This window comes from Sander lucioperca, chromosome 22, assembly GCF_008315115.2.
Source record: "Sander lucioperca isolate FBNREF2018 chromosome 22, SLUC_FBN_1.2, whole genome shotgun sequence".
Classification (NCBI taxonomy): Eukaryota; Metazoa; Chordata; class Actinopteri; order Perciformes; family Percidae; genus Sander; species Sander lucioperca.
The window spans coordinates 19,885,986-19,958,074 of NC_050194.1; the positions used below are offsets into that span (position 1 = coordinate 19,885,986).

At 40.3% G+C, this 72,089-nt stretch overlaps 5 protein-coding genes across 10 annotated transcripts in view; 1 reads left to right on the forward strand and 4 right to left on the reverse strand.

Annotated features, from left to right (window-relative positions):
• LOC116061279 (cytohesin-1-like) overlaps positions 1-8,502 on the reverse strand; it is a 19,195-nt gene extending 10,693 nt beyond the window's left edge. Inside the window, exon 1 of one of the 6 annotated variants that reach the window (XM_031315367.2) lies at positions 8,415-8,502. In XM_031315367.2, the coding sequence (XP_031171227.1) occupies positions 8,415-8,502 (88 nt within the window). Of the gene's footprint in view, positions 1-3,529; positions 3,904-5,138; positions 5,230-5,645; positions 5,841-8,414 lie in introns of those variants that run through there. The other 5 variants (XM_031315369.2, XM_035997682.1, XM_031315371.2 and 2 more) reach the window with 5 other exon arrangements.
• A 15,845-nt stretch (positions 8,503-24,347) lies between these two features.
• timp2a (TIMP metallopeptidase inhibitor 2a) lies at positions 24,348-36,290 on the reverse strand. The gene is made up of 5 exons (XM_031314845.2): positions 35,883-36,290; positions 29,945-30,045; positions 29,704-29,812; positions 27,115-27,239; positions 24,348-26,432 (listed from the first exon to the last, which is right to left on the reverse strand). Exons 1-5 carry the CDS (start codon positions 36,016-36,018, stop codon positions 26,235-26,237), a joined length of 669 nt encoding a protein of 222 aa, XP_031170705.1. The 5' UTR covers positions 36,019-36,290; the 3' UTR covers positions 24,348-26,234.
• Positions 36,291-37,864: 1,574 nt separating this feature from the next.
• Positions 37,865-47,543, reverse strand: sfxn2 (sideroflexin 2). The gene is made up of 12 exons (XM_031314844.2): positions 47,210-47,543; positions 45,105-45,365; positions 44,425-44,595; positions 44,233-44,331; positions 42,802-42,877; positions 41,866-41,951; positions 39,661-39,721; positions 39,472-39,538; positions 39,327-39,376; positions 39,201-39,250; positions 39,064-39,111; positions 37,865-38,298 (listed from the first exon to the last, which is right to left on the reverse strand). Exons 2-12 carry the CDS (start codon positions 45,257-45,259, stop codon positions 38,199-38,201), a joined length of 963 nt encoding a protein of 320 aa, XP_031170704.1. The 5' UTR covers positions 45,260-45,365; positions 47,210-47,543; the 3' UTR covers positions 37,865-38,198.
• Positions 47,544-47,572: 29 nt separating this feature from the next.
• On the forward strand, positions 47,573-50,695 carry arl3b (ADP ribosylation factor like GTPase 3b). Its single transcript, XM_031314847.2, has 6 exons — positions 47,573-47,807; positions 48,342-48,485; positions 48,620-48,736; positions 48,867-48,917; positions 49,358-49,543; positions 49,643-50,695. Exons 1-6 carry the CDS (start codon positions 47,805-47,807, stop codon positions 49,688-49,690), a joined length of 549 nt encoding a protein of 182 aa, XP_031170707.1. The 5' UTR covers positions 47,573-47,804; the 3' UTR covers positions 49,691-50,695.
• A 6,734-nt stretch (positions 50,696-57,429) lies between these two features.
• On the reverse strand, positions 57,430-67,976 carry trim8b (tripartite motif containing 8b). Its single transcript, XM_031315046.2, has 5 exons — positions 65,447-67,976; positions 60,339-60,434; positions 59,951-60,216; positions 59,710-59,825; positions 57,430-59,596 (listed from the first exon to the last, which is right to left on the reverse strand). Exons 1-5 carry the CDS (start codon positions 66,050-66,052, stop codon positions 58,896-58,898), a joined length of 1,785 nt encoding a protein of 594 aa, XP_031170906.1. The 5' UTR covers positions 66,053-67,976; the 3' UTR covers positions 57,430-58,895.
• Positions 67,977-72,089: the final 4,113 nt, after the last annotated feature.

The window sequence follows — 72,089 nt, forward strand, 5'->3', positions numbered from 1 at the left end:
GATGACAAAAGAGGTTCTCTAAAAGAGGAAGTGTTGAACAGAACATATGGTATGTGGGTGTATTGTGGTTTTAAATCAAGTCTAAGGAGAGAAAAAACAGCTTAGAGTTAGAGTTACAAAAAATAAAATCTGGTAAAATTGTGTTACTTTTTGTAATTATGTACTTCTTTACAGTAGATTGCAAAAGAATATAAAATATATTGAAATGTTACTTAAGCTAATATTTGCAACATCTTTCATCTTGAGTATTAACTGAATGATGGGTTATGAAAAACACCATCTCCATTTTTTAACAGCTTTTTGCTGTTAGCAACTGTAGCTGTCACTCGTTACTACATTGAAAAGAAAGAAAAACATCAAATGTCAATTAAATAATAGTTTGAAAATGGTAAATTAGGAATGTCACGATTCGATTTAGATTTTTAGGCTCAAGATTCAATTCAAAATCAATTTTCGATTCAAAAACGATTCTCGATTCAAAAAATGGTTCACAGTATGTAAATGTAGTTACTTTTCCCATGTGATTGCAGTAGACATACAATTAAAAAAAAAAGAATCGCGATACGAATGTGAATCATTTTTTTTTTGCACACTCCTACTTGATATCTTACTGCATCTGTTAAACTCAAATGTCCATGCTGCCTTTTATTTAATACACACCCTAAACTGTACATGGCCAAGTGTGTACTCTGATAGAGCAGGTCAGACACATGTGGTTTCTGCAGAGGAACGATAAGGTGAAGAGGGAAATGTGGATCTGTCAGTCACTGACTTGTGGTTTTTCTTAAGAAAACTTGAGTGAGAAAAAAAAGAAAGAGAAAGTTCCAATTCCAGTAATGAGAGGGAATGCAGCATGTAAAAGTACTGTGCTGATCTGCATATTTCACTAAAGATTTTCCAATGTCACACCTCTGCACTGTCAACTATAGCTGTGGTTTCTCACCACTGGGTGCCTCATAATAAACCTTCCGCTATGGCTACTTTCTAAAAGGCTCTAACCGGTGACAAAGGGTGAAGAAAAGGCATAATGAGTTCAGAGCAACAAGAAGTCACAGAGGACATATTGAGCTGTGCTGCTGCTGTTTTTCTAGTTTTCTGTTTTCTAACCCAAACCCTGAGTCACGCTGAGGTTACTCAGTGTCAACCTCTGGAGCAACAAATAAAAAAAGAGTGGAAGAACTGTTCATGTTCCAATATGTATTACATTTTACAATGATTTCAGTAATTTCAACAATATATTAACTCTAAAATCAATATGTCAATCAAAAATGTGCTTTTTATTGGTCAAATATCTTCAATGTCTAAGCAATTTCAAACTTAATTTTTTTTACATCTTCTAGAACAAAAGTATGTTTAATCATATGGACTTGTGAGGCACTGAATTACCGCATTATATCATTTTGGCTATAAGACTTGAAAGTTCACCTTGGACAAAAAGAAAATCCTAACTCAAGGTCAACTTACTAGCTTTTTCAGGGGCTATCAACCACATCTTACAGTCTTCCTCTGCAGATGGAGTATACAGTGGCTACAATCTACCTATACATTCAGATAATATACAATGATCTGATATAGAGGACTGCGACTAACAACTATTTCCACGATCAATTAACCTTGACGTATTACATTTCATAAATTTAATCTTACCTTGTTTTGTTGATTGTTGATTCATTAATTAATTAATTTATAGGTCTACAAAATATCAGAAAATAATGAAGAATCATAACCTCCCCCAGCCTAAGTTGACAAAATTAAGAAAACTCAAAAGCAAATATTCACATTTGAGAAGCTGCTGATTTTAGCTTAAAGTGCTCATATTATGCTTTTTGGCTTTTCCCCTTTCCTTTATTGTGTTATATATCTTGTTGTGCACGTTATATGCATGCGCGGTTGTATGAGGATTTACGACACTGCACGATCTGTTCCACGCTTCTGGTCAACAGCCAAGCTAACGTTAGTTTAGCTAACAGCTAATTCGGCTAACCGCTAGCTGAGACAGCATGTAATAACTTTAAAAGACCCTCAAAATAAAACTTGAAAATAAACGTTGACATATATAACAAACACCTAACATATAACAGCTGTTACGTCAGTTCTACTTTACTTGTGCTCATTTAAAATACAATCACTCAATACTTGTCTTTATTGTTATTACTGTGAAGTCTTAATTTAGCTGTAGCCTGCTTTTCCCATTACGTTTGAGTTAACGTTATTTTAGACTGAATCTAGCTGTCAGCTAGCGGTTAGCCGAATTAGCTGTTAGTTAAACTAATGTTAGCTTCCCGGTGGAGGCTAGCCATAGGCTAGCGTGGAACAGATCGTGCAGGTTGTATCCTCGGTAAAACAGTATTATTTTGCGCATGTGCAGAACGGATCGTGCAGGCAGAACGGATCGTGTACCGACAACATGTTATAATGCTCGCCTAGCTGCTAGCATGGCACGCCCTCATACGCTGCAACTGACTAGCTAGCAGTGCTTACCTAGGCAATGCGCATGTGCGACTCCCAACAAAGATGGAATAGAAGTGCGATGCCTCACTCTGTAGCTAAAACAGAGCGCTCAACACACAGGGTGAAAAGAGGAGCTGCACCAATGTGCAGTACAACTAAAATATAGTGTTTGTTGAAAATTAAACCACATAAACCTATTCCGGTACAACCTGCAAATACAATTATGAACCTGAAAATGAGCAAAATATGAGCACTTTAAAGCGTAACCTAAACTTTTATCCAATTCTCAAATTGTTGTTGTGATGAATTTTGTCTATCAGCTAGTACATTAATTGAGTAATTGTTTCAACTCTACATATGATAATGTTATAATTCATATTGTGAATCTGTTGAACTACATCTCAGGAGATGCAGACACATCTGACTATGTTTAAGGTAAATTAAGTAAAGCTCACAAGCTGTAATGATTGTTTACATACTGCAAACATACAGACAGTGACGCATTCGCTCATCACATATACAAACCTGAGGACAAGAATAATGCACTATTGTGAGCAGAGAGAGGCAGTGAAACTGACATTCATCCTCACTTCCTCTCTCTGGCTTTTCATTGTGAGGAAATAAGCAAGTAGCAAGTGGATTCATGACGGTTTATGAAACACTGTCATATCCTCCTCCTCTCAAGCAAACAAACTCACACATTCTGACGTAAATAACAACGTGCGTCTTCAACCAGCTGCTCTGCATAGTCTGAAGGTCACGAGTGTGTGTTTGTGTTGACAAGTAATGGGACACCCTGTCTTGGCAATGCTGCTGATGATCAGCTGCTACGGACAACCAACATATCCAGGCCTAAAGTTCATTCTCTATCCTTCTTTCACCCTCTCGTTTGTAAATTATACAACACATCACATCCTCTGAAGACACGATGACAAACTAAAACCACATGTATGTTCTGGTTTGGTTTCCGGCTCTCATGAGATTTTCTGAGGAAGACATGACGACACACACACTCATTCAGATACGTTTCCGCAAAAAAAACTCTAATGCAGAAGTTATGACGCACTTGAACACCTACACATTTGTGTCATAATCCTGAGGTTCATACCAGAGAAAGCGTCTGTCTGCTGCTGAGTGGCTTCACCACCAGTCTCAATGGTCCCAGTACTCCCAGTGCAGCTAAAAACAAGCTTCGATTCTCACCCCAGGTTTTTTCATAGAGTCCACAAGTCTAACCGAGTCACCAATCCCAGTAGAAAACAGCCTGTTTTCTGCAGTTCAAACTGGTTTCTCCAACAATAATCCAGTCCTGCCCGAGCCCTCCAATCCCAATCCTGTGGTCCTCTAGTCCAGCCTCCCTGCTTCTTAATCCTCAGGCACTCATTCCAACAGAGGGGAGAGGAGGGGAGCAAGCCTGCAGCTAAATGAGGATGAGGACAAGTGTGTATCTGAGTGTATGTGTGTGTGTGAGGGGAAAACCCTTGAACTCTCATCTCTCTCCTACACCTCCCTCTGTCCATCTTGACTCCTCCCTCCCTCCCTCCCTCAGTGAGCAAAGCATCAAAAACAGGCTCCCCCACATGGACACCGGTGTCCCAGGGAGGAAGAAGGCATGTGCAGTTTTCCATCTTCAAAACAGTGTTTGGTAAAGAAATAAGGACAGTGCAGACATGACTCACATCTCCTGGACATCAGCAACAACCAAAAGGACCACAAATTACCAAACAACAGCTCACTGTTCTGGCAGAATTAAATCATTCATCATTCTCTGCTTATCACATGTGTTTGCTCATATAAAACAACACACACATGCACCAACAACAGCTCCCTCATCAGTTTGTTTCATTGTGTCACCCACAGGATTGCAGCTGACTCAGGACCTGAGGCAAAGCAGTTAAGACTAGACAATTATCTGTGTTTTGAGAGTGAGATTTTTAGTGTCTAGCACTGTTCACAAGGCAATAATTGTCTATTTCAGTGTTCACCAGGCGATAATTGTACACTTTAACGTTCAATGTTCCCTGGCTCAAGAGGATAATAAGCTCAACAGAGTGATATAATCCTGCGGTTATGGTAAACTCCCTGGTGACTGATCGCATTCACACAGACTTAAGGCTCAACAGTCCAATAAGGACGCAGAAACAAACCCAAGCAGCAGGGGAAGAACAGGGGAGAAAAACTGTGCCTTGACACAGAAAAGGAAAAACATCCTTGTACGTGACAAAGAGAGGAAGTGAATAAAATTATGACAACTTCAGCTGCTTTCTCAGGGTGGTGAAGTATTTTAAAGTGAAGTATATGTCAGGTGGGAAAACGCTTAATGGACTACCAGTATTATAACAATGCTTAAAAAAAAGGTATCACTCACAAGTGGAAAAAAAAAAAAACTATGAAAAGCTTCCTGTACTACTGGTAGTTCTGATATTTCCTACTTGAGAGCAGCTACTACAGAGTAGTCCATTTTGATAGCTTTTACTCAACTGACAGAATGAGCCATCTTATTTTAAAGCACATTTGGTGAAATTTGTTTTGACAGGTTTTTTTCCCCTAGCTGTAAAATAACTCATTGTAAAGCACATCCTGTAAGAGTGTCTCAAACTGTTACTGGAAACACTAGTGCAATTGCGAGGAAGCTGATTTAGTTCATTGTTATGCTTTTGTGGCAAGTTCTCCCTTTCTGTACTGACCTTTTGCAGTCTCTCCACATCGCTGACAGTGTCCAACACTTTGGTCACAAGTTGGGAAATGAGCAGAGAAGTGCATGCAGCCAAGTCAACTAAAAAGCCTAAGTATTTTTTTGAGGAAATGTCCTTAATTTCCAACCGATAAAAGGGGGCATTGATTGCGTGAACTAAAGTGCTGTACAATAAGCACAAACCCCCATGAGGTCTGGCCTCACTCCAGATTAATAATAATAGATCCCTTGTGCCAGTTAATAAAGACTGCCAAAGAGCATTAACAAATCAGTCAGATGAGGACTTGTTGCTTTCGCTCTGTTGATAGAAAATGCAATGCCAAAACACATTTAACTACCAGGAATTCAAACAATACATACGTGCTCACTTTAGTTAGCGTTATATTGCGTTAGATAAAGTTGCGTTAGCTAGTTAGCTAGTTAGCTAGCTAACCTGGTTTACGTTAGCCCCTAGGATAGCTAGCTCACATTAACTAAAGCGGGGGTCAGGCCAACTTACCAACTCCGTCTTCCGACTTTAAGACCATGTCTGTGCTGTAGGTCAACGCTGGCTTAGAGAACAGCGTTAAATATTTCACTTTAAAGTAACTTTAAAGATCGAAAGGTGTCTGTATTCCCTCCAAGTTACCAGACTGGCAGTTAATGACAACTGTCTGTGCAGAGAGAGACAGCCGGTGTTGGGGCAGAATGACGTAGGCGCGGCTTCAACGGCAGCAGCCAATCAGAGAGCGGATAAGCACAAACAAACAAACATCTATCTATCTATCTATCTATCTATCTATCTATATATCTAAATCTATATCTATATATATAGATATATAGATATATATATCTATATATATCTATATATCTATATATCTATCTATCTATCTATCTATCTATATCTATATATATAGATAGATAGATATATATATATCTATATATCTATCTATCTATCTATCTATCAAAAGACACTGGTAGGTTGGAATTCTGAAAGACAATTTTTACTTAGGCTACTAAGTCAAAATGATGAAATATTAAATCAAACTGTGACTTTTGAAGTTAAGTGTATGACATTTAAAGTCATAATTATGACATATTAAGAAATTTGAACTTGACTCAGTAACTTACTGTCCTTCTTTTGACTCCGAGTTATTGTGGAGTGGAAGCCTGTCTTGTTATTTTTTCATAATTTTCAAAGCTTGTCTAACATTTCACCTATTTTTATTCTGTGGTGGAAGCGGTTTCCTTTAGCATATGTGTGTAGAGAGAAAAAGAGAAATGAAAAAAAGAAATGTGTTTGCATGCTAACATCTGTGTGTATTTATAGATGTGTGTTTATATTGTGTATCTCTGGTTGTAGCGGCATGGTCACAACATCAATTTTATATGTCTTTTGGCCAGGAGATATGTGTAAATGTTCCACTTTATCCAGGTTTTATCACTCCACCCTGTTGTGTACAAAGTGAGGAAAAGCATTCATGCAAGCAGGAAGAGGATACACAATTCAACAAAAAATAAATAACTAAAGTAATATCCACCCACCTGCTGAAGAAGAGAGATATATTTATATAAATGGGTGTGAAGACTGTGGGTGAAGGAAGCAGGGTTGATATCAGAGGATGGGTGCATGCCTTGTGTGTGAGGAAAGAGGAAGGGAGAAGAGAGGATGTAGGAAAGGATAGAGGAAAGAATTGCAGCTGTGCACTTGAATCAGTGCTTTATTCAGAGTTTGGACACACCAAAAACAGGATATGCTGAGGCGGGGCAGGGAAGAACTGCTGCAATTTAACAGTTTAAAGGGTCAGCTTATGGAAAGAGAATGGGTGGAGACAAAAATCTCAAACAGATTCTGCTTCCCAAAATTTGAATAAGTTAAACCAAAATGATCTGCATGACTGGAGATGAGTGAGAAAATGAACCAACATTGTATAACACAAACAGTAAATGTAAAAGATATTAATCATTTTGTGTTTCTTTTCTTTTTGAATGTTTCAGGGGAAGTCTAGACATGACACGTGTTTGTGACTATGATTGTATGGGTCTGAGGGAAAGGAAAATAAATAAATAATGAATAAAGAAAAAGAAAGATTAAAGAAAGAACAAAAGAAAAAAAAGAAAAAAAACATTTAAAATTAATTTAAAAAATGAAATGGGGAGGGGATAGTATGTAAGACATACAGGTCATGCAGAAGTAAGACAGTTGTTAAAATGCAAGTAGGCATATAGGCTACTATACCAATAATAATAATAATAATAATAATAATGAGTATTAGAAAATAACAAAACATAATTCCTAAATGTACTTGTTGTTATTACATTAATTCTATAACCATTATTATAATCACCACCATATAGCTATCAAAAATTAAAAAGCTAAAAGAAAGAAAATACAAAATAGTTAGTAATAGATAATTGACAAAAGAAGCTATAGCTTATTGAGTAAATCTGCCTCCCAGTTAAAGGGTTTATTTGTGAAATCATCACTGTTGCAGAGTTGCTTGATGCCCCTGAAGACGTGAAAATTAAAAAGAAGAAAGCAGAGGAAACAACAAGAAAATAAAAGGGGAAGTCAGAAACAAAGCTCACAAAAGCTGTACAGCGAGTGGAAATAACCTGCTTCAGCACCATGCTGCTTTCATTGTGTAAGAATGACTTTTAAATGAGCACATTGATACAGTATGAAAGCACCTGAACAGAGGGAAATCAGTGGGCAGCGACTGAGATTATGACACTCGAGCACCCACTGTAGAGGAGGATCCTGGACCAGAGGATGATGTCTGTGCGTCATGTTCTCAAATCAAGCCCACAAACACACACACACACACACACACACACACACACACACACACACAATGCACACACACACACACACACACACACACACACACACACAAGCACACACACACACACACACACACACACACACACACACACACACACACACACACACACACACACACACACACACAATGCACACACACACACACACACACACACACACACACACACACACACACTACAGAGCGCTCTGTGTCTTGATAACCTAACAGAAAATCACCACGGCAACTGAACACTGATGGCACTTTATGCCAGTCTTGCTCTACATGTTTGCTTTTATTTCTAGGCTATCAAGAGTCACACAAAACCAACAAAAGACAAGTAATAATGATGTCAACTAAAGGTTTACTTATCAAGGCACACACACATTTTACACACAAGCTGAACAACACATTGCTATTTTCTAACATAACAGAAAACAACAAGGTTTTATTTTTGCAACACTCACCTGTGGCTGCAGCAGGTGCCCCTGGACGCACCGTAGCACAGAGAAATGCCTGAAAACTGGAGGCACACAGCTCACTTACAGTCCCCATCACAACACAGTGTGTAATTAGGAGTTTGGGACAAAACAGCGTTTGAGGCAACTCCCCTCTTAAGTCAGCTTCATACTTGACTAAAAGGCTCAAGCTGGCCTTGGCAAGAAGCTCCTTGAAAAAGCCGGGCTTTAGGTGTTTTCCCTCCCGACTGCCACCAGACTCTGACAGACTCTCGGAAAAAACACTCTCCACTCTCCACTCTCACTTTCTCTCCTCCCTCCTCCCTCGTGTTCATACACTTGACCTCACTCCTGAATTCAGCCTCACACACGACACACTTTTACCATACACAAAAACCTGTCAGCCTTATAATACATGTTATATATATAGTACATTCTTCACATGAAAAGGAGACATATACTGTATTTATAGACACCCACCCACTGCTGTGTCACTTTGAACAGTTGTTAATGTATTCCTGGAAGTGATGACAAATGGACACACACTATCCTCCTGTTTCACCCCAAACACACACACACACACACACACACACACACACACACACACACCCACTGACACACATAAGAGGCCCTATTAGTTTAGTCAGAGCTGAGCTAACACACAGACACATATCCTACGTTATGTTGCATATCAGTGGTGAAAGATATTTTAATAGGGGATTAGTTTTAGGGGGATTTTTAACATGTTTTTTTTTATGTGTGTGTGTGTGTGTGTGTGTGTGTGTGTGTGTGTGTGTGTGTGTGTGTCATTGTGACAATATTGATTAAATTATTTAGGGATCTTTTGGCACAGATCCTTATATCCTTAAATCTAAAGTGAAAAAATGATCACAAAAGGTAAAGTATGCAGAGTGTTATATTCTCATATAAATGTTATAATTTGCTTCATACTGTTGTTGGGTAGTTTAATGTAAGAGAAGGCATCATATGATATAAATTGATATGTTTGTTATAAAATAACCTGCAAAGTAACTTGTAACTATTGCTGCCAAATTAATGTGGTGGAGCAAAAAGTGTGCCTCTGAAATGTTACTCTATGAAGTACAATAAAGTAGCATAAAACAGAAATACTCATGTAAACAACTAGAAGTACAGCACTTGAGTAAATGTACTTATTTTCACCACAGTATGTAATCCAACACAACAACACCAACTATTGTCTCAAAAACTCATTAAACATTTAGTACAGATGGAACCTAGAAAAAGAAACAATCAATAATCAATTAGTATCAGTGGTAGCAAATTTGCAATACATTTACAAATGTTGACGACATCTAGCTCTTGTTTCTGTGGAGGTTTAATGCACAACAGAAAGGTGCCTTGCCTGCCAAATGGATTTTATATGGCAGTAGCACGCAGTAGTCATACTTGTAGAGTTATGGCAGAAGTAACAGCATTAGTTGTTGTATATGAAAAAAAAACACAGTTAAAATGGTCTAAGCAGAAGCGGTAAATGGCAGACTTCATTGTAGTGGAAGAGGTAGCAGCTATTAATCAAAACCTGATTAATCATTTAGCTGATTAAGTATCAGCACAAATGTGGCAGTGATGGTAGCAGTATTAATACAAACGTAACCATTTAAGTAATAGTATTGGCAGTAGTAGTATCACTACAATTGATTATAACGGCTTCGTTACAGAATGAAAGTGTTTCCTATAATGCATATGTCTTATAACAATTCACTGTAACAATGTGTGCATGTTGTTGTAGCAAGTGTTTGAGCTGCTACTTTATATTCCTCTACATATATGAACTATGGCTATTTATATACTGCATCTGCTGTTAAGGACCAGGGCCATTTCAGGTGTGAGTGTGATATCATTGCCCCTTCAGGCTGCCTTTGAATTTGATTTTGCACTTCTGATACACAATATAGTTCCTTATTATTCGATGTTCTCCATACTTTCACTTGCACTACATTTCCTATCACCATCACTCCATGTATCTCGTTCACTCATTAAATCTATTTGAGTCTTTGATTATCTCCTTTCCTCTCCTCTCTCTATAGAGCTGACCTCTTTCTGTTGACCTCACACTCCTGACAAACAGGAATATCATGTTCAACTTTGATAGCTTTTTGTGGCTTCATAAGATTTAGGACTCACAAAATACAGCAAGTATATATAAATATATGCACATGTAGTTCCAGAAACCCGATGTCCCCGGTGGCAGGTGGTACTGAAAAATAAAGAGGAGTAGGTGGTGCGATGAAGCAGCCCAAGTGAACTTTTATGTGATTTGCATATAAAATGAAAACAGTGAGAGAGAAAGACTTTCCACAGTGTCCAAATGGACCTTTCTAAATATATTCAGTTGGATTTAGTTTCTTGTGTTGCACTGCCTGCTCAAACCATGTGAACACAAAATCAACAGCATCTTGTCTTTCATTGAAATACATTTGAAATCAACGTGTTTTTAAATAACCAGTGGTGGAAGAAGTATTGACAAGTAAAAGTAACAATACCGATAAGTAGAAGAACAGAAGTATTATCAGTAAGTATCAAAAGTAGTCATGATGCAGAATAGTGGTATATATACCATATTATTTGAAACATATTACTGTTTCATTAACACATACAGTAAGGAGCCTTTTAATGTTGAATTATACTGTTATTCAAGAATGTATATTTTGTAAACTGATCATATTTTTCAACATATGCATATAACTTGAAGGTGAATGGGATAAAAAGTACAATATTTCCATCTGAATTGTAGTAAAAATATAAATGGAAATACTCAAGGTAACACAAAATATAAGTAGCCTACTTGAGTGAATGTACCACAAGTGAAAATAACAGCATTGTGTTGAAATCCGCTAACAGTCAGCTTCCTGCTGTTTGATTCACATGTACGGTGATTAATGTTTTTTGGCATGCTGAAGGCAAAGACAACATGATGCTCATCTCACGATGCATTATCTCTCTCAGTATGAGCGGTGTCTGCCAGGACGACAAAACCCAAAACCCAAGTCAGAAAAAGCTTAAAATAAAATCACAAAATAGAAATGTCAGTACTTTCAGATGCTTGTTTACATTGTTTTCATCTTTTCTGTCTCTGGGTCTTCTGAAGGAAAAATAAAAATGAAACATAACAATAGATTTTCAGATATCCAGTGTACTCAACCTTATTTTTTTACTTCTTTCAGAGAATCTCACTCCTCACTCAAATGCATCTGGTTGCCATGACAACTACAAAAAGCCCAGCATATAAGAAAAGAAGAAAGTGTAATAACTATGGTATTAACCAAGACACCTCATTAACCGTTTTCTTGCTCATTAAAAAGTTCATAGGGCTGATTTTTGTTTGTTTCTGACAATTTTTTCTCCTTTTTTAAAAAAGTATTTTATAACCTATTTTGTATTTAACATATTTAACATATCGTATGATTTTTTAAATCATTTTATATATATATATATATATATATATATATATATTTATAATAAAAAATAAATAAAGCATATGCAAACTATTTACTATTTACTGAATACATTATAACATATTTAAACCAAACATATTGTCACTTTTTGACCTGATAATGGTGCTAGATTAAATGTTAAGGGACCACAAAAGGTTACAATTCATTCTGAGGAGAAAATAAATATCTGTATATAGAAATCCATCTAATAGTTTTCAAAACAGTCACTGTCAGTTTTAGCTGCTAGCGTTAATAAAAAGGTGTCTGCCATGAAGTCTGTGGAGAGGAATTCAGAGTTAAAAGACAAGGTCAAAACCAGTATGTAAACTCTAAAAGAATGCTAAACATGAACTGAATTTTATCAGGTTTAAGGTAACAGATTAGCCTGAACTGCTGCCCACGTATATATGTTTTTCAGTGATTCAAATAGATTAAATTAGAATAGTTTGTGTGGGGGTGCAGCTTCCTTTCACCAAAGGAAAAGAGTTTGAAAAGCATTGTTCAAAATATTTTTCTAATCTTACATACATTATGAATCAAAAAGGGAATTCTGACCGTTAAGTTTATGAACATTTGGGTCAATGTCAGGATATATTGTAGACCATTTTGCTTTAAATATGTGAGCTCTCAATATTTTTAATTGATGAACACTTCCAGAAGTGAGAGTGTTACAGGGAGCACATTTCGAACATAGTGCTTATAGAAAGACCCGACCTATAAGTATCTAAAGAAATGAGCCTATGGCAGATATAACATCCCAGACAATTGAACAAAAGATGCAAAGCATTCTTTGTAATAGAAGTATGATAGACAGTAGACAAGATATAAAAAGGGATTGGAGGCAAAGGACCTTGGAAAAGACGAAAGATGTAACCCAACCCTTATGGTGCAGAGAGAGACATATTTAGGGAATAATTCAACTCCATTGCAACACATTAGGTTGAAGTACATAAAAAAGATCTGACTGAGAAAAAGAACAACATGATCCAAGTTATCTTGTTGTCAAGTTGTCTTATGGTGCAAATTCTTTAGTTGATGTGAGTGTGAATGATGTTGCTTCTCAGGCTTATGATAAGTTACTAAGTGTGTATTTGAGCTACATAAATCAGAGTTGTAGAAGTATTTATTTATTTAATAACTTTAGTTACTTTGCAGATTCTGATTGATACAAAATTGAATCAATGATGCTGTATTATTATATATTAAGATAAGACTGTATTGATCCCTTGGTGAATTTACACGCATGCTACCTGGCAGTATATACATTTACCAACTGCAACATTAAATTGAACATTAAAGTGATGTACACATTCATGCATCAATAATTATAATTCAATAATATAATACAAATGATTCTGATATGGGTCATTTTGCATGAAGGGTACTTTTACTTTTTGTACTTTAAGTATATTTTGATGCTAAATCTTTATTACTTTAGTAAAGATGTTGAATGAAGGACTCAACCTGTGGTATTGCTACTTTTACTTTAAATATCTGAGTACTTCTTCCACCATTGTGTATTTGTGTGTGTCTCTTTAGTTTATGTGATGTGTCTTCGGGTAGGATGGTGTTTTCCGCCCTTGAATTTTACATATTATATTCTTCTGTATATGTATTTTAATGTAAAACACATTGAGTGTACTCGTGACACAATGAGATACATACATCAGAGTTAAAGAAGTAAATTTGGATTGTTGAAGACTATAGTGAAGCATAAAGAGGCTGCTTTGTCCTCTGGTGGCCACCGGGTGGCATCACAACTACAAGGGAGTCGGGACAATGTTTATGTGGAAATGTAAGAAATATTTACACCATGTACCTGCAGCTTTGATAGACAAAATGAAATCATTTTATTTCATCAGGTAAAGTCATTTGCATCCTGATCTATTGATGGAGTGTCAAATCATGTTTTGTACTTACATAGCGAAATGCTGACTAATGTCTTTTCTCAAGGTAATATTTCAAATGTTTTATACGATTGGGGCCTTTTGATAATGTATTCATCTAAAAAGATGTATCATCCTCCTTCACTGTCACTGTCCTCCAGTGTTGGAAGAAGTATTCAGATACTTTCACACTGTAAAAAATACTCAAGTAAAAGTCCTGCATTCAAAATTTTACTCGAGTAAAAGTATAAAAGCATTAGGGAAAAAGTACTTTAAGTTTAAAAAAAAAAAAGTCCTCATTATTGTAATATACTATATCATATACTATATAATCTGATTATTATTATATTATTATAACATTACTGGTAATGTTGAAGCCGGTCAACACAGAGCTAATTTTAACTACCATACTTTATACATGTTTAACCCTTACCAATATATCATTTTAGAAACTGATTAAAGGTTTTCTATTTAAAATTTTAATCTGAAAAGTAACTGTCGTGATATATTATAATAATATACAACATTCCCTTTGAAATTTAGCAAAGCAGAAGTATGAAGTAGTTCAAAATGGAAAGTAAAGTACAGACAAGTACATCAACTCTGACTTAAGTGTAGTACTTGAGTCTACTATTGAGCATGGCAGCCTTGACAATGCCACAATTTAGGAATATATATATATATATATATATATATATATATATATATATATATATATATATATGGACCATCCACCATGGACCTGCCAGGCACACAGTAGGTCTGTGACCTGGATGGCCAAGACCTTGGACAGAAGCTTGTAATCCACACACAGCAAAGTCACAGGGCGCCAGTTTTTTTTATATCCTGCAGGTTGCGGCAGTACATGGGCATGGAGCCAGAGGCCAGACTCTTATTAAAAACATCTAAAACAACATGTGCAAATATGTCCCAGAAGGCTTTAAAAATCTCAAACTGTGAGGCCATCAATGCCTGGGGCACGTTTCCCCTGCATACTCTGCAGGGCAGCGTGGACCTCCTGCAACTGTATGGGCGCCTCAAGACAGGAGTTGGTCATCGCAGAGACCTAAGGTAGCCCACTCATGAACTCCTCTTGTAGAGCCTCCTGCTCCTTGTACTCGCTTGAGTAGAGGGAGGAGTAGAACTCTACGGCTTGCCTTCAGATCTGCCTCGGCTCCATCACCTCCCGCCCTGTGTCTGAAAGCAGTGTGTGGATTACCCACCTCTGTCCGTTCTTTTTCTTCAGGCCGAAGAACAAGCTAGAGGGAGCATCCATCTCTGAGATGGTCTGGAATCGGGACCGGACCAGTGCACCCTGTAATGTCCAGCAGGTCGGCTGAAACTAGCTTTTTGATGTTGAGGGCTTCAATATGTCCACGATCTCCTGTGGACTCACTTAATCTCTCTATGCAACTGTCTGAGGGACAGTGTTACTGAGTTTTCATGTTTAAGTCTATATTTTGCTAATTTCATTAGTGTTTATATTCATACAGTAATTAAAAACATAAAAAATGTAATAAATAAGAGTTTAAAAAGGGATGTTGGATTTAAAATTGTACTAAAATATTTTACCTTAAAAATATTTTTTGTTTAAATTTGTTGTTCTTTATTACAAATATCATTTTTGATGTTGAGGTCAAAGGTCAAATGACCAGAGTTTAGCAAAGGCCTCACCTGTTGCATTGTGGTTTAGAGGAATACAGAGAGAGAGCAAACGTACTGCAGAGAAAAAATGTACAGCCTCAAACAAAGATTTTGCACGGTCCAAGAGGCGCACGCGGTAATTGTGCTTTTGTATTTCAGCCTTGTCATATTTGTGTTTAATATTTGTTGTAATTTATTTGCATTTAATGCACTGCTGTACTGTTGTGACGCTAACATTGTGGGGCCCGTCTACTTAAGGAAACGTGCTTAAGACACGGTAAAATGACTGAAAGAAGTATATTTGACTCATTGTATTTTACATGTTTATTTTTCTTGTAGTTTTCACGGTGTCTTACGACGAAAAGGTGGAAATAAATGATCAAAGGACATCTGTATGATGCGTGGCCTTATTTAATTGGACCAGTGTAATTACACTCTAGTTCCACTATATCAGTCTCCAGGTCCTGCATAGATCTGGTGATGTCTCGTGTGACATGAAGGTGTGCTGTTGACATAAAAGCTTGATTTCTGTCTTAACATGGTCCCACCACTGCCTAAGACTGCTAAAGTCACCCTTCCTCTGTCTAAAAACACCCCAGAAATAAATAAGGACCCCCTCTAAACTTTTTTGTCAAAAACATGACATAAAACCAAAGAGTGATCAGTAAAAACAGCTGGAACAATATTACACACATTAAAAATGTTAAAATGTTGTTTAAAACAATAAATACGATCAAGTCTGGCCGAGGAGATCCTACTCTCTCTGAAGTGGGACCATGTGTACTGTTGGCAGTCTGCATGCATCCTCCTCCATACATCCACCAGGCCGTGGCTGGAGACCAGCCGTCCCAGAGTATGCTGGGAAGCTGGATGCGGCTCTGCATGGTTGCGATCTAAAGATGCATTTTCAGTACAGTTAAAATCCCCACCCAAGAATAAAAAATCCTCCGATGCACAGTCATTTAAAACCCCACTTACCTTTTCTAAAAAGATTTCTTTTTCTCTGCACCGTTTTTGGGTTTTGGGTTTTGTCGTCCTGTTGTTGGGGCACAGGTTAATAAAAACAGCCGTGAAATAATCAAACCGAGCTTTGACTAAAAGCAGCCTCCCCTTGATAAAATGCTTGACCTCCAGTGAAATTTCTTCAGTCTAAAAACCTCTTGGTCTGTAAATTCAGACACCTCTTTTTGGCTTTTGTGGATTCTGACTAAGGAGCAGAACAGACCCAAGTCTGGAAAGAAATCCTCTATTTTTACCCATTGCTGGTTTTTTGTTTGTTTTAGAAAACTTCTAATTTCCATCCCGCTCCTCATTTCCGGGTTAGCACTCCACCAATCAGATTGGTCATTGAGAATGACTGCCCGCCTTCCGATTCAACATGTCAAATCTGCCAAAATGAAGGAAGACGGCAAGGAACCCACCTAACAGACTCGAGTCACTAACCTCGCCAGACTGTCAGACGGCCGGGTCTTGAGCTTCACTGGAGGTATGGTTTGCCTTCCTTCTGCGTTTAGCAGCCATTTTTGATTTAACTGCTACCTGCTCCTCCTCCATCACTAACTCCTCTACCTGTTCACTTTACACTTTGTTAATCGGTTTCATTTAGGCTACCTTTTCATTAACCTCATCGGTCTGCACCTCACCTTTCTCCCCTGACTGTCCCTCCTTCGTGTCCCTGATCTCACCTGTCTGTTCCCCAGACACACCTTCACCTGTTTGTTTTTTCTTTTTCTTTCTCCTCACCCACTACACTTTTCTCAACTTCACTCACAGCTTCATTCTCATTCTCTCCCACATCATTCACACAAACACCCGGTGTATCTACAGTAGGCTACTCACCCGGTGCATGTGATCAGACACGGCATCGCCACGCTGCCATGCAGCGCACGGAGTGGGCATCGGCCGCTCAGAGGCAGCAACCGAGGCTCCCCCCCTCGGATCACCTTGTGACAGGCCCTCACCGTGTGTCCCGCCTCTCCACAATCAAAACATTTCATCCCAGATGAAGTTGCAAAAATCTCGTAGGCTATTCATAATCATCTATCTTGACATGGAAGCAGAGGTTTAGCTCCTCATTCCGATGGTTCAGTATCATATACAGCTGTCTGCACAAACATTTCATTCACGGTGATGCCCGCCTCGATGACTTGGTTCACCTTCTCCACCCGGTCCAGGAAGATGACCACAGCGCTGCTCATCCGAGCGGCCGACTTAATGCTACCGTGCCCGACCTTTTCCCCCACAGCTAATAGAAAAATAGGAATAGGAAAACTAGGACAGATCTTGATGCCATGTTTTTTGGTCAGCGTGAAGAACCCCTCTCCATTCACCATGGCGGCTGCACACACCGACCGGCGAGACGCTGGCAGGAGACAAAACCACCCAAATAACCCAAACTAACCACAAAAGTACTAAAACTCAAAACTAAAGTGACCTACTATGTTGAAAGAATAATGTGTTTCTGGATTTAAGAGGAAGGAGTGAGGCTTGGTCCAATTAAGATTTAACAAAAAAGATTTAATAAACAAAAAGATGAAAATGACATGACTAAAACAACTGCAGCAGACTTTCTTAGTCTGTTTTTCCCAAGATATGGACCCACTTCTGAATTGCCAGGTTACTTCAGGTCAAGGATCAAAGACTTTATCATGGTAGAGCCAATTCTATTCAAGTTTACAGGGATATGCATTTCTTTTTTTCAAATCTAGTCTCAAGACAACAGGGTGTCAGCTCCAAGACTCTTCCTGTGGGGACAATAGGGCTTCTTCTAGTATAACAGACATGATGTAATTATTCTTTAGAAGCTTGGGATGGTGTGAAGCAGACAAATGCTGATTAGGTCTAGTCAGTATTGATACAATGCTTTCCGCCCAGCTGCAGTGTACATTAGGTTAGATTAGATTAGATTCAACTTTATTGTCATTGTGCAGAGTACAAGTACAAAGACAGCGAAATGTGGTTTGCGTCCAACCAGAAGTGCCAAAAAAGTGCAATGCAATATACAAGTATAGACAGGTGGTGCATGGGCAGGACAAGAAATATATTGCTTGTTATAAAAGCAGAATAAATATGGCTATGTAATATGAACAATGTATGAACACCATGTACAGATATGTGCAATGTAGTAGCAGTGGCATTATACTAGTAGTAAGAATAATATATATATATATGCAGTGTATTAACAGAATATATAATAAGAAAAACCGAATAAATATGGATATACTGAATGAACCATATAGACAGATATGTACAATATGTACAGCCATGTGCAGTGTGGTAACATAAGTGTAGTAAGAATAAGTGTATGTGCAGGATGAATAGTATGTACAACTAGTACATAGAATACATTTAAACTAAAAGTATATTGTTTATCAAACATGACCAATGTTTCAACTTTTAACTACCAATAAACTATCCAAAATTAAATATTATCAAAAAAAGAAAAAAGAAAAGAAAAACTACAAATCGCTACAGCTCACTCACACACGCTCTCAGCATGCACTCAGAGAGAGAGAGAGAGAGAGAGAGACAGATGGAGAGAGAGAGAGAGAGAGAGAGAGAGAGAGAGAGAGAGAGAGAGAGAGAGAGAGCGAGAGAGAGAGAGAGAGAGAGAGAGAGGGAGAGGGAGAGGGAGAGAGAGAGAGGGATAGGGATAGGGATAGGGATAGGGATAGGGAGAGGGAGAGGGAGAGGGAGAGGGAGAGAGAGAGAGAGAGAGGGATAGGGTGGGAGAGGGAAAGGGAGAGAGAGAGGGAAAGAGAGAGAGTGACTAACAGTATCTCTGCTGGTTAGAAGATCAGACAATTTGGTTTATAGCATTTTCCAAGTTGATTATTTCATTTCTAGGAATTTTCTCATATAATTGATTTCTTTTGGTAGAATTTGCTAATTGTTTTCTGGTTTGTTTCCTTACCAGCAGTGTGATATTATGGTCGGACAGACCAGTCAGCATGTTATGCGATGTAGTTACTCGCTCAGGTCCGTTTGTAAAGCTCAATTTGTGTCTGTATATGTAGAACAAGTTATGAAAAGTACAGTTGCTTCCATAGTAACACTGTAAGCAACCGGCATACATTTTCCTTCATTTTGACATAAAATGATTGTATGAAGAGTGAAAAGTGTCTAGGCTTCAAAGAAGGTTGTTCACTAACTCTCTGTCTGTTGCTATAGAAACGGAGAGGAGGAGAGGGACTCAAATGTCACCGCTGTCAGCACTGTGACAAATCCTTCACAACATCAAAATATTCAAAGATTCATCAGAGTTCACACTAGAGAGAAGCCGTACAGCTGTGATCAATGTGGGGCAGCTTTCACACAAGAGTTCCCTTAAATCTCACCAACACATTCACACTGGAGAGATGCCGTACAGCTGTGATCAATTTTCACCGCGGGAGTTCTCTTCATTCATTCTGGTCGGTGTTTACATTCCACCCCAAGTCGACGTGAGTGATGCACTGCAAACTCTCACCGATTAGGTAAACTTTTCAGAACACAAATATCCAGACTGATTGCTCATTATTATGGGAGATTTTAACAGAGCTAAATTAAACCACAAACTACCAAAATTCAGACAGCACATTAACTGTCCCACCAGAGACAATAACACATTGGATCATTGCTACACAGTTCTTAAAGGGTCATACCACTCTGTTCCCCACGGCTCTTGGTTGCTCTGATCATTGCTTGATTCATATCATTCCCACTTACAAACAATTTTAATCTGCAAAGCCTGCAATCAGAACAGTGAAGAACTGGACTGCAAGACTGTTTTGACTGTACAGACTGGAGTGTTTTTGAAGAAGCCACAGGTGACTATAGGACGAACTTACTGACACTGTGACATCCTACATTAGTTTTTGTGAAGGAGTGTGTGTGCCAACAAAGACTTTCCGCATCTTCAACAACAATAAACCATGGTTCACTGCAAGACTGAGCTAACTCTGCCAGGCCAAGGAGGAGGCCTAGCAATGGAGACTGGACTCTGTACAACACACTCAGAAACACATTGACCAAGTAGATCAGAGCAGCTAAAAGGACCTACTCTGAAAAGTTGAAAAAACGGTTTTCAGCCAATGACTGCAGCACTGTGGAGAGGCCTTCAAGACATCGCCAGCTATAAGAGACCATCCCCCACTGCTGAGGCTAAAAATGGCCTTGCTGATGACCTGAATGCCTTCTACTGCAGTTTTGAGAGGGAAACACTCACACCCCTCCCCCACTCCAGACCAACTGCACTATCATACCTGAAATTCTTACTGCTCTCAGCTCACTGTATCTCCTGCCATCTGTCAGTGGATCTCCAGCTTCCTGACTGACAGGAGTCAGCATGTGTGGCTGAGAGATGTCACATCTGGAACACGGACAATCAGCACTGGTGCACCACAGGGATGTGTCCTCTCCCCACTGCTCTTCTCCCTCTACACAAATGACTGTACATCCAAGGACCCAGCTGTCAAACTCTTAAAATTTGCGGATGACACCACTGTCATTGGGCTCATCCAGGATGGTGACAAGTCTGCATATCGGCAAGAGGTTGATAATTTGGTGCTCTGGCACAGTCAACACAACCTAGAGCTAAACACTCTAAAGACTGTGGAGATGGTGGTGGACTTTAGGAAGCACCCCACAGTGCTGCCCCCCTCACAATATCCAACAGCCCAGTGTCAAATGTGGACTCATTCAAGTTTCTGGGCTCCATCATTTCCCAGGATCTGAAGTGGGAGTCCAACACCAACGCCATCCTTAAAAAAGCTCAGCAGAGGAAGTACTTCCTATGGCAACTGAAGAAACATGGCCTACCACAAGAGCAGTTGGCCATCTTCTACACTGCTGCCATTGAATCCACAGTAAGGTGTTAAAATGGGGTAGGGGTTAGGGTACAAAGGGAGAATTCTGATTGGCTTGGGGTGTGTGACTGCTCCACAATAAAGGCCTCCGAGCTGTCTCTCAGTCTCTCACTCTGGAAAAACTTCTACTTCGGACTTTAAAATCGAATCATGTCAAATGACAAGTTATACAAGGACACCGCAGCTGAAGAGAGAAAAGTTAAGATTTCAGTCTTGAACTGATTTGATCTCATTTATAGGGGGCATTTTGTACATTTTCAATAATATCATCCAACTTGTTAAAGAAGCTGTGGAACATGTTTGGCAGTTTTTTTTAAGCTAGTTTGTATTTAATTAATTTAATGGCACCTCTTTCTTCCCTGAATTACTGCAAAGCACACACACAACAGTAAAACACTTTTACATCCATAAAGGGTCAGTGTATATTTTGGTCATTCGATTTTCATTTCACAAACAGGTATTAAAAAGCAAAAAACGAATGGTTATTTGATTTTCGTTTTAAAATACAAAATTTAAAATTGAAATACTTTTCATGGTCAAAAGGGGATGGGAGAAATTTAAAATATGCTTTGATTTTCATTTTCTCTTTCATATAACAAAAAACAAAATCACTCAAATAGAAACGAAAAAAAGCCTGTTTTTTCATATTCAGTGACCGGATGTTATCCGGATGTTGTCATTTCCAGTACAACAGCGCCAGTGTACCAGTGTTGATTTCAGCCCAGGCTAAAATTACTTTGGAAACCTATACTCTTGATAATGCTTGGAGGGACTTTTATTTCATAATGTCACATTTATTTACTACCCTCTCTCCCTGCCTACCTCTGACTCTCTGTCTCTACCCACCGCAGACAACTTCACCCAAAGAGAGTCAAACCAGCTGAGGAAATAGACTTTCAGTTCACAGCTGTAACGTTACTGTTACATTAACGTTAGCGTTACAGCGCCAAAGTCTGATCCCAGCAAACTTTCTGTTGCTGCCGTTAAGCTTGCTGATCTGGCAGAAAGTCACCGGCGGTGCGGGATCAGATCATGGAGATCAGACCTCCGGTGCTGGGTCTAATGGACCTTTTTCACAGCAGACATTTTGACTTGTCATAGTAGGAAAAGCACAGCTGAAATTGATAACCTTAACAATGGCTCAATTCCATCAAGTGTCCCAGTAAGCTATTTCAGTGAGTCAGCATGCACAATACCAGGGCCTCTCCTAAGTGGAATGCAGCCATCATTAATGGTTTTGAATACACCTGTGCTTTTCCTACTATGACATGTCAACATGTCTGCTGTGAAAAAGGTCTATGTTATAATGTTCGCTGCTGTTGCTGCATCTGCAGCTAGCTAGCAGCTAGCCACCAGAAAACCAGAACATTTTTTGTTTTTTAATACCTGTTAAAAAATGACACATTGTGTGTGTTTTCTTGTAAGTATTACAATAATCTGTGTCTTCCTCGCTGTCCTCACTGTCTTGGGTAAGCGTGATTGCAAATCAGAGATTGCATCAACAATTCACAGACCTCACATACTTACCCAACTGGGTTTCAAACACAAAGGGAGAAGTCAAAAGCAACTGTCGATTTAAGAGAAGTGACAGTCATGTACACACCTCACATCAGTCCACTTTATCTAAATACATGGCACAGTGATGGTGATGGCACAGTGGATATGACACATGCCTTTGGTGTGGGAGACCTGGGTTCGATTCCCACTGTGATACATTAACCAGTGTGTCCATGAGCAAGACACTTAACCCCTAGTTGCTCCAGAGGCGTCCGACCTCTGACATATATAGCAATTGTAAGTCGCTTTGGATAAAAAGTGTCAGCTAAATGTAATGTAATAACTGAATTCACACCCTCGCTCAGACACAGTGACCTCTGAGTTTAGGAAGAAGCGAAATCCGCTCTGACACCAGATGATTATTACAATGTCAAAAAAGTTTGACATCGAGGAGAGAATGAACAGAGATGACAAAACCGCCTGGTCTGGGCTCTGCCTGCACATTTCTCAAATATTTTCCTAGTTGAGTCGATTAGCCTACCACATCTCTTCAAGAATATTTGTCTGCCCTTCTCCCAGCACATCCTCTCCACTCTACATACACGTCCCTCACACACCGACAACCTCAGTGGGAAATTAACAGCCGCCACATCAAGGCCAGGTTTGACTGCTAAAAACACCAACATTATAAATGCTTTGAGGTTAAATCTAGAATTTAATGGAATAGGCACAAATAAAAAGCAACTCATTATAGAAACTGTTTCAGTGCTTCTACAGATTAAAAGTCAATAAATAAGACATTATGAAATATAAAATCATGAATAACATGATGAAACAGTGGTCATTTTTAGCCTGTCCACCACTTTGAAATATCTTAAATATTGGATGTATTGCCATGCAATTTGGTTTAGACATTCAATACTACAATAACTTTGGTGATCTTTAACCTTTCCTCTAGCATCCATGCATCAGATACATTGCCGCAGCTGTGTTTAGTGCTAATTAGCTAAGGTTAGCATGCTAACATGCTAAATTAAGATGGTGAACAAGGTAAACATTATACCTGCTAAAAATCAATGTTAGCATTGTTTTTGTGAGTGTGTTAGCATGCTAATGATGTATTATGCATTTAGCTCAAAGCACCACTGTGCCAAAGAATGGCCTCACAAAGTTGCTACATGTAGCATGGCGGTAAACCAGATTGGTCTCGTAATTTAATTCCAGCAGTTTTTACTTGAACGTGTCTGTTTTCATTTCAACACACCATTGCCCAAGTGACTATTTTATTTCATCATGTCCTCTTTGTCAATCATAATAAACAGGACGGAGCCAGTTATGTGTACAGCCAATTACATAACCGTCTCTGCACTGTTTGCCTTGAATGACAAATGGACTTTCTTTTATCATGATTGAAATGGTAAGGTTGTGCCAACATCAACATTTAGCATAAAGCAAAGGTTTGCTTCATAATGTATTACTGTTTTTAATTTACTCATTTTTGAACACTTTGGGCCTCCATACTTTTAGCCTGCATCACGTCACTGAAACCATATCAGCAAATGCCCAAAAAGACACAAAGGCAGTGTTTATTTATTTTTTTTCAAACATGTGGTTTTTATTTGATAATACTGAATATTTTGTCCTTCGCCCGGACTTACACAAAGCATCAAACACATGCACAGTCCTCTATTCACACAAGGTACCCATTTCTCATTTCTCTACACCTCTCCAAAAAGGATTCATCTCTCTCACTCTCACGTTACTCCAGCGCAAGAGGACCTTCTCACCTCAACACTACAGCTAAAGACATTGTAGACAAAGACAGCGAAAACACACAAAAATCATGACAGGTATAATAACACTGAAAAAATACAAAGTAATGGAAAATGGAAAGAGTTTACTTTTAAATTATGCCTCTAATACTCCATCATATATATATTTTTTGTTAATGTAGTTTGAGGTGTGTAAAACAGCACTGTAAACTTCAATTGAGTAACTTGCTTTCTATGACAGCGATGAAGCTTTCATTAATAACTAGAAGGAGCAGGAAAGACGAGTCAAAAGCTAAAATTAAGCATGTAAAGACCTTATTACTCATGAAATGAACCGTCTGCGAGAATATATTGGCAAGTCCTGAAACTGCTGTTGGCATTTACAATCAACAGGTAATACAAAGACACTGAAATAACACCCAACAAAGCTTTTGTTTTTGTCTTTCACACATAAAATCTGGAAAAAGATCCCTTATATCTGAACCTCTCACACGCCACTTTTTTTGTTTTTCTTTGATTGCAAGTACTATTTTATCTGTTATGACAAAGATAGCGAGAATAAGTTTGTGAATATGGATCACCAAAAGCACTCAAAATAGGAGAAATCTGCACCTGAGGTGGATCTGTCGGTCTCGGCGAACTATAATCACTGTCACATCAGAGTGTTCAGGCTCTTGTCTTTACTGGAACTCATCCTCAAAAAGTGCAAATCTAGTTCTAAAGCAGTAAAATAATAATCATCAAGTAACAACAAAAGTATATGCATAGGTACTGTACAGCTACATAGTGGGAATAACAAGGGAGAGGGATGAAGACGAGATGAGAAAGAGACATTTTGGATATTTCTGATTGGACTGTGGGGCGGTGAGGTGGTGTTTTACCTCATGAGCAGGTTTAAATTTAGAGCGCTCATCTTTACACAGCATAGACTGGTCCAGTGAGGCCTGTGACAACCACAGGCTTCAGTTGAAATCTCCACAAGAAAAGATTTTTCACCTAATCAAACCAGGAAAGATCAGCCAAGATGACTCATGTTCTTTTTAAACAAAACAGTTAAGCATGCAGTGGGTGTCCGACGTCACCGGTGGCCAAACGGCTCCCAGCAGAGAAGATGAGGGAAGCAGTAACTAATAGTGTTCGGAGAGAGCGAGACAATCATTTAAAAAAAGGCAACTTGGAATTTGGCTTTGGAATAAAATGGAGAATGAGGTAATAAAAGTAGAAACACAATGGGTAATGAAGGATCGTCCGTAGATCAGGATTGAATTGTGAAGTTGGAGAGCAGAGCTGTTAAAGCGCTTTGCGGGGCAGGAAGTGCTCTGTCTCACCGAGAATTTATATCCTCCTGACGCCAGCCTCAGGAGGAAGTTACATCATCACTTGACCAGTCTATGTCTCATGATGCTAGGTTTGTTTTTACAGAGAACAACCTGAGTCTGAGAACAACCTCCGAGCCTCTTCAGTTAAATTGGAGCAATGCTGAGGTTGAAAGCGGCCTCGTGTTGCTTTGTCTAACTGAAATGCTTACGGACAACAAATACAAAGAGAGGCTGAAGGTTGTTTTCGGACCAGCAGGTAATGTTAGTCACATTAGCTTTGCCTTTTTAAAATCACATTGCCTGATGTTGTTATCTTAAATTTCAATGGAATCGTTTAACATTTATTTTCCAGCCAGGCTGTGCAGTGGGCAGTCAGGCGAGCCACGTGATTAAGGGTCATCGGCGTCCAGGAACTCCTTCTTGGGCGATGCAACGCCGCGGTACCAGGAGCAGGAGCCGTCCGCCCTCTTGACGCAGGCGTAGTGGCTGGCCTGGCGTCCGTGCACCTGCTTCTCGATCATCATGTCTGTCCACAGACACTCCTCAGGAGCAGAGATCTCACAGGGCAGAGAGGGACAGCGCACAATCTGCAGAGACACACAGAACAATTTCCCTATACTGTTTGCACAAACTGCGGAGTCATGTAAAGTCAAGTTATGGTATTATTTGAAACAACGATAACTTATAATACCGTTTTATTACAGTATATACCATATTATATTCCTATTATATTTCTATATTAATATCCAGGCAAACACTTAGCATCATTACTTTTTCATATTACATATTATTTGCCGTTTACATACAATAGACTTGCTGATCACATCACTGTCACTTTTGCCTTCTAATTTTGTCTTTAATTACTCTTGTATTAGTTTCTATTTGTACTTCTGTTCTTATTTTAGTTTTTTTTATTTGTCTTTTTGTATTTATTTTTTACTTTCTCTATTCATCTACTTATTTCCGAATTTCTTGTCTTGGGATCAGTAGACAACAGGACAAGGTCAGTAGCCTTTTTTTTTTTTAAACTTATCTTATAATGTATTATATCTTATAACCGAATTTCGGTAAAAATACCCAAAAACGCTCACTGATTAATATGTTATATTTTGTTTGTTTAATCCCTAAAAAAAACAGAAAACCGGAACAAAAAAAATGCAAATACTCTCATATGGGAAGCTGAAACAAAAAAATATCAAACTTGATTTTCTGTCAACTAATTCAAATCAGATAAACCATACATACACAGACAATCCTTTCCTGCCTTACCTTGCATTCACAGCCCATCTCGTAGCGTTGGCTAAGGCCCTTCTTCTGGGTGTTGCTCAAGGAGTCCCAGGGCATGATGTAATCACACAGGGTCACATGCATGCGCCCGTCGGCCTCGGCCTTGCCTGCAAAAGAACGAGACAGCGATAAAAGCTTCACAATGACAGGAAATTCAGACACAACAACACTTGATGAATGCAGCTGCAGATGCATCAATATAAATGCTCATATTAGACAAAAGGTCAAACTATGAGCGTCAGACAACAGATTCACAGGTAAAACTGATCAAATCTGTTACTTTTCAGACGGGTGCTTGCAGGCATCAACACAGACCACTTGTCCTCTGTGTGAAAAAGCTGCTGCTTATGTTTCACGCATGAGTGGCACCAGTCAAAACAAGAAGATATTTCAACTTGAGTTTACAGATCTGCTCAGGCTGCATCCTCCTCACTTCACCGCTATCTGTCTGTCAGAGCAACTCTCAACATGTTGAAGTCTTTACAGCATGTCCTCGCAGATGGGACTGACTCACGTTTCACTGGAACTCTTCCAACGGTTAACCCTTTAAACTAAAGAAAGGATGAATCGTTTTAAAAGATGCTCCGGTCTGCAGAAAGTTAACTGCCTTTCCCACTGCTCAAGTCCTGCAGTCTGAGAGAGAGGAAACGCTGGCTTCAGCAGTTCCTCCTCTTACAACTCTCTGTAATTAGGGCCGAGTGTTTGCGGGTGCATCTCTGTCTGCGATGGGGAAACCAGAGCATGAATGACATCATGATCCTCTATGTCTCCTCTACTCACTGCACTATGTCTCATTCGGCTGCTTTTAGTCACAATACCACCCAGATTCAGCATACAAAACATGAAAGGTATATTTTTGGGAAATATGCTTATTCACTCTCAGGTGGAGAGTTAAATGAAAAGATTGATACCACTCTCATCTGTATGTTGAATATAAGTCTCCAGCCAGCAGCTAGTTAGCTTAGCTAAGCTAAGCATAAAAACTAAAGGCAGGGGGAACAGCTAGGTAACACCTAACAGCACCTTTAAAAAGGTCTCTAATTATTTATTTATTTTAAATGTGAACAAAACCGAGGTGTTTAAACAACTTTTATGGGGGTTATGTGCTGGACTATTTCTTGGGACAGTCACAGTAACTAGTCGGGCACTAAACTCCCCATAAAACAGTACAATTGACATTTTTACACTTTGGTGTTAAACGAATTAAACAAACGCAATACAATGTGTTAATAAGTGAGCTTTAAAGGTGATGGTAGGTGGATTTTGTTGCCTTCGGACAGAGTCATGCTAGCGTTTTTTTCTATCCTGTTTTCAGTTTTTATGCTAAGCTAAGCTAACGTCTCCTGGCTGTAACTTCATATTTAGCGAACAGACATGAGAGTGGAAGCAATCTACTCATACCACTCTCTGCAAGAAAGTGAATAAACTGAATTACGGCTTTTGCTTTAAACTCGCAAAAGCAAAACATTTTTTGCAGCCTTATCTGTGAAAGTAAATGTGAATACAAGGACATGGACAGTCACTGAGTCACAGTATATCCAGCTCCCATCAGGCTGGTATCTTGCAGAGTGAAATATTTTATTTTCATCTCATGGTCATCATCACCTCGAGCAGGGTGAACGAGATATACAGTATGTACATTTACAACTCTCAGGAGCTCAAGCTGTAGCACGACAGACAAGGTCACTCCCAGTCTCCCCAAGGTTTAGTCTGCAGCGTATCATTACCCATAATAACATAAACAGTTCCTCCTTCAACACACAAAATGGCCTGCTAGTCTTTATCCAATCCCATGTTTGTCTGCCCGGCTGTTTACTCTGGGAGGTTGATATCTGATTATCTGTCTGTTTGTCTTTTTATTATTTATTTTTGTCTTTCTTTATTCTTTTGTACGTTTCCATCTTAGTATAAGTATAATAATATATATAATATAGTATAATAATTGCCCATTAGAAGTTACCAGAAATCAAAGTTTATTTTTATTATTATTATTATTATTATTATTATTATTATTATTATTATTATTATACTTTACTTTACTATTTACAAATATATAAAACAGAGAAATTCTGGAGCAAATAAACACATATTTGGTATTTTTTTAGATAAATGACTTACTGTTGTTCAAATTTAATGGCAATATCCAATAAAGTAACTGACAAAATCTCACTAAACATAGTGTATGCCTAAAGTAACTGTTCAACATTTTGGAAAATACGGTTATTCACCGTCTTGCCAGAAGTTAGATGAGAATATTGATGTCGCTCTCACTGTACGCTATGGAGCTACAACCAGGAGATGGTTAGCTTAGCTTATCTTAGCTTAGCATGAAGACTGTAAACAGGGGGAAACAACTAGCCTGGTTCTGTCCAAAGTTAACATAATCTGCCTATCACCACCTCTAAAGCTCACTAATTAACACGTTATTTCTTGTTTGTTTAATCCGTACAAAAAACTGAAGAGTAACAATGTCAAGTTGAGAAATATTTCCACAACATGTCATTTTTACATTTCTGTTTGTGTATGGGTTGGAGAAATCTCTCCAGAAACAAAGCAGACATAAAATCTCACCTGAGATCAAGTACTCCTTCTTGCCGTTGACATCCAGGGTAACGCCACAGACAGCGGACACAGGAGCCGTGAAGACAGCCTCGATGTCCTGGTTAGGCCCCTTGAACATCTGGAACAAAAGCGCAGCGAGCCGGTCAAAGGTCAGAATGAAAGAGTCAAAGTCTGAGCATCAAAATACTGGGAGGCATCTGGTGGATATTCTATCAAGTTATGGATTCAAATTTGATCAGTGTATTCTTACCTTGATCTGTTTGACCTCATACTGGATCCTCTTGATGGGATTCCCATAGACATCATTCCCAGAATCCACCTCTCTCTCTCCCACCACCTTTGCTCGAATCACTGTTGAGGACACAGAGGACCACAGCGATACATGATCCCATCATCAAAAGACAGAAAGTAGATGCAAAAAAGACAAAACCTTTGTCAATAAAAAAGGATGCAAAAGCTGCTGCACGCAACCAGATATGTGAACAAGGTGTTCACAATGAGTATTTTCCAGATAAATCAATTCACTGTTTTGGTATAAAAATATTAGATAATATTTAAAAAATGCCCATCACAATTTCAAAAATCCCAAGGTGACGTCTTTAAATGTCTTGTTTTGTCTTGACTAACAGAGATATTCAGTTTACAATTATGAAAAAGCAGCAAATTCTCACATTGTAGAATCTGACACCAGAGAATATTTGGCATTTTTGCTTGGAAAATGACAGCAAGATTCTTGTTCACCACATCCCGGTCTAACAAAAGGTCAGACTGACAACAACCGACACAACCTCCACAGCTGCCTGAAGTCTCATGTCTCATGCCCAGTCAATGAAAACACAGGAAGGGTTCCCATTTGGTCCAACACTGCATGAGGGCCAGACACATAAACTGACTTGGCCTGCAGCACAAAGCTTCCTGCTTCCAAACATGACCAGGAAACTGTCAAAGGAGCAGAATTAAGGAATATAAGAGTACAACTTGAAAGCTGATATGCAGAGAGAGAGAGAGTGGGCCAAAGGCATGTTTCTCGACGTGTGTGTGTGTTTATTTAATGGCCTAACTGACTACATCAAGCTTCAGCTATGCTTCGGGCATTTATTCAGAATGGAAAATATGAGCAATAGAGAGAGAAAAAAAAAAAAACATAAAATAAGCAGGAACAGAGGACACGTACACATGGGTACACACACACACACACACACACACACACACACACACACACACACACACACGACTGCTGTTGTTCTTACACCCTTGGGTTCAGTTTATGGCTTGGAGCAGACACAAATATGGGGGTTCATGGCTCCCACAGTTAATAACGTCTCCTCTTCTGCTCCTTCCTCTTCCCTTTTTCATTCTCCCCTCCTTGTTCACGATGCATGCTTTTCTGCACATTACTACGACAACTGCTATCAATTATCAAGTCTATAAAATGTCAGAAAGGTGAAAACTCTGACACGTTGTCCCAGAGTGGAAGGTTACATTTTCAATTGGCTTGATTTGTCCACGAACAAACCAAAACACCAAAATATTCATGCCTCCACTATAAAACACTGCAGAAAAGCCTGAATTCTATTCAATCTGAATGCAGTATTGAAACTAAAGTCTTACTTGAATCTATTGGAGGTGTATGGTGGCTGGCTTTCCACTCCGCCTTTGACTTTCAGAACAACTATAAACACTTTGTTTTTCGGCCCTGAATATTGGTCTTACATTGCCGGTTTGTATCATCAACCTCAAGAGGTGATGATATGTCAATGTTGTATTTAATGCTTGTCTCACTGCCCACCGAGATAAAAGATTTGATAAGAGTTTGTTGACTCTGAGATTAACAATTACAGGATGCAATGGAGCTGACTATCAGCACTGATAACTGGCTTTATAAAGTCATTTATCAGTGCTTCAGAGAAACCAATCCTGGTTCCTCACAAGCAAACTTCTGCATTTTATTTCCTGATGTTTATGCAAATATGCATAGCAGCAGCCAGAGTACGTACGTACACACACACACACACACACACACACACACACACACACACACACACACACACACACACACACACACACACACACACACACACACACACACACACACACACACACACACACACACACACACACACACACACACACACACACCAGTATACCTGGCTGGCACTCTCTCCTGCATTCCTCTCAGTTTTTCCGCTCTCATTTCCTGACCTCATTCTGAGCCACAAACTAATGAGCAGAGAATCAGCAGCAGGTCACAATACTGAGGGGAAATTACCCTGTTGTTCACAATGCATTGCTATTATGGGAGCTTATCTGTCTACCTTGGTGTTGCAGACATGTTTACTTCTCAGTATCGCCCCTGCAATAAAGCCAGACGGATCATCCTGTGCAGTCTAAACAGCGTGTTGCAGAGGCGGCAGACTACACAGCGTGATGCTAAAATAGCACGACTACTAAGCTTCACCGCAGATTGATCCTAAAGTCATCGGATCATCAGCAGTCAATCAGCAGCCAGGAGCCCCCTCCATAAACCACCAACTGACCCACATTTCTACCCCCCCTCTGAACAGGACGATATTTTAATGACTTTTACGTGAGTATCAGTTGCACTACGCAATGTTTTCCATGCAACCCCTGTATGAAAACACACACACACACGCACCACATCCCCCGCATTCAATCATGACAATCCATTTCTTTTTTTTTTTTTCATACTCATACAGTGACCACCGAATCATCCTCCACATTCCTGATGTGGTTTTTTCGAGCTCCAGACGTATGTGGGCCTTCTGTTTAACCTGTCATTTGACCAGAGAAGAACCGCCCTCAAACACAGTTCAGCCGACTTGATGACCTCTGACAACATCTGTGTGAAGACCTGTGCATGAAAGACGATAGCTCTGGTTTCCTTTGAAAAGGTCTTCATGATGACAGCAGATCCAGTCAGATCAACGCATCAACAGGATTATATCATCGAATAGTAGGGGTGTGCAAAAAAAATTTGATTCATATTCGAATTGCGATTCAAGCTCTACCGATTCAAAATCGATTCATATTTAAAAAAGAAAAATAATAATTAATTTAATTTTTTTTTTATTGTATGTCTACTGCAATCACATGGTAGATAGATAGATACTTTATTGATCCCCAAGGGGAAATTCAAGGTCCCAGTAGCTTACAGACATCACACACAACATACACATACATCATAACAGGATGTTAAAATAACAAATCCACATGAATAATATGGACAACAAAAGATACTAAATAAAAATGTACTAAGGGATCTCTCTCTCTCATATATATATATATATATATATATATATATATATATATATATATATATATATATATATATATATATATATATATATATATATATATATATATAAATAAAAGCAGCAAATTCTCACATTTGAAAAACTGGCCTTTTTGATCAGCCAATGGATTTAGCACTACACTATTTAAAGCAGCATTCATTATATTAGATTATATATTTTTTTGGCCACTTGTGGGCAGTGGAACATGGAAACATCCTTTTATGTTGAGATGGCAAACAGTTGTTTATTTACATCTAGCAGATATGGAGCAACATTATCATTCATTTGGAGTCATGTTTCAGGTTACATGATAAATGGAAGTCCAATATTTACTCTCTTTTAGCTCTTAGGTCTATACCAACTCCTGAGGGAAAGATCTCTCTTTAGCTGCTAAATGCTCCTCTATGTTCCCCAGCTAGTCTCGAACTGTGTCTGTCTGCTGTTTGTTAGGATCTTTTGAGCTTTTTCACTGACAACAGCTGCCTGCTGCTGCTGGAAACAATGTGGATTGAGAGCGGTGAGACTGAACCAAAATGTAAGCCAGAAAACCAAAACAATGAGCTGAAATGTCCATTAGTGCACCTTTAATTTCCAGTGAATTTATTTTCCCTCTTGTCTCTACTAATTAACTGTATTGCTTAACTGTACAACATATGGGGTTGTAAAAGAATGTATATGTAAACACAATTTAATCTACTCTAAAATGTATTTCAACACAGCAACTTACGGTGCATGTTAAGTACATTTCATGAAGAAAATATTTCTATGAAATGAGACATGCACAGTCAGTGTGAATGTGTTGCTCCATGTCCACTCCTGTAAACAGAAGGGGGACTCTGGTCTTGCACAAAGTTCTGACTGGGCAGGGCAGCTGGGGAAGTTCCCCTTTGTGGGCAACAGATTTATATGAAAAGAGGATGTTTGTGTCTGCACATGTGTGTGAGTGAGTGTGATTGTATATCACACTCACTAGGTGCATGACACTGCTAAATTTCAATGGCTTGTGGTCTTAAACCTAGAGCATAATTTAGCATGACACACACACACACACACACACACACACACACACACACACACACACACACACACACACACACACACACACACACACTGTGTTGTGTGAACACGCAACGAATGGGATCCAATGTCACCACAATAAATATCAAATTGTCAGACCACATAGCTGTTGACAAAGTCACTTTGTTGTTGCCTACGTGTACATTCTGGGCAACCAGACAACCAACTCTATTCTGATTATCTGCTCTTTGCAAGCCTGCAAAACCCATTTGACCTCCATCTCCTCCATCTACAGTCCTGCCTGTGCAGTATCTGATCTGGGTGTTTCTCCCAGCAGATTGGGGTTTTTAGATTCGCCAAAACCAGAGTTTCATCCTCATGCTCACTCTAAAAACCATCGTCGGACAATGACATTGACCATTGCACATTTTGTGTGCATCCTCCTCCCTCCTCTGACAAAAGCTATATTGACTCATACACTTAAAAAAACAACATGAGCACACCAAACACAAATACACCTCTGCTGTTAGACAGTCTCTAAGTCCTGTAGGTGAGAGATTGAGTCACACCTGAAAATAGAGATGTCATTTTGCAATATGAAAATACACAGTTACACATCTTATCCACAGACACACACCCATGCATGTGGAAGTGTGTATAGGCGTGTGTGAATAAGTCAAAGGAAGGAAGAAATGCCAAAGTAGTGCCTCCTTAAAGTTTCTCATTCTCAAGAATACCATTCATAGTTTAACTTGGACTGTGACTTTTATTGTTTTTTCCTTCTAAAACACACCCTGAACTGACAGCCAGATGTCATATGTAGCCAGAGTGTGTGTGTGTGTGTGTGTGTGTGTGTGTGTGTGTGTGTGTCCCTGCGTTACACCGGAGCAAAGTTGGGAAAATCCCAGCAACATTCCTGTAATTCCTCCCAGCACCACCCCTCACAGGAAGAAAAAGGGCAGGAATGGAAATAAAAAGAAGAAGAAGAAGAAGAAGAAGAAGAAAGCTTGTGGTGTGACATATTCTGTGGTTTAGATTCAACCCCCCACCCCCAAAACAAATTCTCTTCACATTCTCCATCCCTTGTCCTCCTCTCTGCTCTTTCCCTCCTTGTCTCTTTTGCCTCTCTTGTGCCACGTTGCCCTGCAAAAGCCAGGCGACGCAGCTTTGTCCCAGAGCAGCTGAGGAGTGAAGCCACACTCTGCTCCAGACCTAAGACATTATGTACAGTGATGGTCCCAGACTCCTTCCTGTGTATTACACTGACTTGCACAAACACAGTGCACTTACACCCCTACAACAATATAGTCTCCTTATTGTGGGTTTCGTATACTGATATATTACAACAAAATCAAAATAAATAATTACCATAAAGTTAATTATCATTTTAACAGGTGCACTTTTAACTTCTTATGGTGGTGTAAAATTAATGATAAGGGGACTTTATTTTAAAATGAGCTTGTGTGTGTTTGTGGGTGTGTGTCCCCCTTCATAACATGCCTCCATGACACCTAAACAACTTTTTTTTTTCTTCCTGTGCTTCCCAAATGGCTACTTTGGTATTTTAGAGGTGTATGGTTGTCAACATGGCCAAATATGACAATGGGATCTGCGTGTGTTTGTGCGCAAGTGTGCAATCTGGATGCAACGCAAACTGTCTGACCATGGCCTTGAGGACCCTCCACCTTCAGGCTTTCCAGCGGTTTCCAGAAGCAGAGCATACTCGGCGCGCACAGGAGGCGGGCAAAGGGGCTGAAACCCGCCGCTGTAGCTTCCGGTATCTGCGCAGGAGCCTGGTGCAACATGGGCTAGGTAAACAACAACAACAACAACAACAGTCCCTGGTGCTGTACTCACCTACATCGGCGTTGCAGAACGCCTGTTGCGGATGTACCGGAGCGCAGCTGCACGCTTCCGCGAGCTCCTCCGCCCGCCACAGGACCAGCAGCGCGAGCGTGCAAAGGATGCCGTTAATGGAAAACGGCATTTTCATAAACACTGATGCGACGTTTTTTCAGCCTCTTCGTTGCTGTGTGCTGCGCAGATGCGTCGCAGTGTAGATCCAGCGGCAGGCAGCAGCGTCTCCCTCCGCTTTTTATTTTATTGTTTTAACCGACAGAAACCTGATTAACAGCACCGGGCGGTCTGCTCGCTCAGCTCCGGTGTAAAGGTAAGGTTTCACTGTGTGCTCGGTGGCTCCCGGAGATGTCTTGGATGGTGTCAGCAGCTGTCTGTCTTTAGGGAGTGTTTCCGTTTCTAGGATCAAGGCGGTTTTATAAAGCAGCCCGTGCGGCTCCTCCTCCCGGCAGTACCGGCTGAACCGGCAGGGGGCGCTGCCTGCTCCGGCTGGATCAACCGGAGCCGTTGCTGCTTCAAAAAGGTCTCTGAGATATTTGTAGCTAGATCTCATGTTACAGTTATATTTATAAAAAATAATTTAACCCCATCCCCAGATTTTAGCATTTATAAACAATAGCCATGAAATTAAAATATGTAATTTGAACTAACAGTTTATAGTTCATATGTGTATTGAAACAGGAAGACATTTAATGAAAATTACTGCACATAAATCCGTCCCTGAAGATGCTGAGTTTCTTCAGTCTGTCTGCAGTGGTTGAATGTTTACTTTAGTACAATTTTGAGGTAGCATTTCAATTGAGTACACCACTACATTTCAGAGGGTAATATTGTACTTTACTGCACTACATTTATTGGACAGCTGGAGTTACTGGTTACTTTACAGCTTATTCATTTTTTCCATAAAGCTTATAAAATACAACCCTTTATTAAAGATTAAGCCAGTGGTTCCCAACATGTTTGGCTTGTGACTCCTTACAAAAAGAGGTGTCCATGAATTTTGAGATAGCAGTTCCACCAAAGATTTTCCCACTAAACTTCTCACATGGTTTGATTTAAATAACTGCCAGAGGCCCAAAGAGGTCAAAATTATCTAAAATGTCATAATAAAAACACAGATTATAGGAAATTCTAAAGAAATTAATACATTTGTGAAGTGCAACCTTTTTGTTTTCGGTTTCCTCTTTTGTCTCCCATTAATCCTCAACCCCTCAGATTTATCTGGTGACCCTTTGGATGGGCCCAACCTCTAGGTTGGAAACAACTAGACTGAACTACCTAACTGTATATAAAATAGTGATGCTTCGGTATCTGATAATGTCATATATATCGGTCACAGTGCCCATTTTACTGCATAAGTAGGCCTACTTATATTTTAAATACATTTTGCCAATAATACTTTTGTATTTCTACGAAAGATTTTAAATAGATAACTTCTACTTAAAATAATTGTACACTGTGGTACTGGTATTTTTAATTAAGTAAGGGATCTGAGTACTTCTACCACCAGTGTCCAGTGTGTCACTGAGATGACACACAAAACACTGCAGGGCACTATATTTCAAATATTTCTGTGATTTTATTCCAGCCTACACTGAGGATCGTGGCACCAGTCACCAGAGTTAACACAGCGACATGATCCGACTGGCAAACTTTTAGATAAATCATGCAAACAAGTCGTACATCTACCTCCGTTCTGGCAGAAGAGGGCGGTATCCTCCACTTTTATCACACAAAACTTCCATACACACAGAAACACACACTGAATGGCCGTTTTAGAAGTTTAAATCCGTGCATTGTAGTATTTTTCTGCTTTTGAAGTAAAGCCAATTTTGGTTTAAAAAAAAAAAAAAAAAAATCCAGCTCCTCCCATTTTATCGAAGGCACAGATTGTAAGGAAGCTTGGCCAACAGAAGGAGCATGACACCATTTAAAAGGCATTGAGACACAAACAAACAGCCAATGAAAATACTGACGAGTCACACCATGAAGGACAAACTAACAGAGCTTTAATCTGACAAAGTAATGCGCTGTTCCTGAGAGGAGATCATTAGGTTTCTCAACAGGAGTACACAGTGCCCCTTGTATCTGTTTAATGTAAGAAAACAGACATATTTTGAACCAAAAAAAGAGAAACAGATACAAAGAAATAGTGACATGATTGATCAAAATCATCCCACCGATGAGCAACGTTTTGATGATGTAGGGAAACAAGCATTTCATCATGACTAACAATTCGAAAATGAACACTATTACATAAACACATGTATTCAGGCTTGTGTGGCGAACAGATAATGCTAATCAGCCCTCTCAGCCTCAGAGGCCTTTGTTGAAGTAGACACGTTGTACAGCGTCTCCATATTGAGAAACGATGACGTCTCTCAGCTCGGGCTCCAGCTTCGACACGGCCATAGAGCTGACGTAGACAGACAGAGGGAGATTTTAGGAAGAGGGAGGGATATGTGGACAAAATGGAAAGAGAGAGAAAAAAGAAAATGTTTGATTAAACAAGCTAATGCAGAACACTTCTGACTAAACAAATTGTCAGAAACATCACTAATGAGAACATGAGTTGGGGAGAACTGTTTCAATAAAAAAAAGTAACTAAATCTACTTATATATTTAGGAAAGTAAGTTATTAGACTTTATTATTACACTTCCTTAACTTGAGTAATGCAAGTATAATTACATTCATTTGCACGCCTGTATTCCTAAGCTTAAAAAGGGCATACTTTTGTTTTTGCACTATTCTTTGTTTCTTTGTTTGTGTACTGCTGCTGTGACATGGATGGATGGATAAATAAAGTAAGTAAGTATTTGCAACATAGTATGGCAAAGTACAGTTTCTACAACGCTTCATAGAAAATACATTATTGTCAGTACATATTAAGAAGACTGTCAGTGGTCCAGTTGCATTGTTGGTACTAATAATAATAATAATATTATTAATAATAATAATAATAATAATAATAATAATAATAATAATAATAATAATAATAATAATAATAATATGTGGAACAAAAACAGATGACATCTCTGGTTCTGCTGCAACAGTTTTGATCATTTTAACTTTCCATCCTAAGTTCGACAATGTTACAAAAGTGCAATGATAAATCACTGGAGTACTATATCTATAAGCTACATGTGTCAGCAGGTGAAAGTACAGAAACAACTTTGTTACCATCTCTGAGGGAACAGGGAGCAGGCAGCAGGCACCATGAAGACCAAACTTTAAAAAATAGAAAACAAAAGTTACTTTTTTTGCCATAATAAAAACAGTCCTGAGTACATTAAAACCTGTAAACCCTCTGTACTTACAACACTCCCACCATCATCACTTGAATTGGTCCGTGGAGATACGTGATTCTCTGTGAAAAGACAGAAAGAGTTTGACGACAGACGCACACCTTAGCAGGTTGGTGATGATGGTAATGAAGGTCTAACCTGCATGAACTTGTATTTTTCCATCCTCTGCATGATGATGGGGAGGATGACTGACAGAGGAGAAGAAAAGAGGTTAAGAGAGGGAGAGGATAACTTCAAGAATTCAACATAATATATTTCTAGGGTTGAACTTTTTTGTGCATACTCATTCCTGGTGCAGCCATGGTGATCCGAGAGATGACCACCTGAATGATGCCTTTTACGGCTGCTTTCTACAGAGAGACATGAAAGAAGATTTGAAGACACTTTTTGAATAGTAAAGGTAAGCTATTGTACGTTTATTTTCAAATTAACTAATCATAAAGTGTCTTTAAAGTGTGTCCAGAGTGCAGACCTTAGAATGGCCCAGTTTGTTGCCATTTTCATCCGTGACAGCAATACCATTAAGAATTTCCCTGAAAAACAAGAGAAACAAAATGAAGGTGAAGTAAAAACAAAATCACCCACCACCTGCTGCAATGCATGCTGGTTGTAAACAATCTGTTACGTGGTGCAGTGTGTAAAACAAAACTAAAAGAGTGATGTTCAACAGAAAAGACTAAATTAAAGTAATTTAGTCTTTTCCATTAGTAAAACATAAACAAGGCGAAGTGCTGCAGTAAATGTATAATGACAACATTTAAGCAAGACTAAAGGTGCTTTCAGAGATGTGTTATGGCTATCAACACGACACCATTAATATAGCAAGTTTTGGTGGCACTACAGGAAACGTCATAGAATCACCAGAGACAATAGGATTTATCCCCTGGGAACCATGGCAAACTATTCAAGGTTCGTGGTCAACTTATTGTCATTCTACATCTTGGGGTTGCACATCCAAGATGTAGTCCCTTTATTCTAAACAAGAACAACTACAGGTTTCACCAAGTCATTTTAGACCTTTAAACCTGCAGGTCAGAGTTGAACCCGCGGCCACTGCATCGAGGACTAAGCCCCTTTATATGGGCGCGCGCTCTACCAGGTGAGCTACCCAGGCGCCCTAAGACCTTTTTTAGACCATTATGAATTATATTTCAGACCTTTATCACAACATCAACTAAGCCCTAAATTCAGTATCGCTCACTTCCCCATAGCTGAAGAATAAAATCAGTTTTAAGTCTGTGGTCAGACTGATCTCAATAAGTGCCATATGTATAACACGCCAATTCGTATGCCTTTTTGGCGTGTTATCAAGACGCATAATTGCTTTTTAGAGTGTTTCTCAATGCCATTTGGCCTCCATTGACTTACATTACCTTGCGATTGCGTGTCAATTTAGGGCATAGCAAGTAGTATGAAAGCCCGAAAATCCGCATAGGGAGGTTGGTTGGGGTGGTGGATGGGTCAAACAATACAGGACTTTCACCCAGCAGACCGGGGATCGTGTCCCGCGTGTCATGTTTCCTAAACCCAACCGTCGCTTTCTTCTTTTCCTAAACCCAACCCCGTTATTGTCTTCCTAAACCCAACTATCCGAAAAGCGGTTATGTCTGCGTCTTGATAACACGCCAAAATGGCCTACGAATTGGCGTGTCATACATACGCCACTATACGGCATAGACATACACGCGGATAGCTCACAATGCGTACAGATAACACACCACTTTAGAAAGTGGCGTGTATGTTTACGCGAAGTCATGATGTCACGTTGCTGTGGTACAATTCAAAAGAGACTCGCGCCAATCACACGAAAGCGGATTGGCTGCATTGTAAGTTGCATGTTGGTCTCATTTGTAGTTGTAATACAGCAAAATTATGAGGTAAAAAATGAGAGGTAGAGGTAGCGTTGTATGGATGTAGGAAAATAAAGACCTGTTTAAAATTATTTAAGACCTAGAACACAATACTTCAGAGAATGTAAGACTTTTTAAGGCCTAACATTTTAAATTTTACTTTTTAAGACCCCGCCGAAACCCTGAACAAGAACATAAACAGCGGAGTACGGAGGGTGAGTTGAGGAGTCTTACAGCCTGAGGAAAAAAGCTGCTCTGTAGTCTGATGGTACGACAGCGGATACTTCTGTATCGCTTGCCAGATGGCAGCAGGGTGAACAGGCTGTTGTTGGGGTGGGTGTTGTCTTTTAGCATCCTTTGGGCTCTGCACAGACACCTCACCTCAACGACATCACTGATGCTCGGTAGATGGGTACCAATGATGTTCTGGGTGGTATTAATCGCCCGCTGCAGAGCCCTCCTGTCCCGGGCCTACAGGTAATGTTTCCAGTCCGGATGCTATCCAATAGTTGTTGAGAAATTTCAGTGTGGACCAAAAAAAAACAACCCTATAATGACTTTTTAAATTTTATAATAAAATGTGGCCTCCATAAACATGATTACAGCTCTAAAACACGTGTTGACATAGATCTACTCAGGAAGACGTTTCAGGGTCTAACACAGAAAATGTAACAGAGCTCTGTGATTTGAGCTTCTCAGAATATCTGATCCAAGAAAGGCACTTTGATTTCAGCCCACCCCGCCAATTAAAAATCTGCACAATACAACCCAATGCATCCATGTGCATGTTTTTTTGGGAGTTGAAGCAGTAACACAGCAGGACTTACTGTTGCCTCATCATAGGAATGTTAACACAGTTGGCTGCTGCCACTGCTGCAAAGGGGACCCAGCGAGCCACGAGAGGAGGAGCTTTCTGCAGGAGAAAGTCAAGACAAAAAAAGAAAAATTTTACTTTATGATGGCCAGCTTTAGTACATAAACATTGAAATCAGAGAGATAAGGACATGAAGTGACGACTCTTTCAAGAGATCTCTCTTATTTTCCCAGAGCTTTCACCCTCATCTGCTTGTGTGTGACTGTCTGTGTTTTATCACTTTTTTTCTTATGCTGTGCTCTAGGCCCATACAGTATTTATGAAGCGTCTAAGAGTAGAAAAGAACTCCTAACAAGCCAAAACTTCTCTAGAGTGATGCATTTTGGTCCCACTATTAGGACTAGTAGTAAAAGCATTTAAAAAAATCAAAAAAGAAATCACTCCCATTTTGGCCAAAATTCAGGAGGGCTCCAGAAGTTTCCTAAGCTGTTCAAAGTTGCCAGAAGATGGCGTTAAAGCAGAGGTGTTCCACAAGGGGAGAGCTGTTATGGGAATGCTTGATGACAATAACCTTCAAAAGAAATCCGTTTTTAGACTAACTATGTGCAGATGCAGAGGAGAACACACGCCGTCTCTGCAGAAACCGATGTCACTTTGCATAATGAAGGATATATCAACTTGATTACAACATGTCAAATTTAATATTTGCATATTTTTACAGAATGAACTTTATTGGTCAATATTCACAATTGTTTTGGTTAAGATCATGTCTTGTTTTAGAAGTGCACTCCCGTTGCTAACACGAGGCAGGCAACACATCTGACTGATTCATTGTTTCAAGTTATCCAGATAAGTTTGGGGACAAATTAAGCACAATAAAGCCAACCTTGTGCAGGAACTGTAAACAGTCAGTGTCGTACGAATAAATGTCTGTCTGTAAGAAACGTACCTTTGTATAGAGGTTAAGGCCGACTGCTGTTGCTAATGCTGTGCTGGTTGCTGTGACGTAGGCAACTCCAATCTGCCTGAAAGAGACAATGAAAGTCTTTTTTTAGACATGGAATATGTAACATAGCTGGCTTTATCCATCTGTTAAAGTGATGGCTTTTTGTCATTTAGAAAATACAGCAGGTGTCTGTTACATAAATGTCACGGCACCTGGTGCCTAAGGGAGCGGTGTCAATGCTGGAGAACAGCAGCGAGTTGAAAAGTTTAATGATATAAAAGGAAGAAGAGTGTTTTTGTTATCTCACAGTCTGCACTAGTGACTATTTAGCACTGAAGCCTTAACAAATAATGACGTGTGACCCCTCTTCTCACAGTGAATCCACTAATACGATCAATTTCATCACAGGGCACAAGCATTGAATGTCAGGATGACTTTTAACAGTTACATTCCTGCAGAAAATACAGAGGGAGTGCTGGTCTGATTATTATCGTGGTTGTGAGGGTTTTATTATTTCCTCCTCCCCCCCACCCAACATGAAAGGTTCAAAATATGTTTGTACACTGATCGGATATGAGAAGAATCTCCTCAACAACTTGAAAATCAGCTCATTAACTGTATTATGTGGTTTAATAAACTGATTGGATTTTCTTTGTGGTAAACAATATGTGCTTTTAATCCTCCTCTGTGTTGCTGTTACCTTTACGGTACAGGGATAGCATTGAATTCAGACTTGTTGGAAAAGTTGTGGAAATGTAATTATCTCCGACCAAGCATGATTACCGTTGTGAATTACGTAAAAGTGACATGAGACCAACATGTTAAATTGCCATCAGTTACGTAATGACGTCTGTGTCTGGTCACCTCTGTGTGTGTGTGTGTGTGTGTGTGTGTGTGTGTGTGTGTGTATGTGTATATATATATATATATATATATATATATATTTATTTATTTATTCACTTCTCATTATGCATATATTCACTACCACATTCTTTTTTACATTTAGTCTTAATACTGTCTACACAAATGTATTTATAATATAATGATATTACTTCAATTATATTGTACTTGTTTATATTTTAGCCCTATATCTTAACTTGCACTTGCTATTACTTGTGTGGTTTGAGTTTTTGGTTATTTAATGAGAACTGTTGGAGGTGCCTGAGGCCTAAGATTTTCATTGACGACGACTACTTCTGCAATTGTTGTTAGAGCTGGGCAATATATATATATATATATATATATTATATCGATATCGTGATATGAAACTAGATATCGTCTTAGATTTGGGATATCGTAATATGGCATAAGTGTTGTCTTTTCCTGGTTTTAAAGGCTGCATTGCAGTAAAGTGATATCAGAGACACTACACAGCAGGATTATAGATCCTTTAAAACAGTCCACATCCACTGAAAGCTTACAGGAAATTCTTACTTGGGAGTGATGGGGGAGGCAGCGTTACGGTTTGTGTAGTTGACAAGAGCGTTGAAGGACTGATTCACCCACTGCCAGAACACCACAGCAGGAACTGTCCTAGAAAACACACAGTTATGAAACGTCTAAAGCTTCCACTGTGAAACTGTAGAATGTGGTAGAATGCAGCTCGTCCCGTTTGATCTTCGGTACCTGTAGAACTGCAGCATGCAGCCGGTGATGGCCATGCCTCCAGGGACCTGGAAGGACATGCGGCCAATAAGGTTCATGCGGTCTCCGGTGTCTGGGTGGAAGGCCGAGTCGTACAGCTTCTTAGCATAGTGGAGCTGCTCCTCTGTGGTGCCGGGAGGGATGGATCCTGCCCTACAGAGGGCCAAAAACACACCAACACATTTTCATACCATCAACTACATGCAGAGACGTTCTTGCATTTTTCATGTTGAAACTTGCAGATGGCAGTTAAAATGCAGACCCCAGGGTATGAGCCAAATATTAAAAAGGGAAAATCCACCCAGAAAATAGATCTCACATTATGTATACTATATCTACACTTCTGTCCGATATATTACCTTGATTAAAACTAATTTAATCTTTAAAAATCTGTATAGGATTAAGAAGTCAGTCAATATTTCTGTGTTTTCACACCAATAACAAACAAATTGTTACCCGAAAAAATTAAGATACAGTTCATAATATAAACATAAACAAAGATATTGACTTTAATGTCACAGATTATTGCAAAGGCCCGAAATATATAACGTTTCAGGTTGTGTTTTCGCTCAAACTGCTGAGTTACGATACAATATGTGCCTGAGAATTGTTATACTATCAACAATTATTCTCTGTGTGACAGTTCACATGCATCTTCTTACCTGCAGCTTTCCACTAAAGCTTTGGCCTCATCCAAGCGTGAGTCAGGTAAGAGCGCCGTTCGCCAGTCTGTGATGTTGAAGAAGTGTTTCAGTCGGCCCATAAACGTAGACTGATCCCATCGTGGCGCATCGATGTCGAATGAGCTCAAAGCCATTGTGGTTGTTAAAAAAGCAGTCCCAGCTCAATGCATTAAAAAGTTCAAGTCTGTGGACAACCTCTGCTTACTCTGCAGAAGGTTACTCAGCAGATGCAGTCGAAACCTGCAGAAAAAGAGGACAATCATAATATAATTATGTAAATTTGCTGTTGAAAATAAATAAATGATAATCAGAAAAGTACAGGTGACTGACCGGGCTGTAACTACAGTAAAACATATTGATTCATAGTTAATGAATTCATTACATGCATGTCTCTTATCCGTTTATCACAACCTGCTTTGCGTTTGTTGTCAACCCAGACAGACCTGGTTTGAGCTGACGTAACATTAACATTTTTTTAGCCCAGTGGGCCAGACTATATTACCCCAACTCCCATTCCCACAGGGTTTCCCAAAGACATGTGTGTACAAAGCTTCAACGCTTAGTTGATCGGAAAAATTATCAACTGCCGACTTTTTAGATAATCAATTAATCATTTCAGGTACATTTCATATTTGTTGTTTCTTTTAGTTTTAATGCTTTTTTCTACTTCATGTATTTGCATGCATTTCTATGTAGCACTTTGAGATTTGCTTAAATATAAAGTGCGTTACAAATAAAAATTATTATTATTATTATTATTATTAAAAATGCCAACCATTTGCTGGTTTCAGCTTCTCAAATGTGAGGATTTGCTGCTTTTCTTTGTCTTATATGATAGTCAATGAAATATTGTTGGGTTTTGGAGTGTTGGTTGGTCAAAACAAGCATTCTGTAGATGTCACTTTGGGCTCTGAGATATTACAGGAGTCTTTGCCACTTATTTGACATTTGACTGAATGATGAATTGAGAAAGCAATCAGTGGATTAAACAATAAAAAAAATTGTTAGTTGCAGCCCTAAAGTACTCATGTTGGTATTGAACCTTGGCAGGTCTGGCCGGCTTTAGCCCCCTCCCAAAACACAAACCCAGAACAAACACAAACTCTTGTTTCTACCTAAAGCTAGAAACTTCCCCTATAAATCATTGACCACCTCCTGGTAAATGGTTCCATGGGTTGTCATTTTGGGTTTTTGCAGCTGTAGCATTGTGCTTCCTAATACACAACCAGAGGAAACAAAACCTGCTGACTTCAGCTCAAACTATCCAAACATCCCACTGTGCGTCTTCACCAGTATATTAGCAGTAATTAACTGTAGGTATTCACTGAAATCTCACAACAGAAACCTGCCTTGTGTGGTTTAAGCTTTTGTAAATGAAGGGCAAATGAGGAGAGGCGTATATCAGTGCTCTTTGAAGGCTCAATATGGCTGGAACTGGGTTGTTTCTGCAGCTAGGGTGAAGTAGGGTGAAGGCCTGCAGAACCTTATGGGGAACACTGACTGAACATAAGCCAAAAGTCAACGTGACCCTACATACCAAGACATATCAATAAGAATATACAAACAAAGACATGTTATAAAGCAAACGATTAATTGAGGAATGAATAAGAAGAGCAATCGATCATGAGAACAACAGTGAGCTGCAGCCTATTAGATGCAGGGGAAGGTAGAGTTAATAATCAGGGCTTTAGTACATGCTGCATGACAATTAGTCTTGAGAAACTGGATCTGCAGGCAAGAGCACAGCCAGCATTTGAATACATCTGGATAACTAGCTAATACCTAATCAGTAAACAGAACGATCTCAGCAGTTTGAAGCTTACACGTGCATAACATGTGTTGAATTCTACATGCAGATCATCTGACAAAGACATAAACTCGATATGGGGACAGAGTGGTTAGTCTTGTGTTAAGTCTGGCGACCAAACTGCTGTGAAAAGAGTTAAAACATGTCAGTCGGAGGTCAGAGTGATGCAACTCATAACTCGAGTTACAACACTTCTGCAGGCAGCAAGAAACTAACAAAACACGAGCACGAGCATCTAAGGAGCTGCAATCTTTAGAGACAAAAACTAAATACATACCTTTGAGAGATTTCTCCTCAACCGCCCTACAGAGCAACCTGTCAGGTAATCAAATGTGCTCGTGTGGCATAGTAAAGACACGTGGCATGCCGTCCTCCAATCACGGGTTGGGGCAGCTCCCTACGTGAAAGCCGGCGAAACCAAACCTGGGGTTTTATTATTTTTATTACTGACTAAAATATAAATACCTAAGGGACACGGTCAATATGTTGGCTGAGTTTAAGGCAACTACTGAATTCATGTAGAAATACGACACATTTACGTGCAGTAACTCATTTTAACGTCAGCTGGAAATAACCGTCCGCTACATTAAACATGTGTAACGACTCTTGGCCTTGACTCTCCCTCTGATTGGCTAGCACTCGCTGCCTGCTCTGGTTGAGTTGGTTAACTAGGTTTAGGCAAGAGGAGTGGGATTGGCTAGGGTTTAGGATAAGAATGTCAGAGTCAGCCAATCAGAGGTAGAGTAAGGCAGAGTAGGGCGGGAGATATCTTCGCCATCCTCGCTTTTGGGGGTTGCGCCTACGTAACTGTGCGTCTGACGTCACCCTCCTTAGTAACCCTCGGCGGCGTCTCTAGGAGAGAAGGCATCAAGATGGTGAGTTTAATTTTGTCGTAATAATTAGCTATTAACTGTTAACAGCAGGCTACATTTGGAAAATATTCACATTAAGTAGCGCTCACTGTATATATTTGCACTTTAAGGGCTTCCGCTGTCCGCCGAGAAAAACATTCAACTGCAAAAGTGCCTTGTTATTTCGTTCAGTTATCAGGGGAGATTAGCTTAGCACGTTAGCTACGTTTAGCTCCTGTTTGCGTGCCGTTAACTTACCCTGCGCTGAAAAAACTAACCCGCAGGGCAAAACACAAAAGGAAGATGATGTGACGAGCTAACGTTACTCACTGGACCTGCTGTTGTCTTCATATATTGGTAACGTTACCGTTAGGAGAGTGTTTACCCATCTTTAAAAGCCACAGTGGGGACTAGAAATGCACTTGCACGGCCTTAAGTGAGGAGCCCGGGAGGATGGAAGGAATATGTGCATTTCTACAATGGTGGTTAGCTGCAGTGCTCCTCCTGTTCTCCTGGCAAAGTTACATCACATGGCTGTTTTTTTACTGATTGTTGCAGGGATTGCTGTCCATCCTACGTAAGCTAAAGAGCACACCAGACCAGGAGGTCAGGATACTGCTGCTGGGTCTGGACAACGGCGGGAAGACCACCTTGCTCAAACAGCTGGCATCTGAGGATATCAGCCATATCACCCCCACACAGGTATAGAGAAAAGTTGTATACATGCACCACCTGTTATTGGAGCAAATAGATATAATACAACAGGAATGTATACATTTTTGGGACCAGGATTTACATCTGCTACCCCTTTGTAACCTGTTTTCTGTTCACTCCAGGGATTCAACATTAAGAGCGTCCAGTCTCAGGGGTTTAAACTGAATGTTTGGGACATTGGAGGCCAGAGGAAGATCAGGCCGTACTGGAGAAACTACTTTGAAAACACAGATGTGCTGGTGAGTGGAGCTTGATTCACCAAACGCAGCTTTGTTTATTTAAATCAAAGTTTACATTACTGTTTTAAATCTGTTCACCGCTGAGGACCTGCTGCACATGCTAACGAGGAAAACTTCCATTTTGTTTCAGATATATGTCATTGACAGCGCTGACAGAAAGAGATTTGAGGAGACTGGTCAGGTATGTACAATATCAATGTGTTGTTTTGTGTCACTACGATACTGTAGGGCACAAGTCATGTCTTCAAATTCCTTGTTTTGTCTGACCAACCCAAAAACATTTAATTTACTATCATAGAAGACAAAAAAACAAACAGAAAATGAAATCAATTGTAATTAAATATTCAAGGTTTAAGGTTATGCCTGACGCTGTCTTTGTCTCTTTTTTTTCTGGTTCATTTTAGCAGCTCTAAACAGGATTTGAATGTTTCAGCCTTTAAGTCTTAGGTCCAGTTAAGTCTCACAGGAGTCAATTCTTGTGACTTAACTATCACTGGAGTCCAAGTTTCAAGTCTACAGCTCTGTTTTCTATTAACATGAAACATTGGAGTGTCTTTTTTTCTGTGACAATATTTGTGTGTGTGTTTATGTACAATTGATAGATGTTTGTGTGTGTTGCAGGAGCTGGCAGAGTTGTTAGATGAAGAGAAGTTGAGTGCCGTTCCCGTGCTGATCTTTGCAAACAAGCAAGACCTGCTGACAGCCGCCCCGGCCTCCGAGATCGCAGAGGGTCTCAATCTGCACACCATCCGGGATCGCATGTGGCAGATCCAGTCCTGCTCTGCCCTCACTGGGGAGGGGATTCAGGTAAGCGTACGAGCTGAGCTTTTATTTATTTTTTTATCTCTATGTGTCTTTATTTTCTTTTTCTCACCGTGCTGCTATTTCTCTTAAATTCACTCTCAGGAGGGCATGAATTGGGTGTGCAAGAGCGTCAACTCCAAGAAAAAATAGCTTCACTTCTAGTCTTCTGCTACTCAGGAGGAACAGCAGCAGCACCTACACTGACACACATTTCACCCTCCGGAGCCTTAGTACGATGGGATATACCTGTGAATGTAAACACACTACTATTCCAACATGGACCTGGAGTATTTAACCCCCTGCATTCCTGCATCGCTGATGTTTACTAATCTCAACACATCTTCCTACGTTGGCCTCTACAAAGGGGAGGGCGGTTTGTCTTCAGAGGGATCCCATGCCAGGAAATCGACCTCCTCCACCCAGACTACCCACGTCACCATCACTGTCTCAGCCAATCCCAGCCACCATCCACGGCCTGTCACAACCTCAAACATTCCCATTAAACTGCGGTCTTTCATTGGAATTCCAACTTGTTCTTTAAACTCTTTCACACACTGTCCGGGAACCACCCCCCCACCCCCCCCAACCCTTTCTCCTCCATCTTATTCTTACAGGTTGATATGTGTTTGTTTTTTATCATTCCACAATGGCTGTAAGCTCTTTTACTGCTATGGCTCTGTTTGAAGTGAGGTATATTTTTGTAATTGTTTTATTTATGGTGAAGTAGAGTGCTTTCAAACAACAGCAGGTGTGATGTGTGTGTGATTTAAAGGATGTTGGAGAAACAATTCCAACTCCCCCCACTAAAGAATAATGTACATGTTAATATGTATAAAAAAGATGAGATTACATGGTTAAGAGGAACTACATTTTGGATTAAGTGTAAATAGCTCGGCCCTGTGATCATATGTTACGTTATGCACATGTTATAGAGTATATGTTACCCTGCTGTACTTTGTAGTCTATAATGTTTGCATATCTAATATATGCAGATTTTTATCAAGAGGTATACGTACTGTACGTCCCAATGCATTTCTTTGTGCTCTTTGGGTTTGTGAGGGAATTCACTCTTGCATTTCCTTTTGATATTCTTGAATGTAATCTGTCCAGAATTGAAGGTACTGTATGTGAATAAAAAGACAAGAAATCCCGAAATCATTGAGTTATTATTGTTAAATGAAGTTGCTTCCTGCACTAACACTCTCTCTCCAGGCTCTAGTGGTCGCACACCAGCAGCAGGTGGAGTCAGCTGTTCATGACAGCAGTAAAGCCTCTGTGGGAGACAGCCGTGGGGGTACAGGGCATTTTATTAAACTGAAGTCAGTATGTACTGGGAGGGATATAGCACTATGATATCCTACTCATGTAGACATATTACTTTGTGTATATATAAATAATATTTATCTCAAAACTATACATGTCAAATTTCAAATATAGCTCTTTTGACAACTGCTTTGAGAAACGGTTATGTAATTACACATGGTCAAAGTGCAAAAAGAAACAATACGGCATCACATAATTCAGAGATGATTTTCTAGGGTAGTAAAGACAAAATTTCGCCCTAAATCTGGCTTATTTTTCTGACTTCCCCCTAATCTTTGCCCTTTTTCTGTAACAATATACTGTAAGTGAACCTCGTGCTAAGAATTTGACTATTCTTAGACGTGCACCCTGTGACAGGAGGACACCGGTACACGCTTGACCTATTGCTTGAAGATTAACATGCAGTTGAAAAGTTTGATTTCATAACTGAAAATAAAAGCCTGTGTTATTCCTTACAGTTATGGTTGCAATCTAACACTTAACTGCCTCAGAAACGATGAATAACTTAGATTTAATTGTTGTCTAGTTAGTCCCTGGTTGTAACAGAGTAAGGGCTGCAAAATATGAAAAAATATGAAATAAAGTTTGTTTTGCTCTAACAGGCAGGAGTTTCAGACAGATGGTGCTATATCCACCTGGTTGTGTAAGTGCCTCATGGCCTGGGGCTGAGCAGGAGAACCTATGCAGCTTACATCGTCTCCTCCAGCCAGACTGACAACTATCTGCAGTGCACAAACCTAATCCATCTCCAAGGCATAAAAGGCTGAAGGTATAATAATATAATAATACTAATCTGTATTTATAGAACACATTTCAAATTCCATGTTACAAAGTGCTTCACAAAACAAGCATATAAAAACATCAGGTTTTTAAAACAACAGAACAACAGAAGGGAATTAAAAGAGATCATTGACTCAGCTGACCTAATATCTTCTGGTAGGTCGTTCCAGAGCCTCGGGGCCTTGACTTCAAACGCTATGTCCCCTTTAGTTTTTAGCCAGATCACTGGGAACAGACAAAAGACCTCTGCCTGAGGATCTCAAAGTACGTACCGGCGTGTACGGTACCAGGAGGTCTGAGATATACGTGCGAGGCCGTGAGCCTTCAGGTACACAAGAGACCACCTGCATGTGTTGCCTGCATGTTAGAGGGGAGTGAGGGTTGAAGACATCACCCTGTGGTGTAACCTAACCAAAGTACTGTATTTAATTACAATTTGTATATATTTGTACTTAAGTATTTCCAATTAATATTACTTTATACTTCTACTTCACTACATTTCACAGGGGGACATATTGTACTTTTTATTCCACTACATTTTATCTGAAAGCTATAGTTACTTTGATTTTACGTAGAAAACATATGATCAGCTTATAAAATATTGTGCGTTATTATAGATGAAAGGCCTTGCATACCCACACAGGTGTTGTGAAGTTATGTGGCTGATTAAAAGTACTGAGGTTACCGATAAGAATAATAAAGTTGTAACTTGTCCTGCAACAAAACTAAGGGTCCTGAAAGATATTATTTATCTTGTTGCACAAGATAATGAACCTTTGCACATACAATATTATCGGGTACAGATAAGACTGAAAAGAAAAAACATCTTTCGTGACTTTGGGAGCTCCATTGATGTAACACTATAAATAGCAATACAATGTACTTTTACTCAAGTAGAGGTTTTTTTGGGGCATTTTCGGCCTTTATTTTTGACAGGACAGATGAAGACATGAAAGGGGAGAGAGGGGAAATGACATGCAGCAAAGGGCCACAGGTTGGAGCCGAACCCTGGGCCCACTGCGTCGAGGAGTAAACCTCTATATGTGTGCCTGCTCTACCAACTGGGCTCTCTAGGCGCCCACTCAAGTAGAAGTTTTAATGCAGGGTTTTAACTTGCAAGAGTTTTTTAACATTGGGGTATTGATACTTGATACTGATACATCTGTGCTGCTTTTGGCTTTTTTTTAAATTACAGGTTTGTGTGGTTGGACAGTGATAGCCCCTCGTGAGCATAGACAGTTAAAGAAGTGGACAAAATGACGCCGTTTTCTACGGAGACCAGTGAAGTATATTAGAAGCAGTTTTCCGATGATGGCTGAGCGTTACTGCGCAGCCTCCAACTGAGCTTGAAGACGTAGATGTGACGGGAGCAACCTGTCTGAAAGTTGGAAGTCTTCTGGTAGCTGTGCGCAGAGACGGAGAGCGTAGGTATGTAAGGAGATAACATAGGCACAGGCTAATTATTGCTCACTAAAATGATAGTTAACATTAGTAATTAAACTTAAACAGCTAATGTAAGTCGAAACTGCCTGCGAGCTTCTCCTGTACTATACGGTAATTCCTCTACTGTGCGACAGTAAGTCCCGTGGTTATGACACAATCATTAGTCTATTTTTACAAAAACGTCTGCTACGGAGCCATAACGTGAGGTACAAGGTAATGGAGCCTTTTATACATTGTCGTGTTAGAAATAAACAATGGACAAATAGAGTCTTTAAACGCTTCAGATGTAAAGTTATTCGCTGTCAAAGTGGCGCCAAAATGAATGGCAGTCAATGGGATGCTAACGGCGGGTGATGGCTTAATAGCAACAAAATGGCTCCATAGGAGCTACGCTTTGTAGACGCTCGCTTACCCCCTTGCTCATGAGCAGTGGTTTGATCACCTTCCCGCCCAGTCAGGAGCTGGCTTGGATCCATTTATTGCTTATTCAGACAAAGCCGGGGGCACATCCCATTTGGTTTTAACCAAACTAAAATCTGTTAGAAAGCAAAGGGAAAACAAAATATAATAAATATATACTTGAATGTAACTCATCCAGTTGTTCGTATCTCAGGGAGGATTTCTTTCAAAACTGCCTGGAAGTGACACATGAAGTACACCAGAATAAACTACACCAGCCATGTTTATAGTAATGAAGGAATATGTCCCTTGAATGCAATGCTATGGCTCTCTCATGGTGGTTTTAACAGTTTTTAGTTAGGTAGCTAAAGATGTAATCATCAAACACTGGACGGACTGCCGTCCAATGTCTGTACATCTGTACATCCGTACAGGCATTCATGGTCTTTAGAGGCTGAATCTTAATGATTTTGGTGATTTTAATGGGCTAAAAAATAACATTAAGTTCATCCACAGAAGGCATAGTTACTAACTGTAGAAACGTAGAACACTAGGACTACTTCTGTAATTACTTACTTTCCACCCTGTGTCCTATTTGTTTGTGTTCAACATTTGAAAATGTAAAGAAAAGAAAAGCTTCTAGAGACAGCAAGTTGTCACCTAGAGGCTTATTGCTGAACTCCAAACTACATTCAGGTCATACATAATTGCCTAAAAGAAGACATTTAGAGGTGTTACAGTGTGTCCCTGCTGTAGGAACAGTATGCCATGTGTTTTATTTTGTGTAACATTGTGTGTGACTGATTCAGAGGGCCTCAGAGACTTGCAAACAGCCTCTTCTTATTCTTCTTCTTCTCTCACAAAGATTCTCATTGTCCAGTCTTTCTCTCTTCTCACACATACAGAATGCACCAGTATTGTTCCTCATTTCTGGCTTTTTACTCCCTGGTACATTAAATTCTCACAAAACATTATGGGAACTACCCCAGGAGTTACATTTAGAAACATAAAGAAATTTAAAGGAATATGCTTATTTGCTTTCTGGCAAAGAATTTAATGAGAAGATCTCATACTGCCCTCATATCTGTAGTATGGTAAATATGAAGCTAATGCTAGCAGCCAGCTAGCTTGGCATAAAGACTGGAAAGAGGGAAACAGCTAGCCTGTCTGCCAACCAGCACCTCTAAAGCTCACAAATTAACATTTGTTAATCCGTACAAAAACTGAATAAAAAAAAAAACAAACCCAATAAAAGCTGCAAGCAGCGAAGAATGGGCCCTCGCCCTTGTCGGGATGTTGGGGGTACTGGTGGGATGCCAGTTGATGTAGCTGTGGCTTTTCTCACCATCGGCACTACTGGTCAGAGGATACTGGGTCACAGGTATGGATTAAACAAACAAGACTAGCTGGCTGTTTCCAGCCTTTATGCTATCACAGTAGCTTCATATTTACTGAGCAAACATGAAAGTGGTATAAATCTTCTCATCTCCTACCTAATCTAACTTGTACCAGCACCTCTAAAACGTGTTACATACTGAGCTTTAGATGGTTACATTTAGACGAGCCAGACTACCTGCTTACCCGTTTCCAGTCTTTATGCTAAGCTAAGCTAAGCTAAGCTAAGCAGCTGCTGTAGGCATATATATTTACCATACAGACATGAAACTTGTCATCTAACTTTCAATCAAAACACAAATAGGCATATTTTCCAAAATGTCAAACTGTTCCTGTAGTAGATCAGAGATTTGTGTGTACAATAAATCAAAAAAAGAAAAAAAATTTTTTTTTTGTTAGCCATTTTGGTGCTGTATCTACTTGTGTTTTAAAAAAAAATCTCTAAATGAGAGAAGAACAACTTCCACGGGTGGTTTTATCAGTGTATAAAATCTTTTTACCCTCAGTGGAACGTTGTGGGTAATTTAAGGTAGCCAGACAGAGTGTGTGTGTGTGTGTGTGTCAGAGATACATATCAAAGACGTAGGCGACCGTATTACCGTCTTTCTCCTCATGGATCAGACAGCTGTGCAGCAGCTGTGTGCAAGAGTGTGAGAAAACGTGTGTATCTGGAGAGGGAGAGAGCGGGAGTGTTTGTTAGTGTGTGTGTGTCTGAGAGTGAAAGATGGAAAAGCAGCACTGTAATTTATGCTGCACCTCCGACCCCACAGTTCTTGGCTGCCTGCGTCTCTGCTAAGGTTTGCTGACATGAGAAAGAAAAAAAAGTCAGCACATCAGACCTCGAGACTGGAAAGAGGTGGGAGGAAAACAAGGGTGGAGCGTGAAGAAGCAATATGATTAAAATGTATGTTTTTACGTGTACTTTAACCACTGATTGGCGTTAGAAGAAAAGCAATGGCAGGCAGAAATGCAAAGTGACATTTTGAATGAATGTTCCTCTCTTGAAAGTTCATTCTTGACTTTGGAAACAGTAATTAACAAAACAATCTAAGCACAAGCCCCATTGAAAGGAATAGTTTGACTTTCTAGGAAATGTTCTTATTTTCTTCTTGCTGAGTTAGATGGGAAGATTGATACCACTCTCCGAAAAGAGTGGTATCAATCTTCTCATCAAACCATCAGCAAAGAAAGTGAATAGGCATAAGTATTCACCCGCAAGCATTCTCTTTATCTCCTAAAATCAGTTTTTATTTAAATTCCCTGTTCACTGACTCAAAACACATACTGTACATCACAAGTGGATCATTCCTGCTGTCTGAATGGGATTGAGGCTCAAAGTGCTGGGTAGGGGGAAGCATTAATGCAACAGCTAAAGCAGGCTGAGGGGAACAAACACTCTGATTGACTACTCATCTGAAGACTTGTTCTCTCCATCCTGTTTTCTCTCTGCAGGCCTCAACCCACACGTACCCATGAGCCCCGATTGTACTGGGTGAACACAGAGATATTTAAAGTTTTGTTTAAGTATCCCTCTGTCAACGGGTTTTTTAAGTTAAACCAATACACAAATAGCCAGGCAGATGATTTGCATGTTTAAGAAGGAACTGCAGAGGATGTGCGGTTGTTCGGGTACAAGTGGGAGGATGACGTTTCTTTTAAAAGTCATATGAAGAGTAAGCAGATGACTGGGTAGGGATGATTTAATGAACTGGAAAAAAACACTGAGCACGAAACAAATGTTGAGATTCTGCGTTTGTACAAATGTGAGCTACAGTATATAAAATAAGGCTGGTGATATTTTATACGTTTCTTATTTTCAACAAATCCCACGAAAAGAATAAAGCCAACAATTTTCAAGTAACAAGTATCATCTTCATAGCCAAGGTCTGATATAACCTATTCCTCTGTACCATAGTGCTCTATTGTTGTTCAACAAGACTCTCTGAGGCTCTGTTAATCGATGTATTGACAACACTACATACATTTAGCTTATTTACATTAAACAATGAGCTCTGGTTGACAATGAGGGTATCCATGTTTGTTGGTTTCCAAGTCAGATGTCATGTCGGAAACAGAGTTTTCAGATAAGTCAGTTTCCCAGTTGTACTGACGAGTTTGATTTAAACATGAACGCTATTTACAAGTGGGAAAATACAATAACCCAAATATGACATGGATGCAACATTAACGTATGATTATACAACATTTTCGGCCTACGAAATGGCCCTGCACTCTACCCCTGAGAAAGGAGGTCATGTCATGTTTCTGATGCGAGTAATAAAGTAAACAGTGCGTGAGAGTGACGCTACAGTTTATAGTGTGGTAGTGTGATAATGTACAAGAAATTACGAGGAAACTAGAATAACAACTTCTCCTTTCCCAAACACAGAGCAGCAGTGTTTCTATCGGCCGATCGAGCTATCTGCATGAAGTTGAACCTCGTAGCAAAACAGGAAATGCACAATAACAAAAATATAGAACATTGCCACCTTTATCCTTAAACGAACATGAGAAAACAGGATTTGCGCATACAGACTTGACAGCAGAGACCGGTTTAAATTTGTTCGTTTATTTGGAATCCTCCAAATCACGTCTGCAATTTTTCCATTTCCCAAAATATTTACAAAAAAAAGATACTTTTATGTTGTTTTTTTCTCTTTATGGTGACTGTTGTAACAGCTCCTTTTTAGGATGATGACAATTGCTTACATCTTGCAGTCTAGTCTTGTTCTTTTAGAAAAAGTTCATGAAAAAATGCATCCCACCCTTCTTATCTTCCATACACTCATTTTAAAACTGCATACATTTTTTCCCCCCATTGTTCTTCTTTTGAGTGCTTTAAAAAAAACTCTTCCTTGCATGCTTTCAGCTGCAAACAGGAAGCCAAGAGCTTGTGTGCTTATTGAGAGGAAGTGACATCTTTGCCCTGCAGGAAGTACAATTAACAGCATCATCAGATCCTCCAGATGCTTGATTGGTTTGGTCTGTCCGGTCTTGCCTTTTTCTCTTAAATCAGAGTCTCTCTAGAAAAGCTTGAAACCTACAGCTGTACCAAATAACACAAAGTCATAGTAATTACTAAATGGAAACAGTCTTTGTCAGAAGATTTTCTGTCCTGTGGGAAGCCTGATAGCAGGAAGGGAGTGCTAGTAATAACGACCAAATTCCCCCAACTCTTTGGGCCAGGGTCAACCGGCCCTTCAGATGCAGCTCTGTGGGTCACCATCTGTAGTTCAGGCATAACAAGGCGTCCACAAGTGCATTGTGGGTGTTCCATGGAAGAGCGTTTTGTGTTCAAGCCGTACGATCCATCCCTGAACTCAGCAAAGAAAGGAAGAGGTGCCATGACGATGGAAATCAAGGAGACACAAAGGGATTGCAGTCCCTCTTTTAAAGGATCTACCAAACAAAATGAACTGGGCAGAGAAAAATATGATGCTAATAACATAAGGCAATTCACCTCAGTACAACTAGAGGGGTGATTATATCAGAGAAACGAGGTGCTAAACTGGAAAGCCCAACACTGCACGGTTTTTATTTATTTTCCCCTAAGCGTCAATGAGAAGCCATAAAGAGGCGTTTTCAAATAAAAGTTCATTTCCATCAGTTTTTCAATCCATCTCCTGCTCTATAAATAATAAAAAAAAATGCATGTCTCACTCTCCTCTTAAGCCTCTCGTTTCTTGTTTATGTGTTAAATGCTGAGCTATTGTGCCAGAGTGAGCGTGTTGGCTTGTTTATGCATTTTACGTATAATACAATACATGAAACACTGACTGAAAATAAAGAAAAAGAAGAAAATAAAAGCACAAAGAGATCAACCCTGCCCCCGAATGTGTGTACTTGTTCTAGATCTGTGTGTGTGGCTATAAATCTTAATATTTGAATGTGTATAGTATAACTGTTTTTCCGGTTAATAAGACGGTAAAGGTGTGCTATTTTGGTGCCTGTCTCTATATCCTAGTGTGTGTGTGTGTGTGTGTGTGTGTGTGTGTGTGTGTGTGTAACTACTCTGTTAACTGGTGACATAGTGCTTTGTAGAGGGCTGCCCATACAGCCCGTAAAAATCTGCATGTCTATGTGTCTGCGAGGCGTCTATCCAGTCCCTCACTGCCAAGCCCTGCATGGACGGACCTCCAGAGGCCAGGCCGGGAGGAGGGGGGTAGTCTTGGGCGCTGACCCAGGGGAAAGAGCCAGAGCGCGGGTACGGGGGATGGCTGCGGTGGCCCGACACCGAGGGCACTCCGGAGCAGTAGCAGTTATCCATCGTACACACCAGGATCTTACGGCCGCCATACTGAGGCAGCACGGCCTGCTGGGAAGAGTGCGAGGAGCTGCTGCCTCCAGGAGGAAAGTGCGAGGAGCTGAACACAGAGCCTGAATGGTGGTTGGTCAGAGAACCGCTTCCACTTCCTGTCCCGCCACTCTCGCTGATGTGAGGCGGGCCGCAGGGGCCGAGAGGCTGCTGATTGGTAGACTGACCTTCTCCAGAGGCAGAGCCGGAGCCCAGGTAGGGCTGTTTGGCTAACGATGAGGAAGATGATGAGGAAGAGGAGGAGGACTCCTTAAAACCCGGAGCGGCGTTTTTTCCAACGTTCCCGTTTCCCTCAGGGAAGGCAGTGGAATGTTTCCGTTTCTCTGCTCCAGAGCCAGAGCTCTGACCACTGGGGTACGCCGGAACAGACTGCAGGAAGGTCGAGGGAGGGGTGAGGGGAGCTGAGAGAAGAGAGAAGGTGTGGAATAAGGAGACAGTTGGTAGATAAAATAAAAAACACATTCATGACAGTAACATCCTAGATATGCCTGAACAGATGTGTTTGAGATCCTACCTTCCAGCGTTCTCTTCAAGCTCTTCTCTCTTTTTGAGATTTCAGAGAGGAATAATTTAGAGTTTAGATTTCCCACTTTGTAAGGAGGGAGACTGCTGCCCACACATGCCTGAGACCTGCAATAAGTGCCAAGAGACATGCAAAATTCAAGATTAGACAGCTTGGAAACATCACCTGCGTATTATAGACCCACAGGCAGAACAGTAAAACGTCCATTTTAAAAATTCAACTTTGCTCTCACCTGTCTGTGAGGATTTTAACAGGCTTTGTGTTTTTCATGAAGCTCAGTTCCTCCGCCTTACTGAAGGCTGTGTGGATGGAGCTCAGCAGCTTCTGGGCCTCGTGGCGCTGCTCACCCAGAGCTAAAACCTGGGCAGCGTTCTCCTGACAGAACCGAGCCTGAGCCCGGTCCAGAGCCTCCAGTGTCCGACCGAGATCCTCCTCCAGGAGCTGATGCATCCGCTGGTACTGCAGACGCACCTCCTCTTTCAGCTCACACACCCTGTCCTGTAGAGAAACAAACATCAATCTACTTAAATGTCCCTTTGTATTATGTAACGCCATGTAGAATCTCTGAAAATGTGTGAAGTTTGCGTTTATGCCGACAAATTCAGGGTGTGCAAACATACCTCCACCACACACTTGTCAGAGTCGAGTTTGCAGAGCTGTTCTTCAATCTCCTGCACTCGTTCCTCCACGCGCTCCTGCTGTCTTAATAGGCTTTGCTGCGAGGAGAGAAAGAAAGCAAGTCTTGAGCTTTGGGAAGTTGGGACCTCAGCTAGCCACTAGCATCCCCTCCCCATGCCTGAGATATTAGAATCCGGGAGCCGGCTAATTTAGTCTCCAACCAACACACAATCCCTGTGGGGGAGGGAAGGTGTGCTGTCATAGCAACCAACAGCTATTTTGTGTTTGCATTAGTGAGTGAGGACTAATGTTGGGGGAGCTGGGGGCAGCGAGCAGAGATAACTGGGCATACAGAGGCAGAAAAAACTCCAGCAGCTCTCCTCTCAGTGTGCCTCCTCTTTGTATTTCATCTTTAAAAGTTGCATTCACGAATTAGAGGCTGATCTATGAGCTATGGCAACGTTGTAGGAACAACACTTGTTATTTCTAAGACGACGATGGCATGTGAACAACAGCAGACGCCCGATTGGGCAAAACAGAGATCCCAATGCGGCTCAGCTTGAGGCCTAAAAACGTTGAAAACATAACTAATGGCTCCATATAAGAGTAACAATCCTTTATGTCGCTCCCTACATTGTATAAGTCTGGGAGTAGGAATGTCATTGACACAGATTTGCTAATCCTTCATGCTATTAATATTTAATGTGAGATATGAATAATCCTCAATCAACATTTAATGAAAGAGAAGCATGCTGATAAGCTGGTGCACAGCTAAATAATGTGGTTACTGCCAATATGATCCAGAGTCAAATAAACAAGACTAAGAGTCCACATATCTGATACTTAAATTCAGACATGATGCTTTTGCTCACAATGACAATGCTAATGTGCTTACGCTAAACAGGTAAGATGTTCACCAATTTAGGCTACATCCTTTATTCAAATTTAAAGGATCTCCATCCTCACGAGCATTTTAGCACCGTTTCAAAACAAATCTCCATCCAAACCAACCCGCCTGTAAAAGCATACTGCAGACCATTCATCCAATCCAACTTTATTTATAAAGCACCTTAAAAACCAACACTGGTGACCCAAGTGCTGAACACAGTCTATAAATAAACAACATACAACAGAGGCACAGCACAAAATAATAAAACAATAAAAGAAATGCAATAATACAAAACTCAAAGTCAACCCTCAAACTGAGTTAAAAGCCAAAGAAAATAAATGAGTTTTAAGACTAGATTTAAAAACAGGAAGGGACTCAGTCAGTCTGATGTGCAAAGGCAGCTCATTCCAGAGTCTCGGAGCTGCCACGGCAAACGCACGGTCACCTCTGGATTCACGTTTGGTCTTGGGGATGACCAGTAGTGCCCGGTCAGCCGACCGGAGCGAACGAGAGGGGGTGTAGGGCACGAGCAGATTAGACAGGTACTGGGGGGCCAGGCCATGCAGACATTTAAAAACAAATAGAAGAATTTTAAGATCAGTGCGAAAGTGCACAGGGAGCCAGTGGAGGGATTGGAGGATGGGTGTAATATGGTCATGCAATAATATTCATGCATGTGTCGGTGTTGTGCCGAGTTTCGCATCCCTGCTAAGAATTGCATCCAACTCACTGGCAGACTAATACAGAGTGTAATAAAACATTGATGACTCTAAAATGTTCTAAAATTATAGACTTCATTTATCATCAGTGATGAACATGACAAAGAAGATTATATTATTTTTAAACAGTACTTTGCCTTGAAAATAATCTGTTGGATGTAGTTCTCGGCAGGGATGCAAAACTAGGCACAACACCTGTAACTCCGCTCGACAGCTGCTAGCATCGACAACAAGGTCAGAAACGGCTGTAACGTGTTATCCACGTTGAATTAACCACCAGTAGTCAAAGCTGATGTTCATTTTCTTCCGGAAAAGGGTCACGTGATAGGGCCGTGAGGAATCAGGGAAGGACACATCAGAACTGACAAGACCCAATCAGGAAGTGAAAATGGGTGTCAGCGAAATTGTTTCCACACATCTCCGTTTCTTTCTGTCCAGACTACAACTCAACCCTGGAGTTTTCAAATAAAAACGAGGTCATCAGTGTATCCAAATGTCTCCCTTTTAGGGGCCCGGAAACGCCGGAGAAACATATGGAATTTACAATCATATAAAGACAAAGAAAAGCAACAAATCCTCACATTTGAGAAGCTGAAACCAGCAAATGGTTGGCATGTTTGCTTGAAAAATGTGCCAATAGCTATTAAGATGTTTCGCTCGGGAGCAGAGTGGTTAAAAAAGGGATTAAATCTGTCATTAATCCCACAGGTCAATAATCAGTTGTCTGTTCACATACCACCATGCAACTACACAGCAGCTGCCTTTATCATAAGTGATCAGCTGCTGTAGAGCTCGATAGATAGGAATGAAAACCTGCATAGTTTTGGGCCTCAGTGGCACATGGTACACACACACACACACACACACACACACACACACACACACACACACACACACGACTGTGACCTGGTTGTGCTGATTGAGTTAGGCTCTGAGCAGAAGCCAGGGGAAAAACAGGGTCGAAGGAGCCGAAGCTTCCCAGAGAGGGGTAGCAAAATAAATGTATGGGATACCTTTGGGGGAGGGGAGGGGGTGAGAGAGGGGGGTATTAAGAAGGGAGGGTGCTCTTTAGCTGTCATTTCCCCACAGCGTCTTTTCCATCAGAGCGACCAGAGCAGGAGAGCAGGGCCAGAGGGAAGGTCGGTCCTCGCCTGGAGTGGCTGGTGTGAGAGGTGAATTTGGGGGGGCGGGGGGGTTGTTGCTGTAGGGTAGCTTGTGTCTGGACAGGGGTCCACTCTGCATTCCTTAAGTGCATTCAACATGGAGGATGTTTAAGTAGTCACTACCATGAGGGTTAATATGGCTAAAATCAATGTCACAATGTAATAACATATTTTTCTGATATCTACATATGTGGCTCCCCCAGGAAATCATTTAGCAGAGGTGGGAAATCATTTTATTTAGTAGAGGATGGCCTAAATAATAGCCACACTCATTAAAAATATGGTATTTGCTGCTCTTTTCTATCAAATCAAATTGTATTTACTTTTAATGTTAGTGAAGGTTAACGCTTGCTTCTTTAATGTCAGGATTTGATGCTTTTCTTTGTCTTATATGATAGTAAATGAATATCTTTGTAGTTTTGGACTGTTGTTTGTACAAAACAAGAGGTCACCTAGGACTGTGGGAAATTATAATGGGCATTTCTCCCAATTTTTTGTCATTTCGGAGACAACACAATTTATTGACCAAATACTAAATCAGATTAATAGAAAATGAAAACATTTGTTAGCTACTGTCCTACTTTTGGTTTATGATAAAATAGCTGCAAAACTGATCACACTACCATGATCCCATAGTGCTAATTAGCAAACATCAGCATGCTGCTAATACACTAAGATGGTGAACATAGTAAACATTATACCTGTGTAAAAGCACATAAGCACTATCATTTTTGAGCATGTAAGCCCAAAGCACTTCTGTCCCTAGCATGCTAACACAAGATGGTGAACATGGTAAACATGACACCAGTTTATCATCAGCATGTTAGCATAGTCTTATTCACCTTTTTTCACAGCAGACATTGACTTGTCAGAGTAGCAAAATCATAGGTGTATTTAATAATAATAATAATAATAATAATAATAATAATAATAATAATAATAATAATAATAATAATAACTTAGGGGACGTCCTGTGCATGCTGGCTCACTGGAATAGCTTACCGGGACTCGTAATGAAACAGAGCCATCATATTAAATTCACCTGTGCTTTTCCTATTATGTACATTTTTTTGAAAAAAGATCTATTATGAGCATGTTAGCATGCAGCCCTAATTAAATCGGGGCTCTACTTATTGCCCAGCCTGATTATAGATGATGTAGGAAAAAGCTATAACCGTGAAGGATTTTGGTAATACAGCTTTTAAATTCAGACAAGGGCCCACCCTATGACACTTCCTGTGCCCCAGGTGACCAATTAACTATACCAAAAGCTGAGTCATAGCGTTACCAACAGGAAATAAACCCGAGCATGACACGGTTGACACCTAAACAGGGTGTTAGGTGAACAAAATGAGTCAGTCAGCATGGAGGCCTTCATGGTTCTCCCTCTGACTAAGCTGCCCCGTCACCCAGCCCTTTAAAAAGAAAGAAAGAAAGGGGGAGGAAAACCAATCCGACCTCTGCCCAAACCGACGACAGCAAGCACCAAACCCCCAGGAAGGGAAGAGGTTAATAAAAAACCCAAGTCGACCGCAGAATCAACTGACGAATCACTTTAATCCCCCTTCCCCTTGTCTCCACTCCACTCCCCCCTCAAAACTGGCGATCCCTGAGCTAGGATGCACCTGTGCTGGGGAGATAAGGCCCTCTGAGGGCCCCTCATTGTTCCACCCTCGACTGCATTGTTTGTCATTCCAACAGATGAGAATGGAGGTTGGAATGGATCACAAAAATGCACAAGACTATCACGGGTGCTAAAAAACACTTTAATTTAGAAATTCTGTTTTTGAGTCAAGTGATTTGCAAAATACATAAACAATTGAGAACTTTGTACACAAAAATCTCCACTTAATGTCTTTTATTTGGCTAAAAATGACATTAAAATCTGCCCTTTGTTTTGGTGGTATTTGCTTGTTGGCAAAAAAAGTGGACGAAAAATGACCTCACTGGCTTGTGTGAAGCTACATTTTGGTAGAGTAGGCACTTAGCCAACACTTAGTGATCACCGATGAATTGACAAATTCTTGCAAGTAGGGCCACAACTAATGGTTATCTTCTTGCCCACGGAGCAGGATGTAAAAAAAAATATGAATTGATTACTTTCTTGATTAATCTATAAAATGTCCATTTTCTATCTATCGACTAATCGATTAAGTGACCAATCATTTCAGCTTTTCTTGCAAGTTGTCTGACTTGTGCTTCCACGAAGAGCCAGTGATGAAGTCAACCCACTGGCTGTAATTTTGTTTCTGTCACAACGTCAGAGTGTGACTACACCCTGAAGTGAATGATGTGTTTGTTTAATGTATGTGTTATGTACAGTATGATAGGATTCTTACTCTGATGTCGTTGCGTCTCAGCTCCACGTCAGTGACTGCATGGCCGTGGCTGGGGTGGCAGCGGGCGAAGCAGCAATACTGGCACACCGCTGTGTGCTCAGCCTCGCAGTGGTACAGCCGGTACTCGTCATGCTGCAGGCAGGTCCAGGCCTTCACCGCCTCCGCCTCCACCAACAGGTGCCCGAGGGCTGAGCAGGGCTGCTGCAGGTGTGTCTGGACGTGGGACTGGCAGCACGGGGCGTTGCAGCGCAGGCACACCTTCACTGCGGGGAGTGGCGGGCCTCGGCGGCACAGGATGCACTGCAGCGCCGGCGTGGTGGCCTTCTCCACACTCAGGGCGTTGTACTTCTCCACTATGTTGGACAGTTTGTGGTTCTTCTCCAGGCTGGGCTTCTGCGTGTAAGCATGATTGCACTCAGGGCAGCGGGCCAGCGAGGAGTCTTTGGCCCAGGCCTCGCTGATGCAGCCCCGGCAGAAGTTGTGCTTGCAGGGCAGCTGGATGGGATCTGAGAACACGTGCAGGCAGATGGGGCAGATGAGCTCCTCCTCAAAACAGTTCCTCCACGTCTCAGCCATGTCAGAGGCCATCATGGTGCGGACAGGCATACACTAACTGTTTCCCACTTCTACCAGACCTTTAGGCCTCTCTGTCCTCGCAGGAAACCTGACACTTTCAAGATGAGTCTTGAGAAAAAGATATGAACAGGCTCGATGCCGTCTTGAAAGCTCAGTCTGTGTACTTCAACCCTTGTGACCAAATTAAAGGAGACTCCCTGACAGATGACAAGTATTGCTTATTGCTGCAGCATGAAGGCAAATTCCAGAAAATGTACTACAGAAGGCTTCAGGCAAGGATGACAACACCTTGGTGATTTCAACATACACAGCAGGGGCTGACGTTATACAGATTACAGTAAACGGTACTTTCCTTTCCTCTAAATCACACACACATACACTGGGCCATTTACAGCTCTGTGTGTTTTAGGCCTAAAGGAAGCTAAAAGCCTTTCAGCTACAGGTAAACCATGAAATGCGAACAAGGCACAGAGAACGTAATATCTACACAATTACTTATATGATCATGAGGTGAATAAATCTCTGTGTAGCACATGAAAAGACGCTGTACCCTTTTACTGATGATGCCTGCTCAGGCCCTTACCTTGAAAGCTTCCTTCACCTCAACGTCAGATTATGATTGACTGTGGACCAATTCAGACCAACAAACGAAGCATGAAAACAACGAGAAAGGACTGCTCCAGTCCACACCCTGATTACTATTCACACAAAGAGAGCTTTTTAAAAAAAAAAAAAAACTGAATCTGTTCTATCTGGACGTCAAGGACGCTTGATTCCGTCAATAATCACAGCGCAGCGCAATGCTTTTGTCCGCTGAATCATAAATAAGTATCCGAGGAGCCTCCACCTGCAGTTTAATTATACATACAACCAGCGACGGTTTGGCAGTAGACAAGAAATACTGTTTCACAAGTCAGATTAACGACACAGCTACATCCAGCCCTTCAATTTAACATAAAAGCGACATTTGTATTTGATGAATAACGCCTGCTATGTGGCACAGCTCGCATTTCTGTACACTAGGCCTCGGCTTTTTCCTACCAGGTTTCTGTCGACAACAAAGGCCTTATAATCTCATTAAACACAAAATCATACCCGGGCCATCATGTCGAGCCTGTTTACTGCATAGTTAATCGTTTTAATAGTCGAGTCCAGCTCCTGCGCACAAAACAAAGGGTTTTAGGATCCGCAGGAATGTTGGCTGCTGTTGCAGAGCCTTTTGGTTTCCCCCCTCCGACACATCTATCAAATATCTCCTCACCCAAAGATTAATGTTATTATTTTATCCAGTTTTTATCCTCTTTTACTTTGGTCTCCACCTTATTCGCCTTTCACCGCCTCAGCCTTTAGCCAACAACATATTTTTCTACTTCCTTATCTCGATTAAATCGTGTAAATTACCTCAGACGTCACCTCACCATTTTCTACCACAGGTAACGTTACAAACAAACACTAGATTAACCGACAAGCACGGTTATAAGATATAGTCATTATTTTTTTAAAGCAGACATATTCTATATATTAAACTAATAGAAATACAAAAATATACCCTCCTAATCTTAAAGGGGACGTCGCTTTTCTGTCCTTGTTAGGGGTAGCTGTCATCAGCCATCTTGCAAATCCTCATTTAAAAAAAGAGGAGATATCCGCCGTGAGGCTGTTTCACCAAAGCTGCTTTTCGATAGCTGACCTACACAGGCACATTAACGGCAAGTCCCGTCATTATTAAAGAAAAACACGCCTTTTGTCGTTATTGTAGGTCCAAAAGAAGCCGGCTTGACGTGGTTATTTTGTCGTGGCCGTATCTAGTCGGTGTGAGTCGACTCCGCGGTTCTTAAAAATCCAACACGTTTGAGAATAATAATCGGCGTTTTCTCCCCCTTTCTTTCTCTGTCTCTGTCGGTCAGGCTTAGAGAGAGGAGGAATGCAGGCGAGCTGGACTGGTCTCCAAACCAGCATCAAGATTACCAGTATAACGCACCACTTCCGGTAATGCTTCAAAATAAAACCACGTTTAAGCGCAAAACCTGAGGCCACATTATCTTCAAGGGGATTGTTTGTACATAATAAACCACTTAATGATTCAGAGGCATTTATTAACACTAAAACATCAGTTGTACCAACGAATTAAATAGTTTATGATTAAATACACACAGTTTTTCAGTGGTGAAATCTAACTACTCAGAATATGAATTATTGCCAAGTAACGTTAACACAAGGGATTTGCCTTGGTGATTGGTGCATAAAGTATCAAAAGGAAATAAACAATACAGCAAAGTACTGCAACAGACAAGAACATAAATATATAATAGAAATAGAACAGAGACAGAATATTTATAGCATTATAATATTTACTCTTACTTCATGTAAATGCAAGTGCTACATGTAAGTGTATGCATATATGTATGTGAATGTATTTGTGTTATCTTTTCTTTCATAATAGTTGTATTTTTTTTATGTGCAAATAAGTAAATAAATAAATGCACCATCTTTCAAAATAAGCACAGTGGTTACAGCTAGACATTTTGGGCTTCCAGTTTTGTAATTACATAAAATTACTTGTAGGCCTTTCAACAACCCTCTCCAGCTGTCAGCTTTCACATAGGGAAGAAAAGCTGGCCCACTAGCAGGGTGCCAGTATTTCATTTTTTTTTTTTTTTTGCATCACTGGGTTTTACATGCATGCCATATATAAATAGCCTATCACTCCCTCTTACGCGTATGGTTAATTATGAGTCCATCCACTTCACCTGCACCACCATTTTTAAAACCCCCCAAAATGAAGCGTTTGCTTTAGAAAAGCAAATGTATATGTATATTTTAACATGCTTCACAATACTCAATCACACCAACCAATGCATTGTTTCATTCAGAATAAAACTTAACCAGGCTTCACAGTGACATAGTGGTCTAGGACAGACGCTATGTAACCGCAACGCCCCCCAGTAATGTTTGGTTTACTGTTAGAGGGTAGCTAATTGAATTTTATGGTCATTGTAAAGGCTGTAGTTGTATTGTGGTATACTAAGAGGTGTTTCTAATATTACATTTACCCTAATTGATATAAATGGCATAGGATTTAATGCAGGGGACATATTAGTCAGTCACTCTAATTTTGGCTCTGTTTGAGTCTTTAGCAGCAACCCCTGAAAACTTTTTTAGTTGCTTGATGTTCCACTTTCTTCACCAGATAGTCGCTACCTTTGTTTGTTTTGCTGTTTGGTGCTGAGCAAGTAGCGTACAGTGAGCTTCTTCTAAAAACAGCTGCCTGCTACTGCTGAAAACAAGGTTGATGAGAGCATTGAGAGTGAGTATTGAGAATGAACCATAATGTGACGTGCATCAAAACATGGAGGTAAAGAGGCTAAAGGCGGATTTATGCTTCTACTTCTGAAGGTCTGGCTAGTTCACCCAGCATTCCTGGACGAGAGAAAAACATGCTCTATTTTATTGGCATTTCACCGGAGCAATCCCTGAATTGGAACGTCAAGATAGACTAGGGGAAATGCAACACTATAAAGCCACGGCCAAGCGGACCAATCATAGTTGTTGCGGCCTGCGTCGCCGCGACATGTAGTTACATTTTACGAGAGGTGCATGTCGTAGGGTCCGTATCTCTACGTACGTACCCACGGCGTCGATTTAAAGCTATAGCGCGTAGTTTCTGTCACCCCCATGAGGAATTCTAAGTAATGACAACAACACATGTCGGTGCGTCCACATGATACAAGCCTTCCGTGATCGTGCACCCCCCCCCCCCACCCCTCCTCCACGCAGTTGCTTGTAGCCAAGGAGGACACAGAGGATTAAAAAAAAAACCATGATGGACTCTTCAGAAGAGGTTATTATCTACACTCGATTTTCTGCACGCGAAAGTCGCCGGACAACGCAATCTTCAGAACATAGCCTTACTGAGAAATACAGAGAGACTTTGGTGGAGCTGATAGTCTTAATTAGCTTTTTAGCAACTAATTTGGCAATGGCTTGAATGTAACAGACGTTCATTAATATAAAAAAGTTACGCACTAAAGCTTTAACGCAGAACCATAAATCAAGCTTAAAAAGCTTTATAGAGCTGCACATTTGGGTGACAATTCTCTGTGGGTTTGTCATGAGCAACCTCACACCGTCCTGTGAATCAGTATTGTTATGTTATTTTCTTAGCAAAACAGTGGCTAATTTATGTAACAAAAGAAAAGGCTCACATGTAAAAACAGTGACTGCATTAAAGCTACAATATTTCTGCTTTATTTTGAAGCTAAATCACCAGGCTTCCCGTATGAATCAGACTGTCTCTGGCTGACCTGATGCAGTTTCTCGGCATCAGCCACCCCCTCCAGCCTTCCTCCTCTCTCCCCTCCCTCCTTCCGGATCAATGCTACGGCCGTCACGTGACCTGTCACACAACTGATGTGTGTCACGTTTTAACTGGGAGGAGCTGTGGGATGAATCGGGGAGGAAGGGCAGGGAATCATACTTAAGGGGCTTACTGCATTTGTTAATGACCTGGACGCTCATGTTGTTCCTCTGGGGCAACACTGCCTCTCTGTCTCTGTGTTTTTCTGCATGTTGGCGAAGAAATTATAACTGCAATTCTCTCAGAGACAAAACGTGTATTACACTCAATGGTTGCAACATGAAATCCTGAAATATCACACACTTCAACGATATAACATTTCATACTCACAGTGGTGGTGGAAAAATTCAAAGACCACATCATAAAAATACTCGCAAAATGTAGGCTACTTTAAGCTGTGGGGGAATGTAACTAAGTACTGTACTTCAGTACCATTTAAAAAAAAAATTATGATCAATTTTTTATTATTTTTATATTTTTAACATACAATATACAGAACAAATAAATGCACTCGAACAAGAACCAAAACCCTCTGCCACCCCCCACCCTCTGCGGTCTCGAGGAAAACAAAACAAACCAATATACAAAAAAACAAAAATCAAACCTTGCCTAGTCGCTCTCCTCTCATTCTTGTGGTGTTGTGGTCATTAGGACTGATACTTGTGCTGCTGCGTTTTTCCGTCGGTCTATAGTCGATGACCTGGCTTTGTTAATTCTTGCTGTAGAGAGCTCAAGCATAACTATGTCCAGAAAATACGCCAACCACTGTTTTATACAAAGCGAGTGGAGTGGGAGCCAGCGTTGAGCTATCATTTTTTTGGTCGCGGTTGAGCCAGCTAACCAAACTTTCTTCTGTCTCCCAAGCAGGTGTAATTTAGAGTCGTCATTAAGTAACAAAATAATCGGGTCAGTAGGAATTCGACATCCTATCACATCAGATATTATTGATGTTGTTTTATTCCAAAACTCATGCACCTGTTCACACTCCCAGACCATGTGCAGGAAAGTTCCAGTTTGTTCAGGTTGACAGAACGTGCAATAGGGAGTAGGAATGACTTTAGAGACGTATCTTTTCTGAGGAGTCCAGTATGTCCTATGACATTATGTTGAAGTGGATCTGCTGGTGATTTGGGTTCTTGGAACAGTGGGAAATGTTGTCCCAAAATGTCTCCCAATTAATTACGTTCCCCTCACAGCTCAACTCTCGCTCCCATTTCTTTACTATTGGGAGTTCTCCTACGGATACTTGCATCAGTTTAGCATAAATCCTGGACACTAATCCTCCCACAGGAAAATCAACAAGCCATTTAACAATTGGGTGCGTCTCAAGACCCATGGTACTCCACAACTAGGGATGTCCCGATCAGGTTTTTTTGCCCTTGAGTCCGAGTCATTTGATTTTGAGTATCTACCGATACCGAGTCCCGATCCGATACTTCTATAATAATTCAACTTTATAATACCTCCAGACATACTCGCGCTCCGCTTCAAGCTGCTTCTGCATTTAACCAATAGCGTCTCTGCAACAAAGTGATGTCATGCCGCATGCGTTGCTGTTTCTGAGTGGAGTCAAAAGGGTCTAACTCTGTGCCACCCCATAACTATAGATGTGTTAAAAAATAATGAGAATATATATACATATATATCCGAGTCCTGATCGGGAGGTAACGTCCGATTCCGATCGAGTCTGAAACCACGTGATCGGGCCCG

Coding starts and splice junctions, on each gene's coding strand:
- arl3b (XM_031314847.2), top strand. Junction 48,737..48,866: donor TTGAAAACACAGATGTGCTG/GTGAGTGGAGCT, acceptor ATTTTGTTTCAG/ATATATGTCATTGACAGCGC. Junction 48,918..49,357: donor GATTTGAGGAGACTGGTCAG/GTATGTACAATA, acceptor TGTGTGTTGCAG/GAGCTGGCAGAGTTGTTAGA.
- trim8b (XM_031315046.2), bottom strand. CDS start 66,052: ATGCCTGTCCGCACCATGATGGCCTCTGACATGGCTGAGACGTGGAGG. Junction 59,826..59,950: donor GTTAAAATCCTCACAGACAG/GTGAGAGCAAAG, acceptor CACTTATTGCAG/GTCTCAGGCATGTGTGGGCA. Junction 59,597..59,709: donor CTTGAAGAGAACGCTGGAAG/GTAGGATCTCAA, acceptor CTCTTCTCTCAG/CTCCCCTCACCCCTCCCTCG.
- timp2a (XM_031314845.2), bottom strand. CDS start 36,018: ATGAAAATGCCGTTTTCCATTAACGGCATCCTTTGCACGCTCGCGCTG. Junction 27,240..29,703: donor GAAGGAGTACTTGATCTCAG/GTGAGATTTTAT, acceptor GTTCTTTTGCAG/GCAAGGCCGAGGCCGACGGG. Junction 26,433..27,114: donor AGATGGGCTGTGAATGCAAG/GTAAGGCAGGAA, acceptor GTGTCTCTGCAG/ATTGTGCGCTGTCCCTCTCT.
- sfxn2 (XM_031314844.2), bottom strand. CDS start 45,259: ATGGCTTTGAGCTCATTCGACATCGATGCGCCACGATGGGATCAGTCT. Junction 44,596..45,104: donor GCTTTAGTGGAAAGCTGCAG/GTAAGAAGATGC, acceptor GGCCCTCTGTAG/GGCAGGATCCATCCCTCCCG. Junction 38,299..39,063: donor TCCCTGTTCCCTCAGAGATG/GTAACAAAGTTG, acceptor TGTCTACGTCAG/CTCTATGGCCGTGTCGAAGC.